This window comes from Oncorhynchus nerka, linkage group LG27 (assembly GCF_034236695.1).
Source record: "Oncorhynchus nerka isolate Pitt River linkage group LG27, Oner_Uvic_2.0, whole genome shotgun sequence".
Lineage (NCBI taxonomy): Eukaryota > Metazoa > Chordata > Actinopteri > Salmoniformes > Salmonidae > Oncorhynchus > Oncorhynchus nerka.
The window spans coordinates 105,884,906-105,956,994 of NC_088422.1; the positions used below are offsets into that span (position 1 = coordinate 105,884,906).

At 43.8% G+C, this 72,089-nt stretch overlaps 1 protein-coding gene across 1 annotated transcript; it reads right to left on the reverse strand.

Moving 5' to 3' along the window:
* Positions 1 to 18,394: 18,394 nt before the first annotated feature.
* LOC115115067 (chymotrypsin A-like) lies at positions 18,395 to 21,914 on the reverse strand. Its single transcript, XM_065012505.1, has 6 exons — positions 21,808 to 21,914; positions 21,147 to 21,330; positions 20,818 to 20,896; positions 19,489 to 19,669; positions 19,045 to 19,178; positions 18,395 to 18,606 (listed from the first exon to the last, which is right to left on the reverse strand). The coding sequence occupies exons 1-6, from the start codon at positions 21,857 to 21,859 to the stop codon at positions 18,445 to 18,447; spliced, it is 792 nt and encodes a 263-aa protein (XP_064868577.1). The 5' UTR covers positions 21,860 to 21,914; the 3' UTR covers positions 18,395 to 18,444.
* Positions 21,915 to 72,089: the final 50,175 nt, after the last annotated feature.

Below are 72,089 nucleotides of genomic sequence, written 5' to 3' on the forward strand. Positions count from 1 at the left end.
ATGGCAGCCTCTAGGTGATATCACCACTAAATGGCAGCCTCTAGGTGATATCACCACTAAATGGCAGCCTCTAGGTGATATCACCACTAAATGGCAGCCTCTAGGTGATATCACCACTAAATGGCAGCCTCTAGGTGATATCACCACTAAATGGCAGCCTCTAGGTGATATCACCACTAAATGGCAGCCTCTAGGTGATATCACCACTAAATGGCAGCCTCTAGGTGATATCACCACTAAATGGCAGCCTCTAGGTGATATCTCCACTAAATGGCAGCCTCTAGGTGATATCTCCACTAAATGGCAGCCTCTAGGTGATATATCCACTAAATGGCAGCCTCTAGGTGATATCTCCACTAAATGGCAGCCTCTAGGTGATATCTCCACTAAATGGCAGCCTCTAGGTGATATCTCCACTAAATGGCAGCCTCTAGGTGATATCTCCACTAAATGGCAGCCTCTAGGTGATATCTCCACTAAATGGCAGCCTCTAGGTGATATCTCCACTAAATGGCAGCCTCTAGGTAATATCTATTTTGGCATGCATAAACACACTCACCATTACTGCCCCTTAAAGGTCAACGCTACTGCCCCTTAAAGGTCAACGCTACTGCCCATTAAAGGTCAATGCTACTGCCCTTTAAAGGTCAAGACAACTGCCCTTAAAGGTATCACTACTGCAGCCTCTAGGTCAAAGCTCCCCTTAATATCAACCACTTAGCCTCTAGGTCAATGCTACTGCCCTTTAAAGGTCAAGACAACTGCCCCTTAAAGATCATCACTACTGCCCCTTAAAGGTCAACGCTACTGCCCCTTAAAGGTCAATGCTACTGCCCTTTAAAGGTCAAGTCAACTGCCCCTTAAAGGTCATCACTACTGCCCCTTAAAGGTCATCACTACTGCCCCTTAAAGGTCAACACTACTGCCCTTTAAAGGTCAACGCTACTGCCCCTTAAAGGTCAATGCTACTGCCCTTTAAAGGTCAAGACAACTGCCCCTTAAAGATCATCACTACTGCCCCTTAAAGGTCAATGCTACTGCCCCTTAAAGGTCAATGCTACTGCCCTTTAAAGGTCAATGCTACTGCCCTTTAAAGGTCAAGACAACTGCCCCTAAAAGGTCAACACTACTGCCCCTTAAAGGTCAACACTACTGCCCTTAAAGGTCAATGCTACTGCCCTTTAAAGGTCAAGACAACTGCCCCTTAAAGGTCAACACTACTGCCCTTTAAAGGTCAACGCTACTGCCCCTTAAAGGTCAATGCTACTGCCCCTTAAAGGTCAACGCTACTGCCCCTTAAAGGTCAACCCAACTGCCCTCTAAAGGTCAACACTACCACTCTGGGTATTCTCTACCTCCCTGAGACAACCACTTAAAGGTCAACACTCTCTAACACCTGAAAGGTCAAGCCACCTTAAAGGGTACTCTCTAACACCCTGAGACAACCCTCTGGGTATTCTCTAACACCCTGAGACAACCACTCTGGGTATTCTCTAACACCCTGATACAACCGCTCTGGGTATTCTCCAACACCCTGAGACTCTGGGTAACCTAACACCCTGATACTGGGTATTCTCTAACACCCTGATACAACCACTCTGGGTATTCTCTAACACCCTGATACAACCACTCTGGGTATTCTCTAACACCCTGAGACAACCCCTCTGGGTGTTCTCTAACACCCTGAGACAACCCCTCTGGGTATTCTCTAACACCCTGAGACAACCACTCTGGGTATTCTCTAACACCCTGAGACAGCCACTCTGGGTATTCTCTAACACCCTGAGACAACCACTCTGGGTGTTCTCTAACACCCTGAGACAACCCCTCTGGGTATTCTCTAACACCCTGAGACAACCACTCTGGGTATTCTCCAACACACTGAGACAACCACTCTGGGTATTCTCTAACACCCTGAGACAACCACTCTGGGTATTCTCTAACACCCTGAGACAACCACTCTGGGTATTCTCTAACACCCTGAGATAACCACTCTGGGTATTCTCTAACACCCTGAGACAACCACTCTGGGTATTCTCTAACACCCTGAGACAACCACTCTGGGTATTCTCTAACACCCTGAGACAACCACTCTTGGGTATCCTCTAACACCCTGAGACAATGACTCTGGGTATTCTCTAACACCCTGAGACAACCACTCTGGGTATTCTCTACCACCCTGAGACAACCACTCTGGGTATTCTCTAACACCCTGAGACAACCACTCTGGGTATTCTCTAACACCCTGAGACAACCACTCTGGGTATTCTCTAACACCCTGAGACAACCACTCTGGGTATTCTCTAACACCCTGAGATAACCACTCTGGGTATTCTCTAACACCCTGAGACAACCACTCTGGGTATTCTCTAACACCCTGAGACAACCACTCTGGGTATTCTCTAACACCCTGAGACAATGACTCTGGGTATTCTCCAACACCCTGAGACAACCACTCTGGGTATTCTCCAACACCCTGAGACAACCACTCTGGGTATTCTCTAACACCCTGAGACAACCACTCTGGGTATTCTCTAACCCCCTGAGACAACCACTCTGGGTATTCTCCAACACACTGAGACAACCACTCTGGGTATTCTCTAACACCCTGAGACAACCACTCTGGGTATTCTCTAACACCCTGAGACAATGACTCTGGGTATTCTCCAACACCCTGAGACAACCACTCTGGGTATTCTCCAACACCCTGAGACAACCTCTCTGGGTATTCTCTAACACCCTGAGACAACCACTCTGGGTATTCTCTAACACCCTGAGACAACCACTCTCGGTATTCTCTAACACCCTGAGACAACCACTCTGGGTATTCTCTAACACCCTGAGACAATGACTCTGGGTATTCTCTAACACCCTGAGACAACCACTCTGGGTATTCTCTACCACACTGAGACAACCACTCTGGGTATTCTCTAACACCCTGAGACAACCACTCTGGGTATTCTCTAACACCCTGAGACAACCACTCTGGGTATTCTCTAACACCCTGAAATAACCACTCTGGGTATTCTCTAACACCCTGAGACAACCACTCTGGGTATTCTCTAACACCCTGAGACAACCACTCTGGGTATTCTCTAACACCCTGAGACAACCACTCTGGGTATTCTCTAACACCCTGAGACAATGACTCTGGGTATTCTCCAACATCCTGAGACAACCACTCTGGGTATTCTCCAACACCCTGAGACAACCACTCTGGGTATTCTCTAACACCCTGAGACAACCGCTCTGGGTATTCTCTAACACCCTGAGACAACCACTCTGGGTATTCTCTAACACCCTGAGACAACCACTCTGGGTATTCTCTAACCCCCTGAGACAACCACTCTGGGTATTCTCCAACACACTGAGACAACCACTCTGGGTATTCTCTAACACCCTGAGACAACCACTCTGGGTATTCTCTAACACCCTGAGACAATGACTCTGGGTATTCTCCAACACCCTGAGACAACCACTCTGGGTATTCTCCAACACCCTGAGACAACCTCTCTGGGTATTCTCTAACACCCTGAGACAACCACTCTGGGTATTCTCTAACACCCTGAGACAGCCACTCTGGGTATTCTCTAACACCCTGAGACAACCACTCTGGGTGTTCTCTAACACCCTGAGACAACCCCTCTGGGTATTCTCTAACACCCTGAGACAACCACTCTGGGTATTCTCCAACACACTGAGACAACCACTCTGGGTATTCTCTAACACCCTGAGACAACCACTCTGGGTATTCTCTAACCCCCTGAGACAACCACTCTGGGTATTCTCCAACACACTGAGACAACCACTCTGGGTATTCTCTAACACCCTGAGACAACCACTCTGGGTATTCTCTAACACCCTGAGACAACCACTCTGGGTATTCTCTAACACCCTGAGACAACCACTCTGGGTATTCTCTAACACCCTGAGACAACCACTCTGGGTATTCTCTAACACCCTGAGACAACCACTCTGGGTATTCTCTAACACCCTGAGACAACCACTCTGGGTATTCTCTAACACCCTGAGACAACCACTCTGGGTATTCTCTAACACCCTGAGACAACCACTCTGGGTATTCTCCAACACCCTGAAACAACCACTCTGGGTATTCTCTAACACCCTGAGACAACCACTCTGGGTATTCTCTAACACCCTGAGACAACCACTCTGGGTATTCTCTAACACCCTGAGACAACCACTCTGGGTATTCTCTAACACCCTGAGACAACCACTCTGGGTATTCTCTAACACCCTGAGACAACCACTCTGGGTATTCTCTAACACCCTGAGACAACCACTCTGGGTATTCTCTAACACCCTGAGACAATGACTCTGGGTATTCTCCAACATCCTGAGACAACCACTCTGGGTATTCTCCAACACCCTGAGACAACCACTCTGGGTATTCTCTAACACCCTGAGACAACCACTCTGGGTATTCTCTAACACCCTGAGACAACCACTCTGGGTATTCTCTAACACCCTGAGACAACCACTCTGGGTATTCTCTAACCCCCTGAGACAACCACTCTGGGTATTCTCCAACACACTGAGACAACCACTCTGGGTATTCTCTAACACCCTGAGACAACCACTCTGGGTATTCTCTAACACCCTGAGACAATGACTCTGGGTATTCTCCAACACCCTGAGACAACCACTCTGGGTATTCTCCAACACCCTGAGACAACCTCTCTGGGTATTCTCTAACACCCTGAGACAACCACTCTGGGTATTCTCTAACACCCTGAGACAACCACTCTGGGTATTCTCTAACACCCTGAGACAACCATCTGGGTATTCTCTAACACCCTGATACAACCGCTCTGGGTATTCTCCAACACCCTGAGACAACCACTCTGGGTATTCTCTAACACCCTGATACAACCGCTCTGGGTATTCTCTAACACCCTGAGACAACCCCTCTGGGTGTTCTCTAACACCCTGAGACAACCCCTCTGGGTATTCTCTAACACCCTGAGACAACCACTCTGGGTATTCTCTAACACCCTGAGACAGCCACTCTGGGTATTCTCTAACACCCTGAGACAACCACTCTGGGTGTTCTCTATCACCCTGAGACAACCCCTCTGGGTATTCTCTAACACCCTGAGACAACCACTCTGGGTATTCTCCAACACACTGAGACAACCACTCTGGGTATTCTCTAACACCCTGAGACAACCACTCTGGGTATTCTCCAACACCCTGAAACAACCACTCTGGGTATTCTCTAACACCCTGAGACAACCACTCTGGGTATTCTCTAACACCCTGAGAAAACCACTCTGGGTATTCTCTAACACCCTGAGACAACCACTCTGGGTATTCTCTAACACCCTGAGACAACCACTCTGGGTAATTCTCTAACACCCTGAGACAACCACTCTGGGTAATTCTCTAACACCCTGAGACAACCACTCTGGGTAATTCTCTAACACCCTGAGACAACCACTCTGGGTAATTCTCTAACACCCTGAGACAATGACTCTGGGTATTTCCCTAGCGTGTCCCTACTGGATCTCTTCACATGACACCAAAGTCTGATGTGGTGAGTCAACAAGGCAGTCTTTATGCTTTGTGTCTCCCTGGGCTTTTGTAGGCCACCAGCTGACACCCTCACTACGTCACTAATAAACACACAAACCATCTTCTTCTCAATAAGAGCTGGGTTCAAACATGATTTCATATCTGTCAAATACCTTTGAGCGTTTAATCTAGCCTGCCTGGAGTTTTGTAACTATTCTGTTGTTCAGCTCAACTATTCAGCTCAATGATTTTAAATAGTATTTGAACCCAGGGGGTTTATGGGAAGACAGTGTTAGGCCCTCAGTTTTTTTTTTTAAACTAGGCAAGTCAGTTAAGAACAAATTCTTATTTTACAATGACGTCCTACCAAGGCCAGGCCTATGGGACTCCTGATCACAGCTGGTTGTGATACACCCTGGAATGGAACCGGGGTCTGTAGTGACTCCTCTAGCACTGAGATGCAGTACCTTAGACTACTGTGAGACAGCCTGGAATTTAACCAGGGTCTGTAGTGACGCCTCTAGCACTGAGAAGTAGTGACTTAGACCGCTGTGATACAGCCTGGAATTGAACCAGGGTCTGTAGTGACGCCTCTAGCACTGAGATCCAGTGACCCTTGATGCTCTGACTTAGGTAGCCTGGTTTCTCTTTTGAGTTGTGGGTGTTTGTTTTCCGTGTCAGCGCACACGCTACGGTTTCGGTTTAGTTCATTCACGTTGTCGTTTATTGTTTTGTTCAGTGTTCATGATTCTTATTAAATATTATGGACACTTACCACGCTGCGCATTGGTCCTCCTCCGATCCTTCCTACTACTACTCCTCGTCCTTTTGAATGACTTTGATAGTGACTATGAATATACTGCAGTTGAGTTATTTAGGGGTCTTTCAATAATCATTGTCATAATAGTTGTTTACTATTTGGTTATTAGGATCCCCATTAGCTTTGGCAGAAGCTGCTCTTCCTGGGGTCCACAAAAACAAGACAAGTTACATGACAAGTTGTTGAACCGATGGACAGTCAGAGGTCTTGTTTTGTTAAGTCTTCGTTGTTGTTGAACTCATGGACCGTCAGAGGTCTTGTTTTGTTAAGTCTTCGTTGTTGTTGAACTGATGGACCGTCAGCGGTCTTGTTTGGTTAAGTCTTCGTTGTTGTTGAACTCATGGACCGTCAGAGGTCTTGTTTGGTTAAGTCTTCGTTGCTGTTGAACTCATGGACCGTCAGAGGTCTTGTTTGGTTAAGTCTCCGTTGTTGTTGAACTCATGGACCGTCAGAGGTCTTGTTTTGTTAAGTCTTCATTGGTGAGGGAAATGACTGTACATTATCTGACTGTGAGCCAATTATACTTCAAACTGCTGCGAAACATTGTGCTTTGAATTAAGAGCACTCGTCTAACGACTGAGCTGTTACCAATGTGATGGACCGTGCTATCTCTTCATTCAAAGACTTATGGACACTCTTACTGACAGTTGTGGCTGCTTTGCGCGATGTATTGTTGTCTCTACCTTCTTGCCCTCTGTGCCCAATCATGTTTGTAACATGTTTTGTGCTACTACCATGTTGTATTGCTACCATGTTGTTGTCATGTTGTGCTGCTACCATGTTGTGATGCTACCATGTTGTTGTCATGTTGTATTGCTACCATGTTGTTGTCATATTGTGCTGCTACCATGTTGATGTCATGTTGTGATGCTACCATGTTGTGTTGCTGCCATGTTGTGTTTCTACCATGTTATCATGTTGTGTTGCTACCATGTTGTTGTCATGTTGTATTGCTACCATGTTGATGTCATGTTGTGTTGCTACCATGTTGATGTCATGTTGTGTTGCTACCATGTTGTGTTGCTGCCATGTTGTGTTGCTACCATGTTATCATGTTGTGTTGCTACCATGTTGTTGTCATGTTGTGTTGCTACCATGTTGTGTTGCTGCCATGTTGTTGTCATGTTGTGTTGCTACCATGTTATCATGTTGTGTTGCTACCATGCTGTGTTGTCATGTGTTGCTACCATGTTGTGTCATGTTGTGCTGCTACCATGTTGTGCACCTGCCATGTTGTGTTGCTACCATGCTGTGTTGTCATGTGTTGCAGCCAAGTTGTGTTGTCATGTGTTGCTGCATTGTTGTATCATGTTGTGTTGCTGCCATGTTGAGTTGCTACCATGTTGTTATCATGTTGTTCTGCTACCATGTTGTGTCATGTTGTGTTGCTACCATGTTGTGTTGCTACCATGTTGTGATCATGTGTTGCTACCATGCTGTGTTGTCATGTGTTGCTACCATGCTGTGTTGTCATGTGTTGCTGCCATGCTGTGTTGTCATGTGTTGCTGCCATGCTGTGTTGTCATGTGTTGCTGCCATGCTATGTTGTCATGTGTTGCTGCCATGCTGTGTTGTCATGTGTTGCTGCCATGCTGTGTTGTCATGTGTTGCTGCCATGTTGTGATCATGTTGTGTTGCTACCATGTTGTGTTGCTACCATGTTGTGATCATGTGTTGCTACCATGTTGTGATCATGTGTTGCTACCATGTTGTGATCATGTGTTGCTACCATGTTGTGATCATGTGTTGCTACCATGTTGTGATCATGTGTTGCTACATGTTGTGTTGCTGCCATGCTGTGTTGTCATGTGTTGCTGCCATGTTGTTGTCATGTGTTGCTACCATGTTGTGTTGCTGTGTTGTCATGTGTTGCTACCATGCTGTGTTGTCATGTGTTGCTGCCATGCTGTTTTTGTACCTGTTGTAAATCATGTGTTGCTGCCATGCTGTGTTGTCATGTGTTGCTGCCATGCTGTGTTGTCATGTGTTGCTGCCATGCTGTGTTGTCAGTCTTGCTCCCATGCTTGCTGTTATGTGTTTTGTCCATGTCTTGGGCTGATCTTAAAGGTTGTAAAATAAATAAATTTGTTCTTAACTGTGGGCTGCAGATCTTAAAGGTTGAATAAAAAATGTTCCATTGTGGGCTGCAGTCTTAAATTTGCTGAGAATCAGTGGTGGAACACTGATCCAACAGTCTTAGGAGGTTGAGTCTGTTCCTTCATCAGTCTGTGGGCTGCAGTCTTAGGAGGTTGAGTCTGTTCCTTCATCAGTCTGTGGGCTGCAGTCTTAGGAGGTTGAGTCTGTTCCTTTATCAGTCTGTGGGCTGCAGTCTTAGGAGGTTGAGTCTGTTCCTTCATCAGTCTGTGGGCTGCAGTCTTAGGAGGTTGAGTCTGTTCCTTTATCAGTCTGTGGGCTGCAGTCTTAGGAGGTTGAGTCTGTTCCTTCATCAGTCTGTGGGCTGCAGTCTTAGGAGGTTGAGTCTGTTCCTTCATCAGTCTGTGGGCTGCAGTCTTAGGAGGTTGAGTCTGTTCCTTCATCAGTCTGTGGGCTGCAGTCTTAGGAGGTTGAGTCTGTTCCTTCATCAGTCTGTGGGCTGCAGTCTTAGGAGGTTGAGTCTGTTCCTTTATGCTGTGGGCTGCAGTCTTAGGAGGTTGAGTCTGTTCCTTCATCAGTCTGTCTGTGGGCTGCAGTCTTAGGAGGTTGAGTCTGTTCCTTTATCAGTCTGTGGGCTGCAGTCTTAGGAGGTTGAGTCTGTTCCTTCATCAGTCTGTGGGCTGCAGTCTTAGGAGGTTGAGTCTGTTCCTTCATCAGTCTGTGGGCTGCAGTCTTAGGAGGTTGAGTCTGTTCCTTTATCAGTCTGTGGGCTGCAGTCTTAGGAGGTTGAGTCTGTTCCTTCATCAGTCTGTGGGCTGCAGTCTTAGGAGGTTGAGTCTGTTCCTTTATCAGTCTGTGGGCTGCAGTCTTAGGAGGTTGAGTCTGTTCCTTCATCAGTCTGTGGGCTGCAGTCTTAGGAGGTTGAGTCTGTTCCTTTATCAGTCTGTGGGCTGCAGTCTTAGGAGGTTGAGTCTGTTCCTTCATCAGTCTGTGGGCTGCAGTCTTAGGAGGTTGAGTCTGTTCCTTCATCAGTCTGTGGGCTGCAGTCTTAGGAGGTTGAGTCTGTTCCTTCATCAGTCTGTGGGCTGCAGTCTTAGGAGGTTGAGTCTGTTCCTTTATCGGTCTGTGGGCTGCAGTCTTAGGAGGTTGAGTCTGTTCCTTCATCAGTCTGTGGGCTGCAGTCTTAGGAGGTTGAGTCTGTTCCTTTATCAGTCTGTGGGCTGCAGTCTTAGGAGGTTGAGTCTGTTCCTTTATCAGCAGTGTTCTCTGTGGGCTGCAGTCTTAGGAGGTTGAGTCTGTTCCTTCATCAGTCTGTGGGCTGCAGTCTTAGGAGGTTGAGTCTGTTCCTTCATCAGTCTGTGGGCTGCAGTCTTAGGAGGTTGAGTCTGTTCCTTCATCAGTCTGTGGGCTGCAGTCTTAGGAGGTTGAGTCTGTTCCTTCATCAGTCTGTGGGCTGCAGTCTTAGGAGGTTGAGTCTGTTCCTTCATCAGTCTGTGGGCTGCAGTCTTAGGAGGTTGAGTCTGTTCCTTCATCAGTCTGTGGGCTGCAGTCTTAGGAGGTTGAGTCTGTTCCTTTATCAGTCTGTGGGCTGCAGTCTTAGGAGGTTGAGTCTGTTCCTTCATCAGTCTGTGGGCTGCAGTCTTAGGAGGTTGAGTCTGTTCCTTTATCAGTCTGTGGGCTGCAGTCTTAGGAGGTTGAGTCTGTTCCTTCATCAGTCTGTGGGCTGCAGTCTTAGGAGGTTGAGTCTGTTCCTTCATCAGTCTGTGGGCTGCAGTCTTAGGAGGTTGAGTCTGTTCCTTCATCAGTCTGTGGGCTGCAGTCTTAGGAGGTTGGTCTGTTCCTTTATCAGTCTGTGGGCTGCAGTCTTAGGAGGTTGAGTCTGTTCCTTCATCAGTCTGTGGGCTGCAGTCTTAGGAGGTTGAGTCTGTTCCTTCATCAGTCTGTGGGCTGCAGTCTTAGGAGGTTGAGTCTGTTCCTTCATCAGTCTGTGGGCTGCAGTCTTAGGAGGTTGAGTCTGTTCCTTCATCAGTCTGTGGGCTGCAGTCTTAGGAGGTTGAGTCTGTTCCTTCATCAGTCTGTGGGCTGCAGTCTTAGGAGGTTGAGTCTGTTCCTTCATCAGTCTGTGGGCTGCAGTCTTAGGAGGTTGAGTCTGTTCCTTCATCAGTCTGTGGGCTGCAGTCTTAGGAGGTTGAGTCTGTTCCTTCATCAGTCTGTGGGCTGCAGTCTTAGGAGGTTGAGTCTGTTCCTTTATCAGTCTGTGGGCTGCAGTCTTAGGAGGAGTCTGTTCCTTCATCAGTCTGTGGGGGAGGTTGATTTGTGTCTGTTCCTTTAGTCTGTGGGATCTGAGGCCGGATGAGGTCATTATTTCACCCTGAAGTGGTTTTGTGAAGAAAAGTAAGTCTAACTCTTAACTATAGGCGACATTTCACAGGCTTCAGAAAATAGTTAAAAGGCATAAAGGCCCAGAGGTTGAGTCAGTTCAGTCAACATTCTGTTATTCCTGTGTTTTATATCATACTGTACAACAGCTGATGAAACTAACACTGTACAAGTGTGACATTATTGTTTTAATCGATGTTATTTCCTGATAGTTGCTGGTTGAAAATACAATCTACACAGGACTCTCTAATCAGCGGGTTTGTATGGGCGGGAGTTTCGGGCTCTCCATGATGACATCACCTTGGGGTAATAGACCAATAATAAAGAGAGTTCCAAACCTCTCTGCCAATAACAGCTAGTTTACACTTTTCCTCCTCCCCACTCAGTTTACTCCAAGTCAGGCCTAGAAAAATTATTTCTTGAGAAATGTTTTTGTTTGTTTGTTGCTAATAAGCTAATTTTGCAAATTTCTTTTCATCGAAATCTATTACACTAAGTTACTTAAATGTTACCTAGACATGATTTTATAAGTTACTTAAATGTTACGTAGAAATTATTTGATAAGTTACTTAAATGTTACCTAGACATGATTTAATAAGTTACTTAAATGTTACCTAGACATGATTTCTAGTGGTTTCAACTAATGCTGCTAGTCAAGAAAAGGTTTGTCTGAGTTTACAATGATACCTCTGGTGATTGGAAGACCTTGATAGAAAGCTGTAGTGATTATTGGTTACCGTTGTAGCGAATCAGACCCCCAGCCAGAGGTCATACACATCATGCCACCGGGGAAGTCATTGTTGGACTCAGCTAGTGATTGGTTACCGTTGTAGCGGATCAGACCCCAGCCAGAGGTCATACACATCATGCCACCGGGGAAGTCATTGTTGGACTCAGCTAGTGATTGGTTACCGTTGTAGCGGATCAGACCCCAGCCAGAGGTCATACACATCATGCCACCGGGGAAGTCATTGTTGGACTCAGCTAGTGATTGGTTACCGTTGTAGCTGGTCAGACCCCAGCCAGAGGTCACACACTTCATGCCACCGGGGAAGTCATCGTTGGACTCAGCGACACATGGACACATGGGTCCCCCATGCTCACAGAACGGGACGGCCGAGTGTTGAAGAGCGTAGCGTGTAAAAATCACAACATCAGCACACTGACTGTTGGTCAGGAGCTTAATGAAATGGGTTTCCGTGGCCGAGCAGCCGCACACAAGCCTAAGATCACCATACGTAATGCCAAGAGTCGGCTGGAGGGGTTGCAAAACTCCGACGCCATTGGACTGTGGAGCAGTGGAAACACTGGGTTTGGCAAATCTGTGTTTGGCGGAAGGCAGGAGAACGCTACCTGCCCCAATGCATAGTACTAACTCCACGTTGTTTTGGTGGAGGAGGAATACTGGTCTGGGGCTGTTTTTCATAATTCACGCTCCTTAGTTCCAAGTGAAGGGGAAATGTTAACGCTACAGCATAGAATGACATTCTAGAATATTCTGTGCTTCCAACTTTGCGGCCACAGTTTGGTGAAGGCCCTTTCACGTGACAATGCCCCCGTGCACAAAATGGTTTGTCGAGAACGGTGTGGAAGAACTTGACCGGCCTGCACAGAGCCCTGACTTCAACCCCATCAAACACATTCGGGATGATTTGGAAAGCCGACTGCAAGCCAGGCCGAATCGGCCGACATCAGTGCCCGACCTCCCTAATGCTCTTGTGGCTGAATGGAAGCAAGTCCGCCTGCAGCAATGTTCCAACATCTAGTGGAAAGCCTTCCCAGAAGAGTGGAGGCTGTTATAGCAGCAATGTTCCAACATCTAGTGGAGAGCCTTCCCAGAAGAGTGGAGGCTGTTATAGCAGCAATGTTCCAACATCTAGTGGAGAGCCTTCCCAGAAGAGTGGAGGCTGTTATAGCAGCAATGTTCCTACATCTAGTGGAAAGCCTTCCCAGAAGAGTGGAGGCTGTTATAGCAGCAATGTTCCAACATCTAGTGGAAAGCCTTCCCAGAAGAGTGGAGGCTGTTATAGCAGCAATGTTCCCATCTAGTGGAAGCCTTCCCAGAAGAGTGGAGGCTGTTATAGCAGCAATGTTCCAACATCTAGTGGAAAGCCTTCCCAGAAGAGTGGAGGCTGTTATAGCAGCAATGTTCCAACATCTAGTGGAAAGCCTTCCCAGAAGAGTGGAGGCTGTTATAGCAGCAATGTTCCAACATCTAGTGGAAAGCCTTCCCAGAAGAGTGGAGGCTGTTATAGCAGCAATGTTCCAACATCTAGTGGAAAGCCTTCCCAGAAGAGTGGAGGCTCTAGTTTCCCATGTTATAACAGCAATGTTCCTACATCTAGTGGAAAGCCTTCCCAGAAGAGTGGATGCTGTTATAGCAGCAAAGGGGGGGGACAAACTCCCTATTAATGCCCATGTTCGATGAGCAGGTGTCCACATACATTTGGTCATGTCGTATATTGTTGCTATCTCGTCACCGAGCGTGTTTGACATGACGATAAGTGATGACGAGTTGGTAAGAGAACAGGAACATTACTGGCACCCAGGATACTAACTTCACTTCAAAATGTTGTGTTTTTGTATTTAATACATTTAGTAGCCTGTCCCCACCTTGTCCACACAATGGTCTGGATGTCTCAGGGTCGGAGCCAACGGATCTCCCAGGAGCACACGGTGAGAAGTTCTGCAACAAACACTTATAGTCACTACAAAAAAAACACCAAAAAAAGGGGCTGGGATGAGACTCCAATTTCATGCTTTCAACCCAGCAGGCAAAAACCACTTCAATTGACGTCATTACAACATCAATATCTTATTGTAAACTTGTTGTAATGATGTCATTTCAAACCGCTTTGCCCACGGGGGGATAGAGAGTGTAAAATAGGTGTTGGCATTGAGAGTGTTGCCATTGCTGTGTTCAATACCAGGCTGACTTCATGCTGCAGTGGGCAGCAGTGGGCGTAACCAGACACCACAGGCTCCTCCCCGTTGACGATGTGGGCGTAACCAGACACCACAGGCTCCTCCCCGTTGACGATGTGGGCGTAACCAGACACCACAGGCTCCTCCCCGTTGACGATGTGGGCGTAACCAGACACCACTGGATCCTCCCCGTTGACGATGTGGGCGTAACCAGACACCACAGGCTCCTCATCGTTGACGATGTGGGCGTAACCAGACACCACAGGCTCCTCCCCGTTGACAATGTGGGCGTAACCAGACACCACAGGCTCCTCATCGTTGACGATGTGGGCGTAACCAGACACCACAGGCTCCTCCCCGTTGACGATGTGGGCGTAACCAGACACCACTGGATCCTCCCCGTTGACGATGTGGGCGTAACCAGACACCACAGGCTCCTCATCGTTGACGATGTGGGCGTAACCAGACACCACAGGCTCCTCCCCGTTGACGATGTGGGCGTAACCAGACACCACAGGCTCCTCCCCGTTGACGATGTGGGCGTAACCAGACACCACAGGCTCCTCCCAGTTGACGATGTGGGCGTAACCAGACACCACAGGCTCCTCCCCGTTGACGATGCGGGCGTAACCAGACACCACCGGCTCCTCCTCGTTGACGATGTGGGCGTAACCAGACACCACAGGCTCCTCCCCGTTGACGATGCGGGCGTAACCAGACACCACAGGCTCCTCACCGTTGACGATGTGGGTGTAACCAGACACCACAGGCTCCTCCCCGTTGACAATGCGGGCGTAACCAGACACCACAGGCTCCTCCCCGTTGACGATGTGGGCGTAACCAGACACCACAGGCTCCTCCCCGTTGACGATGTGGGCATAACCAGACACCACAGGCTCCTCCCTGTTGAGGATGTGGGCGGAACCAGACACCACAGGCTCCTCCCCGTTGACGATGTGGGCGTAACCAGACACCACAGGCTCCTCATCGTTGACGATGTGGGCGTAACCAGACACCACAGGCTCCTCCCGATGTGACAATCCTCCCCGCGGGCGTAACCAGACACCACAGGCTCCTCCCCGTTGACAATGCGGGCGTAACCAGACAGAGCGGTATGTCTTAAGTCCTTCGTTAGTTGTCTGACAACACTTGGGTACTTGACTATCCTGGTTTAAATATATACAATGACAATCCCCTTCAAAAAAAAGTCTACTGATATAAAAATAATACTTATTGTTTACATTACGTGACTATTTCAATACAGAGGCGTCATACAGTGATGTCATACAGTGATGTCATACAGAGGCGTCATACAGTGATGTCATACAGTGATGTCATACAGAGGCGTCATACAGTGATGTCATACAATGATGTCATACAGAGGCGTCATACAGTGGCGTCATACAGTGATGTCATACAGTGATGTCATACAGTGATGTCATACAGAGGCGTCATACAGTGATGTCATACAGTGATGTATGCCTACATATGGAAAGTTTAAGACTAAAAAATAACTCGAGCTTAAATGTCGGCCGCACCAACGAAGGCCAGGGAGAGGATCCACAGGGCGATAGATGTTTTCAGCTTGATGGAGACAGACTCACTGAGGGGCTTTTATACAGGAAGCACAGACTTGCGGTCAGGATGTCTTATCTGGGCTCTGTGGGATCATGTACACGTTGCAGAGGGAGGCTGGCGTGAACTTTCCAATAGAATCGAGACACCCTTTTCCCAGACCTTGAAATGGACAAGCTCTCTGACATACAGTATATGTCAACTTATGGAAAAACTGTTGAGACATATCACTGGAATTATTACTGTCGAGACATATCACTGGAGTTATTACTGTCGAGACATATTACTGGAGTTATTACTGTTGAAACATATCACTGGAGTTATTAATGTTGAGACATATCTGACTGCTGAGACATTATTATTAATGTTGAGACATATCACTGGAGTTATTAATGTTGAGACATATCACTGGAGTTATTACTGCTGAGACATATCACTGGAGTTACACTGTTGAGACATATCACTGGAGTTACACTGTTGAGACATATCACTGGAGTTATTACTGCTGAGACATATCACTGGAGTTATTACTGTTGAGACATATCACTGGAGTTATTACTGTTGAGACATATCACTGGAGTTATTACTGTTGAGACATATCACTGGAGTTATTACTGTTGAGACATATCACTGGAGTTATTACTGTTGAGACATATCACTGGAGTTATTACTGTTGAGACATATCACTGGAGTTATTACTGTTGAGACATATCACTGGAGTTATTACTGTTGAGACATATCACTGGAGTTTTTACTGTTGAGACATATCACTGGAGTTTTTACTGTTGAGACATATCACTGGAGTTATTAATGTTGAGACATATCACTGGAGTTATTACTGTTGAGACATATCACTGGAGTTATTAATGTTGAGACATATCACTGGAGTTATTACTGTTGAGACATATCACTGGAGTTATTACTGTTGAGACATATCACTGGAGTTATTACTGTTGAGACATATCACTGGAGTTATTACTGTTGAGACATATCACTGGAGTTATTACTGTTGAGACATATCACTGGAGTTATTAATGTTGAGACATATCACTGGAGTTATTACTGTTGAGACATATCACTGGAGTTATTACTGTTGAGACATATCACTGGAGTTATTAATGTTGAGACATATCACTGGAGTTATTACTGTTGAGACATATCACTGGAGTTATTATTACTGTTGAGACATATCACTGGAGTTATTAATGTTGAGACATATCACTGGAGATATTACTGTTGAGACATATCACTGGTTATTACTGTTGAGACATATCACTGGAGTTATTACTGTTGAGACATATCACTGGAGTTATTACTGTTGAGACATATCACTGGAGTTATTAATGTTGAGACATATCTCTGGAGTTATTAATGTTGAGACATATCACTGGACTTATTACTGTTGAGACATATCACTGGAGTTATTACTGTTGAGACATATCTCTGGAGTTATTAATGTTGAGACATATCACTGGAGTTATTACTGTTGAGACATATCACTGGACTTATTACTGTTGAGACATATCACTGGAGTTATTACTGTTGAGACATATCACTGGAGTTATTAATGTTGAGACATATCACTGGACTTATTACTGTCGAGACATATCACTGGAGTTATTACTGTTGAGACATATCACTGGAGTTATTACTGTTGAGACATATCACTGGAGTTATTAATGTTGAGACATATCACTGGAGTTATTAAAGTTGAGACATATCACTGCACTTATTACTGTTGAGACATATCACTGGTTATTACTGTTGAGACATATCACTGGATGTTACTGTTGAGACATATCACTGGAGTTATTACTGTCGAGACATATCACTGGAGTTATTAATGTTGAGACATATCACTGGAGTTATTAATGTTGAGACATATCACTACAGTTATTAAAACAGTATTGAGTAGCTTGGATGAATAAGTTGCCCAAAGTAAACGTCCTGCTCCTCAGTCTCAGTTGCTAATATATGTATTATTAGTATTGGATAGAAAACACTCTAAAGTTTCTAAAACTGTTTGAATGTTGTCTGTGAGTATAAAGGAAACTCATATGGGACTATGGGGAACTCATATGGCAGGCAAAATCCTGAGGAGAAATCAAAACAGGAAGTGAGAAATCTGAGCTTTGTATGTATTCACCAGAGTCCCAATGAAATCCCCTTGAGATATTAATGATGTTGCACTGCCTAGGGGTTCCACTAGATGTCAACCATCTATAGAAATTTGAATGAGACATCTACGTTGTTGTGGGAGTGAATGAGAGCAGAATCTATCAGGTGTCTGGCAGTCAGCCATTTTCTGATCACGTTTATTCCTCATGGTATCCACTTGTGTTCCATGGCTCATGAAGACACAAAGGAATACCCCGGTTGGAACTTTATTGAAGCTATACGTTAAAAACATCCTAATGATTGATTCTGTACTTAGTTTGAAATGTTTCTTCGACTTGTAATATTATTTTTGAAGTTTTTGTCCGATGTAACGCTGACCAGAATGAGCGTTTGGATATGTATACCAAAAGCGCTAACAAAAGAAGGTATTTGGACATAAATAACGGACATCATCGAACAAAACAAACATTTATTGTGGACCTGGGATTCCTGGAGTGCTTTCTGATGAAGATCATCAAAGGTAAGGGAATATTTATAATGTAATTTCTTGTTTATGTTGACGTCATCATTGCGGCTACTGTGACTTTTACTTCTGAGCGCCGTCTCAGATTATTGCATGCGTTTCTTTTTCCGTATTTAAAAAAAAAAAACTGACACAGAGGTTGCATTAAGGAGAGGTATATCTATAATGTGTATATCTTGTATTATCATCTACATTTATAATGAGTATTTCTGTTGAATGATGTGGCTATGCAAAATCACTGGATGTTTTTGGAACTAGTTGATATCATGGATGGTCAGTCCTTGCATCCGGAGATGTATCTTTGTATTTGAGAGTGGTTACATTTCTCAAGCAGTAGCGGAGAGAACGCTTTGTTATTCTGTTAACTGCTGATCGCTGCATTAACTATCAAAACCCACGTTTCAAGAAACACCAAGGAACAAATATGTTACTAGAAACTACTTTAATTTTTTTTAATGGAGATGAAGTTGAAAACTTAGTTGGAGGCGATGGTCTGGTCGATGTAGGAGCGGAGCTCGGTGACGCGGGCGTACACTCCGGGCATAGTGGTGGTGCAGGTTCCACTGCCCCAGGACACAATACCAACCAGGGTCCAGGCACCAGCCTTCTCACAGACCAGGGGGCCACCAGAGTCACCCTGGAGGAACACAAAAAGGAGCACAGAAAGAGTTTAGAGGCTCTCTCTAGGGATTTATTTTTTATGTTCAGAGTTTGTGCTCGGCTGTTTCCAAAAAGTTAAGAACTAAGGAAACACCAAGATTTTGTTTCAGCCAGTGTAAATACTGTGAAAGTTCATATTGAACTCTGCCATTAGTCAGATGGTGGTAGGTTCAGTGTCATGTTCAGATTGAACTCTGCCATTAGTCAGATGGTGGTAGGTTCAGTGTCATGTTCAGATTGAACTCTGCCTTTAGTCAGATGGTGGTAGGTTCAGTGTCATGGCCTGTAAGTGCGTCAGGGAGGGTTTGTGTAGGCTTGCAAAAATATGGGATTCTTCCAACTAGGAAGTTTGAAAACCCTGGCAATGTTTTGAAAGTTTACCGAATGTTCCAACCCTATGGTTTGTGTTACTCACCATGCAGGAAGAGGCACCATCGGCTCCAGCGCAGATCATGAGGTCGGTGATCTTGGAGCCCCAGAACTTCTGGCACTGAGCCTTGGTCAGCAGGGGAAGAGCGGCCTGCTGCAGCAGGGCAGGGGTGTCAGCAGCTGGAACCAGAGGACACCAAGGGTCAGGTAACTCTTAGAAACCGGTCAGCCAATCACCATCTTTCTCACATTAGCAACTCAAGACTACACTGAAACCCAACTGAAAAGTAAAAACAGATTATTTTTTTCAAATAGATTGAACAGATTTTGAAACAGATTGAGCCAACCGAAACCTCATTTTTCAAATACATTGAGCCAACTGAAATGGAAACTTTCAACTATACCAAACATACCGCTAGTCACAAAAACTAACCAAGGTTTGTCTAACTTTACAATGAGACCTAGAAAAGCTGCAGTGATTATTGATTACCGTTGTAGCGGGTCAGACCCCAGCCGGAGGTCACACACGTCATGCCACCGGGGAAGTCATCGTTGGTCTCAGCAACGCACACGGGGGACACACGGGTTCCCAAGAGGGCGGGCGTGGCCAGCTTGATCAGGGTGATGTCGTTGTTGATGGTGAAGCCGTTGTAATTGGGGTGCTTGAAGACCTAGTCAGGACACGAGGCCACAACGTTTCAGATTTAGATTGAATGTTAATCCTGCTGAGCAGATCATTATCGTTTGAGTTGATGTGTGACTTCAAAAGGTGGAACTTTTACTGATCTTTATCTTTACTTCAAAATAAAAGTCTAGATGTCCAAATTGTAGTAATATAGGAGACAGTGGGGATATATAGGGGACAGTGGAGATATATAGGGGACAGTGGGGATATATAGGGGACAGTAGGGATATATAGGGGACAGTGGGGATATATAGGGGACAATGGGGATATATAGGAGACAGTAGGGATATATAGGGGACTATGGGGATATATAGGGACAGTGGGGATATATAGGGGACAGTAGGGATATATAGGGGACTATGGGATATATAGGGGACTATGGGGATATATAGGGACTGTGGGGATATATAGGGGACTGTGGGGATATATAGGGGACAGTGGGGATATATAGGGGACAGTGGGGATATATAGGGGACAGTAGGGATATATAGGGGACAGTAGGGATATATAGGGGACAGTGGGGATATATAGGGGACAGTGGGGATTTATAGGAGACAGTAGGGATATATAGGAGACAGTAGGGATTTATAGTAGACAGTGGGGATATATAGGGGACTATGGGGAGGGAATGGGATATATAGGGGACTATGGGGATATATAGGGGACAGTGGGGATATATAGGGGACAGTGGGGATATATAGGGGACAGTGGGGATATATAGGGGACAGTAGGGATATATAGGGGACAGTGGGGATATAAATGGGACAGTGGGGATATATAGGGGACAGTGGGGATATATAGGGGACAGTGGGGATATATAGGGGACTGTAGAGATATATAGGGGACAGTGGGGATATATAGGGGACAGTGGGGATATATAGGGGACAGTAGGGATATATAGGGGACAGTGGGGATATATAGGGGACAGTAGGGATATATAGGGGACAGTGGGGATATAAATGGGACAGTGGGGATATATAGGGGACAGTGGGGATATATAGGGGACAGTAGGGATATATAGGGGACAGTGGGGATGGAAAGATGCAACTTTTACTGATCTTTATCTTTACTTCAAAATAAAAGTATTAGATGTTCAAATTGTAGTAATAGTTGTGTGTGTGTGTGGTTGTTTACCTGGCCAACCTTGATGGTCTGGATGTTCTCAGCATTGGATGAGCGATCGTGCTCTCCCAGGATCACACGGTGAGAGGTCCTGAAATAGTTTCACAAAATAAACATCATTTAGCTACTTTAGCAATATGCTAGCCCGGCTTTGAGCTAATTAGCATTAGCATTATCCAGTTTATAACTAGTTTTTAGTTAGTTAGCATTAGCCAGCTTTTAGCAAGTTAGCAATAGCTTTTAGCTAGTTAGTATGAGCAATAGCTAGATTTTAGCTAGTTTTTAGCTAGTTAGCATGTTGCTACACTTATGAAGGTTATGGCTCAGCAGCCAGCACTCACTTCACGCTGCAGTGAGCAGCAGTCACAACCCAGTTCTCGTTGATCAGAGAGCCGCCGCAGAAGTGGAATCCAGTGTAATCCTGGAGGGAAACCTGCCAGGGCCAGGAGCCGGGCACAGCCTCCTCACCGTTGACGATGCGGGCGTAACCAGACACCACAGGCTGGATGGCGGGTTTACCACAGCCTAAAGACAGAGATTATGGGTCAAGGGGTCAAGTTTGGCTGCTCTAACAGAGATTCTAACAGTGAACGTTTCTGAATTACATCTATACAGAATATAAATACATTGCTGCCTATTGTAGTACAACTTGAAATGTTATTGACCAGAGCAGTCAACTACTATCAAATACTTATTCTACCCGATAAATAAATCAAATGAAGTTTTATTTCTACAGCACATTTCAGACATGGGAATGCAACACAATGTGCTTCACAGGATGAAACAAATAAAAACAATTAAAATGAAAACTTAAATATTTACTACACAACAAACATATGAGAATTAAAAAAACTAAAATAATAAAAATAAAAACCCGAACGACTAAAAAGCCAACCTAAGGTATCCTACAAGATATCCTACAAGGAACCCTACAAGGAACCCTACAAGGTATCCTACAAGGTATCCTACAAGGCAGACACATAAACATGGACATTTTCTCACCGTAGGCTGCGCCGGCAAAGGCAAGGCAGGAGAGGATCAGCAGACAGTTCATGTTTTCAGCGTGATGGAGTGAGGCACACAGCAGGGGTCTTTTATACAGGAACCACGGCTCTGACTCTGCATTCCCCTCCACCCCCTGTGTGTGTGTGTGTGTGTGTGTGTGTGTGTGTGTACCTCACCTGTCCCTCTGCAGATAACAGGGGACATTTTCTCACACCGTTACAGAACATTACGGGGTTACGAAAAGGTTGTTTGTTGGAATATTTACCCATCTGACAACATGACTGTCAGATGGGTAAATAACACAACATGACTGCCAGATGGGTAAATAACACAACGTGACTGTCAGATGGGTAAATAACACAACATGACTGTCAGATGGGTAAATAACTAACACAACATGACTGTCAGATGGGTAAATAACACAACATGACTGTCAGATGGGTAAATAACACAACATGACTGTCAGATGGGTAACTAACACAACATGACTGTCAGATGGGTAAATAACTAACACAACATGACTGTCAGATGGGTAAATAACACAACATGACTGTCAGATGGGTAAATAACACAACATGACTGTCAGATGGGTAAATAACACAACATGACTGTCAGATGGGTAAATAACTAACACAACATGACTGTCAGATGGGTAAATAACACAACATGACTGTCAGATGGGTAAATAACACAACATGACTGTCAGATGGGTAAATAACTAACACAACATGACTGTCAGATGGGTAAATAACACAACATGACTGTCAGATGGGTAAATAACACAACATGACTGTCAGATGGGTAAATAACACAACATGACTGTCAGATGGGTAAATAACTAACACAACATGACTGTCAGATGGGTAAATAACTAACACAACATGACTGTCAGATGGGTAAATAACTAACACAACATGACTGTCAGATGGGTAACTAACACAACATGACTGTCAGATGGGTAACTAACAACATGACTGTCAGATGGGTAACTAACAACATGACTGTCAGATGGGTAACTAACACAACATGACTGTCAGATGGGTAACTAACACAACATGACTGTCAGATGGGTAACTAACAACATGACTGTCAGATGGGTAACTAACAACATGACTGTCAGATGGGTAACTAACACAACATGACTGTCAGATGGGTAAATAACACAACATGACTGTCAGATGGGTAAATAACACAACATGACTGTCAGATGGGTAACTAACACAACATGACTGTCAGATGGGTAACTAACACAACATGACTGTCAGATGGGTAACTAACAACATGACTGTCAGATGGGTAAATAACACAACATGACTGTCAGATGGGTAACTAACACAACATGACTGTCAAATGGGTAACTAACACAACATGACTGTCAGATGGGTAACTAACACAACATGACTGTCAGATGGGTCAATAACACAACATGACTGTCAGATGGGTAAATAACACAACATGACTGTCAGATGGGTAAATAACACAACATGACTGTCAGATGGGTAAATAACTAACAACATGACTGTCAGATGGGTAAATAACTAACACAACATGACTGTCAGATGGGTAACTAACACAACATGACTGTCAGATGGGTAACTAACAACATGACTGTCAGATGGGTAACTAACACAACATGACTGTTAGATGGGTAACTAACACAACATGACTCAGATGGGTAACTAACAACATGACTGGATGTAACTAACAACATGACTGTCAGATGGGTAACTAACACAACATGACTGTCAGATGGGTAACTAACACAACATGACTGTCAGATGGGTAACTAACACAACATGACTGTCAGATGGGTAACTGACTGTCAGATGGGTAACAACATGACTGTCAGATGGGTAACTAACAACATGACTGTCAGATGGGTAACTAACACAACATGACTGTCAGATGGGTAACTAACACAACATGACTGTCAGATGGGTAACTAACACAACATGACTGTCAGATGGGTAACTAACACAACATGACTGTCAGATGGGTAACTAACACAACATGACTGTCAGATGGGTAACTAACACAACATGACTGTCAGATGGGTAAATAACACAACATGACTGTCAGATGGGTAACTAACAAACATGACTGTCAGATGGGTAACTAACAAACATGACTGTCAGATGGGTAACTAACAACATGACTGTCAAACTAACAACATGACTGTCAGATGGGTAACTAACACAACATGACTGTCAGATGGGTAACTAACACAACATGACTGTCAGATGGGTAACTAACACAACATGACTGTCAGATGGGTAACTAACACAACATGACTGTCAGATGGGTAACTAACACAACATGACTGTCAGATGGGTAACTAACACAACATGACTGTCAGATGGGTAACTAACAAACATGACTGTCAGATGGGTGACTGTCAGATGGGTAACTAACACAACATGACATGACTGTCAGATGGGTAACTAACAAACATGACTGTCAGATGGGTAACTAACACAACATGACTGTCAGATGGGTAACTAACACAACATGACTGTCAGATGGGTAACTAACAACAACATGACTGTCAGATGGGTAACTAACACAACATGACTGTCAGATGGGTAACTAACAAACATGACTGTCAGATGGGTAACTAACACAACATGACTGTCAGATGGGTAACTAACACAACATGACTGTCAGATGGGTAACTAACAAACATGACTGTCAGATGGGTAACTAACAACATGACTGTCAGATGGGTAACTAACATGACTGTCAGATGGGTAACTAACACAACATGACTGTCAGATGGGTAACTAACACAACATGACTGTCAGATGGGTAACTAACACAACATGACTGTCAGATGGGTAACTAACACAACATGACTGTCAGATGGGTAACTAACACAACATGACTGTCAGATGGGTAACTAACACAACATGACTGTCAGATGGGTAACTAACACAACATGACTGTCAGATGGGTAACTAACACAACATGACTGTCAGATGGGTAACTAACAACATGACTGTCAGATGGGTAACTAACAACATGACTGTCAGATGGGTAACTAACAACATGACTGTCAGATGGGTAACTAACACAACATGACTGTCAGATGGGTAACTAACACAACATGACTGTCAGATGGGTAACTAACACAACATGACTGTCAGATGGGTAACTAACAAACATGACTGTCAGATGGGTAACTAACAACATGACTGTCAGATGGGTAACTAACACAACATGACTGTCAGATGGGTAACTAACACAACATGACTGTCAGATGGGTAACTAACACAACATGACTGTCAGATGGGTAACTAACACAACATGACTGTCAGATGGGTAACTAACACAACATGACTGTCAGATGGGTAACTAACACAACATGACTGTCAGATGGGTAACTAACAACATGACTGTCAGATGGGTAACTAACACAACATGACTGTCAGATGGGTAACTAACACAACATGACTGTCAGATGGGTAACTAACACAACATGACTGTCAGATGGGTAACTAACACAACATGACTGTCAGACTGTCAGATGGGTAACTAACACAACATGACTGTCAGATGGGTAACTAACAACATGACTGTCAGATGGGTAACTAACACAACATGACTGTCAGATGGGTAACTAACACAACATGACTGTCAGATGGGTAAATAACACAACATGACTGTCAGATGGGTAAATAACACAACATGACTGTCAGATGGGTAAATAACACAACATGACTGTCAGATGGGTAAATAACACAACATGACTGTCAGATGGGTAACTAACAACATGACTGTCAGATGGGTAACTAACACAACATGACTGTCAGATGGGTAACTAACACAACATGACTGTCAGATGGGTAACTAACACAACATGACTGTCAGATGGGTAACTAACAACATGACTGTCAGATGGGTAACTAACAACATGACTGTCAGATGGGTAACTAACACAACATGACTGTCAGATGGGTAACTAACAACATGACTGTCAGATGGGTAACTAACAACATGACTGTCAGATGGGTAACTAACAGATGGGTAACATGACTGTCAGATGGGTAACTAACAACATGACTGTCAGATGGGTAACTAACAACATGACTGACTGTCAGATGGGTAACTAACACAACATGACTGTCAGATGGGTAACTAACAACATGACTGTCAGATGGGTAACTAACACAGATGGGTAACTAACATGACTGTCAGATGGGTAACTAACAACATGACTGTCAGATGGGTAACTAACAACAGATGAACTAACACAACATGACTCAGATGGGTAACTAACACAACATGACTGTCAGATGGGTAACTAACAACATGACTGTCAGATGGGTAACTAACAACATGACTGTCAGATGGGTAACTAACACAACATGACTGTCAGATGGGTAACTAACAACATGACTGTCAGATGGGTAACTAACACAACATGACTGTCAGATGGGTAACTAACACAACATGACTGTCAGATGGGTAAATAACTAACAACATGACTGTCAGATGGGTAACTAACACAACATGACTGTCAGATGGGTAAATAACACAACATGACTGTCAGATGGGTAACTAACAACATGACTGTCAGATGGGTAACTAACACAACATGACTGTCAGATGGGTAACTAACAACATGACTGTCAGATGGGTAACTAACACACATGACTGTCAGATGGGTAACTAACAAATGACATGACTGTCAGATGGGTAACTAACACAACATGACTGTCAGATGGGTAACTAACACAACATGACTGTCAGATGGGTAACTAACACAACATGACTGTCAGATGGGTAACTAACAACATGACTGTCAGATGGGTAACTAACACAACATGACTAACACAACATGTCAGATGGGTAACTAACAACATGACTGTCAGATGGGTAACTAACAACATGACTGTCAGATGGGTAACTAACACAACATGACTGTCAGATGGGTAACTAACAAACATGACTGTCAGATGGGTAACTAACACAACATGACTGTCAGATGGGTAAATAACTAACACAACATGACTGTCAGATGGGTAACTAACACAACATGACTGTCAGATGGGTAACTAACACAACATGACTGTCAGATGGGTAACTAACACAACATGACTGTCAGATGGGTAACTAACAACATGACTGTCAGATGGGTAACTAACAACATGACTGTCAGATGGGTAACTAACACAACATGACTGTCAGATGGGTAACTAACAAACATGACTGTCAGATGGGTAACTAACACAACATGACTGTCAGATGGGTAACTAACAAACATGACTGTCAGATGGGTAACTAACACAACATGACTGTCAGATGGGTAACTAACACAACATGACTGTCAGATGGGTAACTAACACAACATGACTGTCAGATGGGTAACTAACAACATGACTGTCAGATGGGTAACTAACACAACATGACTGTCAGATGGGTAACTAACACAACATGACTGTCAGATGGGTAACTAACACAACATGACTGTCAGATGGGTAACTAACACAACATGACTGTCAGATGGGTAACTAACAACATGACTGTCAGATGGGTAACTAACACAACATGACTGTCAGATGGGTAACTAACACAACATGACTGTCAGATGGGTAACTAACACAACATGACTGTCAGATGGGTAACACAACATGACTGTCAGATGGGTAACTAACACAACATGACTGTCAGATGGGTAACTAACACAACATGACTGTCAGATGGGTAACTAACACAACATGACTGTCAGATGGGTAACTAACAAACATGACTGTCAGATGGGTAACTAACACAACATGACTGTCAGATGGGTAACTAACACAACATGACTGTCAGATGGGTAACTAACACAACATGACTGTCAGATGGGTAACTAACACAACATGACTGTCAGATGGGTAACTAACACAACATGACTGTCAGATGGGTAACTAACACAACATGACTGTCAGATGGGTAACTAACACAACATGACTGTCAGATGGGTAACTAACACAACATGACTAACACAACATGACTCAGATGGGTAACTAACACAACATGACTGTCAGATGGGTAACTAACACAACATGACTGTCAGATGGGTAACTAACAAACATGACTGTCAGATGGGTAACTAACACAACATGACTGTCAGATGGGTAACTAACACAACATGACTGTCAGATGGGTAACTAACAACATGACTGTCAGATGGGTAAACACAACATGAACACAACATGACTGTCAGATGGGTAACTAACACAACATGACTGTCAGATGGGTAACTAACACAACATGACTGTCAGATGGGTAACTAACAACATGACTGTCAGATGGGTAACTAACAACATGACTGTCAGATGGGTAACTAACACAACATGACTGTCAGATGGGTAACTAACACAACATGACTGTCAGATGGGTAAATAACACAACATGACTGTCAGATGGGTAACTAACACAACATGACTGTCAGATGGGTAACTAACACAACATGACTGTCAGATGGGTAACTAACAACATGACTGTCAGATGGGTAACTAACAACATGACTGTCAGATGGGTAACTAACAACATGTGGGTAACTAACACAACATGACTGTCAGATGGGTAACTAACACAACATGACTGTCAGATGGGTAACTAACACAACATGACTGTCAGATGGGTAACTAACACAACATGACTGTCAGATGGGTAACTAACACAACATGACTGTCAGATGGGTAACTAACACAACATGACTGTCAGATGGGTAACTAACAACATGACTGTCAGATGGGTAACTAACACAACATGACTGTCAGATGGGTAACTAACAACATGACTGTCAGATGGGTAACTAACACAACATGACTGTCAGATGGGTAACTAACACAACATGACTGTCAGATGGGTAACTAACACAACATGACTGTCAGATGGGTAACTAACACAACATGACTGTCAGATGGGTAACTAACACAACATGACTGTCAGATGGGTAACTAACACAACATGACTGTCAGATGGGTAAATAACACAACATGACTGTCAGATGGGTAACTAACAACATGACTGTCAGATGGGTAACTAACAACATGACTGTCAGATGGGTAACTAACACAACATGACTGTCAGATGGGTAACTAACACAACATGACTGTCAGATGGGTAACTAACACAACATGACTGTCAGATGGGTAACTAACAAACATGACTAACACAACATCAGATGGGTAACTAACACAACATGACTGTCAGATGGGTAACTAACAACATGACTGTCAGATGGGTAACTAACACAACATGACTGTCAGATGGGTAACTAACAACATGACTGTCAGATGGGTAACTAACACAACATGACTGTCAGATGGGGTAACTAACAACATGACTGTCAGATGGGTAACTAACACAACATGACTGTCAGATGGGTAACTAACACAACATGACTGTCAGATGGGTAACTAACAACATGACTGTCAGATGGGTAACTAACACAACATGACTGTCAGATGGGTAACTAACACAACATGACTGTCAGATGGGTAACTAACAACAACTGTCCATGACTGTCAGATGGGTAACTAACACAACATGACTGTCAGATGGGTAACTAACAACATGACTGTCAGATGGGTAACTAACACAACATGACTGTCAGATGGGTAACTAACAACATGACTGTCAGATGGGTAACTAACACAACATGACTGTCAGATGGGTAACTAACACAACATAACAACATGACTGTCAGATGGGTAACTAACACAACATGACTGTCAGATGGGTAACTAACAACATGACTGTCAGATGGGTAACTAACACAACATGACTGTCAGATGGGTAACTAACACAACATGACTGTCAGATGGGTAACTAACAACATGACTGTCAGATGGGTAACTAACACAACATGACTGTCAGATGGGTAACTAACAAACATGACTGTCAGATGGGTAACTAACAAACATGACTGTCAGATGGGTAACTAACACAACTGTCAGATGACTGTCAGATGGGTAACTAACACAACATGACTGTCAGATGGGTAACTAACACAACATGACTGTCAGATGGGTAACTAACAACATGACTGTCAGATGGGTAACTAACAACACAACTGTGTCAGATGACTAACACAACATGACTCAGATGGGTAACTAACACAACATGACTGTCAGATGGGTAACTGTCAGATGGGTAACAACAACATGACTGTCAGATGGGTAACTAACACAACATGACTGTCAGATGGGTAACTAACACAACATGACTGTCAGATGGGTAACTAACAAACATGACTGTCAGATGGGTAACTAACAACATGACTGTCAGATGGGTAACTAACACAACATGACTGTCAGATGGGTAACTAACACAACATGACTGTCAGATGGGTAACTAACACAACATGACTGTCAGATGGGTAACTAACAACATGACTGTCAGATGGGTAACTAACACAACATGACTGACAGAACTAACAAACATGACTGGATGGGTAACTAACAACATGACTGTCAGATGGGTAACTAACACAACATGACTGTCAGATGGGTAACTAACACAACATGACTGTCAGATGGGTAACTAACACAACATGACTGTCAGATGGGTAACTAACACAACATGACTGTCAGATGGGTAACTAACACAACATGACTGTCAGATGGGTAAATAACAAACATGACTGTCAGATGGGTAACTAACACAACATGACTGTCAGATGGGTAACTAACACAACATGACTGTCAGATGGGTAACTAACACAACATGACTCAGATCAGATGGATGGGTAACTAACACAACATGACTGACTCAGATGGGTAAATAACTAACACAACATGACTGTCAGATGGGTAACTAACACAACATGACTGTCAGATGGGTAACTAACACAACATGACTGTCAGATGGGTAACTAACAACATGACTGTCAGATGGGTAACTAACACAACATGACTGTCAGATGGGTAACTAACACAACATGACTGTCAGATGGGTAACTAACAACATGACTGTCAGATGGGTAACTAACACAACATGACTGTCAGATGGGTAACTAACACAACATGACTGTCAGATGGGTAACTAACACAACATGACTGTCAGATGGGTAACTAACAACATGACTGTCAGATGGGTAACTAACAACATGACTGTCAGATGGGTAACTAACACAACATGACTGTCAGATGGGTAACTAACAAACATGACTGTCAGATGGGTAACTAACACAACATGACTGTCAGATGGGTAACTAACACAACATGACTGTCAGATGGGTAACTAACAACATGACTGTCAGATGGGTAACTAAGATGGGTAACTACAACATGACTGTCAGATGGGTAACTAACAACATGACTGTCAGATGGGTAACTAACACAACATGACTGTCAGATGGGTAACTAACAACATGACTGTCAGATGGGTAACTAACACAACATGACTGTCAGATGGGTAACTAACACAACATGACTGTCAGATGGGTAACTAACACAACATGACTGTCAGATGGGTAACTAACACAACATGACTGTCAGATGGGTAACTAACAACATGACTGTCAGATGGGTAACTAACAACATGACTGTCAGATGGGTAACTAACAACATGACTGTCAGATGGGTAACTAACAACATGACTGTCAGATGGGTAACTAACACAACATGACTGTCAGATGGGTAACTAACACAACATGACTGTCAGATGGGTAACTAACACAACATGACTGTCAGATGGGTAACTAACAACATGACTGTCAGATGGGTAACTAACACAACATGACTGTCAGATGGGTAACTAACAACATGACTGTCAGATGGGTAACTAACAACATGACTGTCAGATGGGTAACTAACACAACATGACTGTCAGATGGGTAACTAACACAACATGACTGTCAGATGGGTAACTAACACAACATGACTGTCAGATGGGTAACTAACACAACATGACTGTCAGATGGGTAACTAACACAACATGACTGTCAGATGGGTAACTAACACAACATGACTGTCAGATGGGTAACTAACACAACATGACTGTCAGATGGGTAACTAACAACATGACTGTCAGATGGGTAACTAACACAACATGACTGTCAGATGGGTAACTAACAACATGACTGTCAGATGGGTAACTAACACAACATGACTGTCAGATGGGTAACTAACAACATGACTGTCAGATGGGTAACTAACACAACATGACTGTCAGATGGGTAACTAACACAACATGACTGTCAGATGGGTAACTAACACAACATGACTGTCAGATGGGTAACTAACACAACATGACTGTCAGATGGGTAACTAACACAACATGACTGTCAGATGGGTAAATAACTAACACAACATGACTGTCAGATGGGTAAATAACTAACACAACATGACTGTCAGATGGGTAACTAACACAACATGACTGTCAGATGGGTAACTAACAACATGACTGTCAGATGGGTAACTAACACAACATGACTGTCAGATGGGTAACTAACACAACATGACTGTCAGATGGGTAACTAACAACATGACTGTCAGATGGGTAACTAACACAACATGACTGTCAGATGGGTAACTAACACAACATGACTGTCAGATGGGTAACTAACACAACATGACTGTCAGATGGGTAACTAACAACATGACTGTCAGATGGGTAACTAACAACATGACTGTCAGATGGGTAACTAACACAACATGACTGTCAGATGGGTAACTAACAACATGACTGTCAGATGGGTAACTAACACAACATGACTGTCAGATGGGTAACTAACACAACATGACTGTCAGATGGGTAACTAACAACATGACTGTCAGATGGGTAACTAACACAACATGACTGTCAGATGGGTAACTAACAACATGACTGTCAGATGGGTAACTAACACAACATGACTGTCAGATGGGTAACTAACAACATGACTGTCAGATGGGTAACTAACACAACATGACTGTCAGATGGGTAACTAACACAACATGACTGTCAGATGGGTAACTAACACAACATGACTGTCAGATGGGTAACTAACACAACATGACTGTCAGATGGGTAACTAACAACATGACTGTCAGATGGGTAACTAACAACATGACTGTCAGATGGGTAACTAACAACATGACTGTCAGATGGGTAACTAACAACATGACTGTCAGATGGGTAACTAACACAACATGACTGTCAGATGGGTAACTAACACAACATGACTGTCAGATGGGTAACTAACACAACATGACTGTCAGATGGGTAACTAACAAACATGACTGTCAGATGGGTAACTAACACAACATGACTGTCAGATGGGTAACTAACAAACATGACTGTCAGATGGGACTAGATGGGTAACTAACAACATGACTGTCAGATGGGTAACTAACACAACATGACTGTCAGATGGGTAACTAACACAACATGACTGTCAGATGGGTAACTAACACAACATGACTGTCAGATGGGTAACTAACACAACATGACTGTCAGATGGGTAACTAACACAACATGACTGTCAGATGGGTAACTAACACAACATGACTGTCAGATGGGTAACTAACACAACATGACTGTCAGATGGGTAACTAACACAACATGACTGTCAGATGGGTAACTAACACAACATGACTGTCAGATGGGTAACTAACACAACATGACTGTCAGATGGGTAACTAACACAACATGACTGTCAGATGGGTAACTAACACAACATGACTGTCAGATGGGTAACTAACACAACATGACTGTCAGATGGGTAACTAACACAACATGACTGTCAGATGGGTAACTAACAACATGACTGTCAGATGGGTAACTAACAACATGACTGTCAGATGGGTAACTAACACAACATGACTGTCAGATGGGTAACTAACAACATGACTGTCAGATGGGTAACTAACACAACATGACTGTCAGATGGGTAACTAACACAACATGACTGTCAGATGGGTAACTAACAACATGACTGTCAGATGGGTAACTAACACAACATGACTGTCAGATGGGTAACTAACAACATGACTGTCAGATGGGTAACTAACACAACATGACTGTCAGATGGGTAACTGAACAACATGACTGTCAGATGGGTAACTAACACAACATGACTGTCAGATGGGTAACTAACACAACATGACTGTCAGATGGGTAACTAACACAACATGACTGTCAGATGGGTAACTAACACAACATGACTGTCAGATGGGTAACTAACAACATGACTGTCAGATGGGTAACTAACAACATGACTGTCAGATGGGTAACTAACACAACATGACTGTCAGATGGGTAACTAACACAACATGACTGTCAGATGGGTAACTAACACAACATGACTGTCAGATGGGTAACTAACACAACATGACTGTCAGATGGGTAACTAACAAACATGACTGTCAGATGGGTAACTAACACAACATGACTGTCAGATGGGTAACTAACACAACATGACTGTCAGATGGGTAACTAACACAACATGACTGTCAGATGGGTAACTAACACAACATGACTGTCAGATGGGTAACTAACACAACATGACTGTCAGATGGGTAACTAACACAACATGACTGTCAGATGGGTAACTAACACAACATGACTGTCAGATGGGTAACTAACACAACATGACTGTCAGATGGGTAACTAACACAACATGACTGTCAGATGGGTAACTAACACAACATGACTGTCAGATGGGTAACTAACACAACATGACTGTCAGACTGTCATGGATGGTACAGTATTTTTGAAAAGTGTTATTGCTGTAAGAAATGCTTTTTTCATGTCGCAATGAATCCTGGGAGTTGTAGGAAAAGATGGCAGAGGTCTAGGGCAGGTTTCGGGTTGAGTCTGCGAGGCCAGTGACCTCTGACACAGTTAGAGGAACGGGTTGCTCTTCTGAACACTTCAGGACACTAAAGGGCCCACATCTACAAAGTGTCTCAGAGCAAGGAAGGGCTAATCTAGGATCTGTCCGTATGGTCTGATTCATTATGATCTAAAAGGGCTAAACTGATCCGAGATCAGCACTATTTACCCTGATGAATATGTGACCCTGAGCACAGCAGTACAACCAGACCTGTCTACATCAATCTGGTCTGGTTGTCTTGCTATGCAGTACAGTTCTGGGCTGAGAACTTTCCATTCCCCTAGTAGTGATAAGCAGCTGGATATATTAACCCCCCACATCCCACCCCACCCCCAAGATAAGTAATCTTTTTGGAGTGAATATTCTACCGGGGCTTGCCCTCTGTTCTGGGCTGAGGTGGACACTATCCTGGGCTCCTTCTGGTTGGACTCTGATGGGGTTTGGGGATAAGTAAGGTCCAGTGTCCTTTAGAATGGTGACAGTGGCGTTCCTCTGGATGGTCTCCTGTCTGGGTTTCGTCAGCGCCTCCCTATGGTGGGTCCACCTGCAGTCTGCTCTCCTTTCCTCAAGGGGGTTTTAACTCTTGGTTACAGTAATTAACCTTCATCTACAGCAGGGTTCCCCAAAAGGAAGCCCAGAGATTTTGTTTGCCCCCCCCCCAAGCTTTCTGAACAGAGTTATATTTTATTTTTTATTATTATTATATATTTTTTAACCTTTATTTAACTAGGCAAGTCAGTTAAGAACAAATTCTTATTGTCAATGACGGCCTACCGGGGAACAGTTAGTTATCTGCCTGTTCAGGGGGCAGAACGACAGATTTGTACCTTGTCAGCTCGGGGATTCGAACTTGCAACCTTTAGGTTACTAGTCCAACGCTAGACTACCTGCTGGTTACTAGTCCTACGCTCTAACCACTATTCTACCTGCTGGTTACTAGTCCAACACTCTAACCACTAGGCTCCCTGCTGGTTACTAGTCCAATGCTCTAACCACTAGACTACCTGCTGGTTACTAGTCCAACACTCTAACCACTAGGCTACCTGCTGGTTACTAGTCCAACGCTCTAACCACTATTCTACCTGCTGGTTACTAGTCCAACACTCTAACCACTAGGCTCCCTGCTGGTTACTAGTCCAATGCTCTAACCACTAGGCTACCTGCTGGTCACTAGTCCAATGCTCTAACCACTAGTCTACCTGCTGGTTACTAGTCTACCTGCTGGTTACCAGTCCAACACTCTAACCACTAGGATACCTGCTGGTTACTAGTCCAACACTCTAACCACTAGACTACCTGCTGGTTACTTGTCCAACGCTCTAACCACTAGACTACCTGCTGGTTACTAGTCCAACACTCTAACCACTAGGCCACCTGCTGGTTACTAGTCCAACGCTCTAACCACTAGACTACCTGCTGGTTACTAGTCCAACACTCTAACCACTAGACTACCTGCTGGTTACTAGTCCAACACTCTAACCACTAGGCTACCTGCTGGTTACTAGTCCCCAACACTCTAACCACTAGGCTACCTGCTGGTTACTGGTCCAACACTCTAACCAGTAGGCTACCCTGCTGGTTACTGGTCCAACACTCTAACCACTAGTCTACCTGCTGGTTACTAGTCCAAAACTCTAAGCAGTAGGCTCCCCTGCTGCCCCTATTGATGCAAGGACTGACCATCCATGATATCAAAATTATAGGAAATTTGTGATTTTAATTTTGGAAATCTGTTCCTAAGTATTCCCACGCATAAATAGAAAGATATGCGATCGTATCCCAACGTAACCAAGGTTTGAAATCATTATGTTTATGTCATACTGTATCTGTTTAGGATTCTTGCAGTCAATTTGCAGTCTACAAATGATTGATAACTATGTTTCCGGCCCACGGCTGAAAGTGATTGGGGACTCCTGAGCTACAATCTTCTCCCCCTAACCCTTAAAATGAAGTTTGGTATTCCTCAAGGCTCTGTTCTTGGACCACTAATGTTCTTATTATACATTGTGTGTTACTGCCCCTCGTGATGTTAGACACCCATGGTTGAGGATGTTTCATTAAAGCTCCAATCGGTAATAACCAAGCGTTCACCACACCCCTGTTGCCGGGCAAAATAAAATCTGAGGGATGGAGGGCCCGGTGAAATGTTGAAATTCATAGACAGAGCTATTGATGCAAGGACTGACCAGCCATGATATCAACATTGTAGTTTAACCATGTTTTAAGGCTATACAGTTCAAATTCATAGACAGAGCTATTGATACAAGGACTGACCAGCCATGATATCAACATTGTAGTTTAACCATGTTTTTAAGGCTATACAGTGTTTGTTTACATGTACTTTATATAGAATATATGTGTTGGGTTATGATGGGGTATAACAGTTGAACTAAGCTCATTTATTTTTCAAGAATCGATGGGTCCATATTATTAAATATATTAAGTCCAAAAATATAAACATTCCCTGTTATATTACATGATGCTGATTGGCCCTTTATACAGAGCTGACTGTAGAAACATTTCCTGTGATATTACATGATGCTGATTGGTGCCTTTATACAGAGCTGACTGTAGAAACATTCCCTGTGATATTACATGATGCTGATTGGCCCTTTAAACAGAGCTGACTGTAGAAACATTCCCTGTGATATTACATGATGCTGATTGGTGCCTTTATACAGAGCTGACTGTAGAAACATTCCCTGTGATATTACATGATGCTGATTGGTGCCTTTACACAGAGCTGACTGTAGAAACATTCCCTGTGATATTACATGATGCTGATTGGCCCTTTATACAGAGCTGACTGTAGAAACATTACATGATGCTGATTGGTGCCTTTACACAGAGCTGACTGTAGAAACATTCCCTGTGATATTACATGATGCTGATTGGCCCTTTATACAGAGCTGACTGTAGAAACATTACATGATGCTGATTGGCCCTTTAAACAGAGCTGACTGTAGAAACATTCCCTGTGATATTACATGATGCTGATTGGCCCTTTATACAGAGCTGACTGTAGAAACATTACATGATGCTGATTGGTGCCTTTATACAGAGCTGACTGTAGAAACATTCCCTGTGATATTACATGATGCTGATTGGTGCCTTTATACAGAGCTGACTGTAGAAACATTCTGTGTGATATTACATGATGCTGATTGGCCCTTTAAACAGAGCTGACTGTAGAAACATTACATGATGCTGATTGGCCCTTTATACAGAGCTGACTGTAGAAACATTCCCTGTTATATTACATGATGCTGATTGGCCCTTTCAACAGAGCTGACTGTAGAAACATTCCCTGTGATATTACATGATGCTGATTGGCCCTTTACACAGAGCTGACTGTAGAAACATTCCCTGTGATATTCCATGATGCTGATTGGCCCTTTATACAGAGCTGACTGTAGAAACATTCCCTGTGATATTACATGATGCTGATTGGTGCCTTTATACAGAGCTGACTGTAGAAACATTACATGATGCTGATTGGCCCTTTATACAGAGTTGACTGTAGAAACATTCCCTGTGATATTACATGATGCTGATTGGTGCCTTTATAAAGAGCTGACTGTAGAAACATTACATGATGCTGATTGGCCCTTTAAACAGAGCTGACTGTAGAAACATTCTGTGTGATATTACATGATGCTGATTGGCCCTTTAAACAGAGCTGACTGTAGAAACATTACATGATGCTGATTGGCCCTTTATACAGAGCTGACTGTAGAAACATTCCCTGTGATATTACATGATGCTGATTGGCCCTTTATACAGAGCTGACTGTAGAAACATTCCCTGTGATATTACATGATGCTGATTGGCCCTTTACACAGAGCTGACTGTAGAAACATTCCCTGTGATATTACATGATGCTGATTGGCCCTTTATACAGAGCTGACTGTAGAAACATTCCCTGTGATATTACATGATGCTGATTGGCCCTTTATACAGAGCTGACTGTAGAAACATTCCCTGTGATATTCCATGATGCTGATTGGCCCTTTATACAGAGCTGACTGTAGAAACATTCCCTGTGATATTACATGATGCTGATTGGTGCCTTTATACAGAGCTGACTGTAGAAACATTCCCTGTGATATTACATGATGCTGATTGGCCCTTTATACAGAGCTGACTGTAGAAACATTACATGATGCTGATTGGCCCTTTAAACAGAGCTGACTGTAGAAACATTCCCTGTTATATTACATGATGCTGATTGGCCCTTTACACAGAGCTGACTGTAGAAACATTACATGATGCTGATTGGCCCTTTATACAGAGCTGACTGTAGAAACATTCCCTGTGATATTACATGATGCTGATTGGCCCTTTAAACAGAGCTGACTGTAGAAACATTCCCTGTGATATTACATGATGCTGATTGGTGCCTTTATACAGAGCTGACTGTAGAAACATTCCCTGTGATATTACATGATGCTGATTGGCCCTTTACACAGAGCTGACTGTAGAAACATTACATGATGCTGATTGGCCCTTTATACAGAGCTGACTGTAGAAACATTACATGTTGCTGATTGGCCCTTTATACAGAGCTGACTGTAGAAACATTCCCTGTGATATTACATGATGCTGATTGGCCCTTTATACAGAGCTGACTGTAGAAACATTCCCTGTGATATTACATGATGCTGATTGGTCCTTTATACAGAGCTGACTGTAGAAACATTCCCTGTGATATTACATGATGCTGATTGGTGCCTTTATACAGAGCTGACTGTAGAAACATTCCCTGTGATATTACATGATGCTGATTGGCCCTTTATACAGAGCTGACTGTAGAAACATTCCCTGTGATATTACATGATGCTGATTGGTGCCTTTATACAGAGCTGACTGTAGAAACATTCCCTGTGATATTACATGATGCTGATTGGTGCCTTTATACAGAGCTGACTGTAGAAACATTACATGATGCTGATTGGCCCTTTACACAGAGCTGACTGTAGAAACATTCCCTGTGATATTACATGATGCTGATTGGCCCTTTACACAGAGCTGACTGTAGAAACATTCCCTGTGATATTACATGATGCTGATTGGTGCCTTTATACAGAGCTGACTGTAGAAACATTACATGATGCTGATTGGCCCTTTACACAGAGCTGACTGTAGAAACATTCCCTGTGATATTACATGATGCTGATTGGCCCTTTATACAGAGCTGACTGTAGAAACATTACATGATGCTGATTGGCCCTTTACACAGAGCTGACTGTAGAAACATTCCCTGTTATATTACATGATGCTGATTGGCCCTTTATACAGAGCTGACTGTAGAAACATTCCCTGTTATATTACATGATGCTGATTGGTCCTTTATACAGAGCTGACTGTAGAAACATTCCCTGTTATATTACATGATGCTGATTGGCCCTTTACACAGAGCTGACTGTAGAAACATTCCCTGTGATATTACATGATGCTGATTGGCCCTTTACACAGAGCTGACTGTAGAAACATTCCCTGTTATATTACATGATGCTGATTGGTGCCTTTATACAGAGCTGACTGTAGAAACATTACATGATGCTGATTGGCCCTTTATACAGAGCTGACTGTAGAAACATTCTGTGTGATATTACATGATGCTGATTGGCCCTTTATACAGAGCTGACTATAGAAACATTCCCTGTGATATTACATGATGCTGATTGGCCCTTTATACAGAGCTGACTGTAGAAACATTACATGATGCTGATTGGCCCTTTATACAGAGCTAACTGTAGAAACATTACATGATGCTGATTGGCCCTTTATACAGAGCTGATTGGCCTGAACATCAACGTCCCCCCCCCCCCTCCCCGTCTGCCTGGCTGAGTCAGCTGATGTCTTCACCTCAGCCATGAAGGGTTTGCAGCACTACAACACTGAGCCAGTACTCTAGAAAATACAATAGTACTGATAATAATACACATTAGTATCTAGTATTCTTGTTTTAATTCCATGTGTTTGTCCCTGCTCGTATCACGTTATCAACATGGAGGTTAGGTGTTTACAAGCTGGGTTCTCTCTCAAGTGGATGTTTGGAAAAGTTGGACTCTAACGTGCCATTGTTCTGATCATAGTTATAATGACTCATTGTTCTGATCTTAGTTATAATGACTCATTGTTCTGATCTTAGTTATAATGACTCATTGTTCTGATCATAGTTATAATGACTCATTGTTCTGATCATAGTTATAATGACTCATTGTTCTGATCATAGTTATAATGTCTCATTGTTCTGATCATAGTTATAATGTCTCATTGTTCTGAGTTCTGATCTTAGTTATAATGTCTCATTGTTCTGAGTTCTGATCTTAGTTATAATGTCTCATTGTTCTGATCATAGTTATAATGACTCATTGTTCTGATCTTAGTTATAATGTCTCATTGTTCTGATCATAGTTATAATGTCTCATTGTTCTGATCATAGTTATAATGACTCATTGTTCTGAGTTCTGATCATAGTTATAATGACTCATTGTTCTGAGTTCTGATCATAGTTATAATGACTCATTGTTCTGAGTTCTGATCATAGTTATAATGACTCATTGTTCTGATCATAGTTATAATGTCTCATTGTTCTGATAATAGTTATAATGTCTCATTGTTCTGATAATAGTTATAATGTCTCATTGTTCTGATCATAGTTAAGTCTCATAGTTATGTCTCATTGTTCTGATCATAGTTATAATGTCTCATTGTTCTGATCATAGTTATAATGACTCATTGTTCTGAGTTCTGATCATAGTTATAATGTCTCATTGTTCTGAGTTCTGATCATAGTTATAATGACTCATTGTTCTGATCATAGTTATAATGACTCATTGTTCTGATCATAGTTATAATGACTCATTGTTCTGATCATAGTTATAATGACTCATTGTTCTGAGTTCTGATCATAGTTATAATGTCTCATTGTTCTGATCATAGTTATAATGTCTCATTGTTCTGATCATAGTTATAATGACTCATTGTTCTGATCATAGTTATAATGACTCATTGTTCTGATCATAGTTATAATGACTCATTGTTCTGATCATAGTTATAATGTCTCATTGTTCTGATCATAGTTATAATGTCTCATTGTTCTGATCATAGTTATAATGTCTCATTGTTCTGATCATAGTTATAATGACTCATTGTTCTGAGTTCTGATCATAGTTATAATGTCTCATTGTTCTGAGTTCTGATCATAGTTATAATGTCTCATTGTTATGAGTTCTGATCATAGTTATAATGACTCATTGTTCTGATCATAGTTATAATGACTCATTGTTCTGATCATAGTTATAATGACTCATTGTTCTGATCATAGTTATAATGACTCATTGTTCTGATCATAGTTATAATGTCTCATTGTTCTGATCATAGTTATAATGACTCATTGTTCTGAGTTCTGATCATAGTTATAATGTCTCATTGTTCTGATCATAGTTATAATGTCTCATTGTTCTGATCATAGTTATAATGTCTCATTGTTCTGATCATAGTTATAATGACTCATTGTTCTGAGTTCTAATCATAGTTATAATGTCTCATTGTTCTGAGTTCTGATCATAGTTATAATGTCTCATTGTTATGAGTTCTGATCATAGTTATAATGACTCATTGTTCTGATCATAGTTATAATGACTCATTGTTCTGATCATAGTTATAATGACTCATTGTTCTGATCATAGTTATAATGACTCATTGTTCTGATCATAGTTATAATGACTCATTGTTCTGATCATATTTATAATGTCTCATTGTTCTGATCATAGTTATAATGTCTCATTGTTCTGATCATAGTTATAATGTCTCATTGTTCTGATCATAGTTATAATGTCTCATTGTTCTGATCATAGTTATAATGACTCATTGTTCTGAGTTCTGATCATAGTTATAATGACTCATTGTTCTGATCTTAGTTATAATGTCTCATTGTTCTGATAATAGTTATAATGTCTCATTGTTCTGATCATAGTTAAGTCTCATAGTTATGTCTCATTGTTCTGATCATAGTTATAATGTCTCATTGTTCTGATCATAGTTATGACTCATTGTTCTGATCATAGTTATAATGACTCATTGTTCTGATCATAGTTATAATGACTCATTGTTCTGATCATAGTTATGACTCATTGTTCTGATCATAGTTATAATGACTCATTGTTCTGAGTTCTGATCATAGTTATGTCTCATTGTTCTGATCATAGTTATAATGACTCATTGTTCTGAGTTCTGATCATAGTTATAATGTCTCATTGTTCTGATCATAGTTATAATGTCTCATTGTTCTGAGTTCTGATCATAGTTATGTCTCATTGTTCTGATCATAGTTATAATGTCTCATTGTTCTAGGTTCTGATCATAGTTATAATGTCTCATTGTTCTGATCATAGTTATGTCTCATTGTTCTGATCATAGTTATAATGACTCATTGTTCTGATCATAGTTATGTCTCATTGTTCTGATCATAGTTATAATGACTCATTGTTCTGAGTTCTGATCATAGTTATAATGTCTCATTGTTCTGATCATAGTTATAATGTCTCATTGTTCTGAGTTCTGATCATAGTTATGTCTCATTGTTCTGATCATAGTTATAATGACTCATTGTTCTGATCATAGTTATAATGACTCATTGTTCTGATCATAGTTATAATGTCTCATTGTTCTGAGTTCTGATCATAGTTATAATCTCTCATTGTTCTGATCATAGTTATAATGACTCATTGTTCTGATCTTAGTTATAATGTCTCATTGTTCTGATCATAGTTATAATGTCTCATTGTTCTGAGTTCTGATCATAGTTATAATGTCTCATTGTTCTGATCATAGTTATAATGTCTCATTGTTCTGATCATAGTTATAATGACTCATTGTTCTGAGTTCTGATCATAGTTATAATGACTCATTGTTCTGAGTTCTGATCATAGTTATAATGACTCATTGTTCTGAGTTCTGATCATAGTTATAATGACTCATTGTTCTGATCATAGTTATAATGTCTCATTGTTCTGAGTTCTGATCATAGTTATAATGACTCATTGTTCTGATCATAGTTATAATGTCTCATTGTTCTGATAATAGTTAAGTCTCATTGTTCTGATCATAGTTATAATGTCTCATTGTTCTGATAATAGTTATGTCTCATTGTTCTGATCATAGTTAAGTCTCATAGTTATGTCTCATTGTTCTGATCATAGTTATAATGTCTCATTGTTCTGATCATAGTTATAATGACTCATTGTTCTGAGTTCTGATCATAGTTATAATGTCTCATTGTTCTGAGTTCTGATCATAGTTATAATGACTCATTGTTCTGATCATAGTTATAATGACTCATTGTTCTGAGTTCTGATCATAGTTATAATGTCTCATTGTTCTGATCATAGTTATAATGTCTCATTGTTCTGATCATAGTTATAATGACTCATTGTTCTGAGTTCTGATCATAGTTATGTCTCATTGTTCTGATCATAGTTATAATGACTCATTGTTCTGATCATAGTTATAATGACTCATTGTTCTGATCATAGTTATAATGACTCATTGTTCTGATCATAGTTATAATGTCTCATTGTTCTGATCATAGTTATAATGTCTCATTGTTCTGATCATAGTTATAATGTCTCATTGTTCTGATCATAGTTATAATGACTCATTGTTCTGAGTTCTGATCATAGTTATAATGTCTCATTGTTCTGAGTTCTGATCATAGTTATAATGTCTCATTGTTATGAGTTCTGATCATAGTTATAATGACTCATTGTTCTGATCATAGTTATAATGACTCATTGTTCTGATCATAGTTATAATGACTCATTGTTCTGATCATAGTTATAATGACTCATTGTTCTGATCATAGGTATAATGACTCATTGTTCTGATCATATTTATAATGTCTCATTGTTCTGATCATAGTTATAATGTCTCATTGTTCTGATCATAGTTATAATGTCTCATTGTTCTGATCATAGTTATAATGTCTCATTGTTCTGATCATAGTTATAATGACTCATTGTTCTGAGTTCTGATCATAGTTATAATGACTCATTGTTCTGATCTTAGTTATAATGACTCATTGTTCTGATCTTAGTTATAATGTCTCATTGTTCTGATAATAGTTATAACGTCTCATTGTTCTGATCATAGTTATAATGACTCATTGTTCTGAGTTCTGATCATAGTTATGTCTCATTGTTCTGATCATAGTTATAATGACTCATTGTTCTGAGTTCTGATCATAGTTATAATGTCTCATTGTTCTGATCATAGTTATGTCTCATTGTTCTGATCATAGTTATAATGACTCATTGTTCTGATCATAGTTATAATGACTCATTGTTCTGATCATAGTTATAATGACTCATTGTTCTGATCATAGTTATGACTCATTGTTCTGATCATAGTTATAATGACTCATTGTTCTGAGTTCTGATCATAGTTATGTCTCATTGTTCTGATCATAGTTATAATGACTCATTGTTCTGAGTTCTGATCATAGTTATAATGTCTCATTGTTCTGATCATAGTTATAATGTCTCATTGTTCTGAGTTCTGATCATAGTTATGTCTCATTGTTCTGATCATAGTTATAATGTCTCATTGTTCTAGGTTCTGATCATAGTTATAATGTCTCATTGTTCTGATCATAGTTATGTCTCATTGTTCTGATCATAGTTATAATGACTCATTGTTCTGATCATAGTTATGTCTCATTGTTCTGATCATAGTTATAATGACTCATTGTTCTGAGTTCTGATCATAGTTATAATGTCTCATTGTTCTGATCATAGTTATAATGTCTCATTGTTCTGAGTTCTGATCATAGTTATGTCTCATTGTTCTGATCATAGTTATAATGACTCATTGTTCTGATCATAGTTATAATGACTCATTGTTCTGATCATAGTTATAATGACTCATTGTTCTGATCATAGTTATGACTCATTGTTCTGATCATAGTTATAATGACTCATTGTTCTGAGTTCTGATCATAGTTATGTCTCATTGTTCTGATCATAGTTATAATGACTCATTGTTCTGAGTTCTGATCATAGTTATAATGTCTCATTGTTCTGAGTTCTGATCATAGTTATGTCTCATTGTTCTGATCATAGTTATAATGACTCATTGTTCTGATCATAGTTATAATGACTCATTGTTCTGATCATAGTTATAATGTCTCATTGTTCTGAGTTCTGATCATAGTTATAATGTCTCATTGTTCTGATCATAGTTATGTCTCATTGTTCTGAGTTCTGATCATAGTTATAATGTCTCATTGTTCTGATCATAGTTATAATGTCTCATTGTTCTGATCATAGTTATACTGTCTCATTGTTCTGATCATAGTTAGTTATGTCTCATTGTTCTGATCATAGTTATAATGACTCATTGTTCTGATCATAGTTATGACTCATTGTTCTGATCATAGTTATAATGACTCATTGTTCTGATCATAGTTATGACTCATTGTTCTGATCATAGTTATGTCTCATTGTTCTGAGTTCTGATCATAGTTATAATGTCTCATTGTTCTGATCATAGTTATAATGTCTCATTGTTCTGATCATAGTTATAATGTCTCATTGTTCTGATCATAGTTAGTTATGTCTCATTGTTCTGATCATAGTTATAATGACTCATTGTTCTGATCATAGTTATGACTCATTGTTCTGATCATAGTTATAATGACTCATTGTTCTGATCATAGTTATGACTCATTGTTCTGATCTTAGTTATAATGACTCATTGTTCTGATCATAGTTATAATGTCTCATTGTTCTGATCATAGTTATAATGACTCATTGTTCTGATCTTAGTTATAATGACTCATTCTTCCGATCATAGTTATAATGTCTCATTGTTCTGATCATAGTTATAATGTCTCATTGTTCTGATCATAGCTATAATGACTCATTGTTCTGATCATAGTTATAATGACTCATTGTTCTGATCATAGTTATAATGTCTCATTGTTCTGATCATAGTTATGACTCATTGTTCTGATCATAGTTATAATGACTCATTGTTCTGATCATAGTTATGACTCATTGTTCTGATCATAGTTGTCTCATTGTTCTGATCATAGTTATGACTCTTTGTTCTGATCTTAGTTATAATGACTCATTGTTCTGATCATAGTTATAATGACTCATTGTTCTGATCTTAGTTATAATGACTCATTGTTCTGATCATAGTTATAATGACTCATTGTTCTGATCATAGTTATGTCTCATTGTTCTGATCATAGTTATAATGTCTCATTGTTCTGATCATAGTTATAATGTCTCATTGTTCTGATCATAGTTATAATGACTCATTGTTCTGATCATAGTTATAATGTCTCATTGTTCTGATCATAGTTATAATGTCTCATTGTTCTGATCATAGTTATAATGTCTCATTGTTCTGATCTTAGTTATGACTCATTGTTCTGATCTTAGTTATAATGACTCATTGTTCTGATCATAGTTATAATGTCTCATTGTTCTGATCATAGTTATAATGACTCATTGTTCTGATCATAGTTATAATGACTCATTGTTCTGATCATAGTTATAATGTCTCATTGTTCTGATCATAGTTAGTTATGTCTCATTGTTCTGATCATAGTTATAATGACTCATTGTTCTGATCATAGTTATGACTCATTGTTCTGATCATAGTTATAATGACTCATTGTTCTGATCATAGTTATGACTCATTGTTCTGATCATAGTTATGTCTCATTGTTCTGAGTTCTGATCATAGTTATAATGTCTCATTGTTCTGATCATAGTTATAATGTCTCATTGTTCTGATCATAGTTATAATGTCTCATTGTTCTGATCATAGTTAGTTATGTCTCATTGTTCTGATCATAGTTATAATGACTCATTGTTCTGATCATAGTTATGACTCATTGTTCTGATCATAGTTATAATGACTCATTGTTCTGATCATAGTTATGACTCATTGTTCTGATCTTAGTTATAATGACTCATTGTTCTGATCATAGTTATAATGTCTCATTGTTCTGATCATAGTTATAATGACTCATTGTTCTGATCTTAGTTATAATGACTCATTCTTCCGATCATAGTTATAATGTCTCATTGTTCTGATCATAGTTATAATGTCTCATTGTTCTGATCATAGCTATAATGACTCATTGTTCTGATCATAGTTATAATGACTCATTGTTCTGATCATAGTTATAATGTCTCATTGTTCTGATCATAGTTATGACTCATTGTTCTGATCATAGTTATAATGACTCATTGTTCTGATCATAGTTATGACTCATTGTTCTGATCATAGTTGTCTCATTGTTCTGATCATAGTTATGACTCTTTGTTCTGATCTTAGTTATAATGACTCATTGTTCTGATCATAGTTATAATGACTCATTGTTCTGATCTTAGTTATAATGACTCATTGTTCTGATCATAGTTATAATGTCTCATTGTTCTGATCATAGTTATAATGACTCATTGTTCTGATCATAGTTATGTCTCATTGTTCTGATCATAGTTATAATGTCTCATTGTTCTGATCATAGTTATAATGTCTCATTGTTCTGATCATAGTTATAATGACTCATTGTTCTGATCATAGTTATAATGTCTCATTGTTCTGATCATAGTTATAATGTCTCATTGTTCTGATCATAGTTATAATGTCTCATTGTTCTGATCTTAGTTATGACTCATTGTTCTGATCTTAGTTATAATGACTCATTGTTCTGATCATAGTTATAATGTCTCATTGTTCTGATCATAGTTATAATGACTCATTGTTCTGATCATAGTTATAATGACTCATTGTTCTGATCATAGTTATAATGTCTCATTGTTCTGATCATAGTTATAATGTCTCATTGTTCTGATCATAGTTATAATGACTCATTGTTCTGATCATAGTTATAATGTCTCATTGTTCTGATCATAGTTATAATGTCTCATTGTTCTGATCATAGTTATAATGTCTCATTGTTCTGATCTTAGTTATATTGTCTCATTGTTCTGATCTTAGTTATAATGTCTCATTGTTCTGAGTTCTGATCTTAGTTATAATGACTCATTGTTCTGATCATAGTTATAATGTCTCATTGTTCTGAGTTCTGATCTTAGTTATAATGACTCATTGTTCTGATCATAGTTATAATGTCTCATTGTTCTGAGTTCTGATCTTAGTTATAATGACTCATTGTTCTGATCATAGTTATAATGTCTCATTGTTCTGAGTTCTGATCATAGTTATAATGACTCATTGTTCTGATCTTAGTTATAATGACTCATTGTTCTGATCTTAGTTATGTCTCATTGTTCTGATCATAGTTATAATGTCTCATTGTTCTGATCTTAGTTATAATGTCTCATTGTTCTGATCTTAGTTATAATGACTCATTGTTCTGATCTTAGTTATAATGTCTCATTGTTCTGATCATAGTTATAATGTCTCATCGCCTAGTGATACCCCAGGTGGCAGACCAGGGGGTTTGGTCCTAGTGATACCCCAGGTGGCAGACCAGGGGGTTTGGTCCTAGTGATACCCCAGGTGGCAGACCAGGGGGTTTGGTCCTAGTGATACCCCAGGTGGCAGACCAGGGGGTTTGGTCCTAGTGATACCCCAGGTGGCAGACCAGGGGGTTTGGTCCTAGTGATACCCCAGGTGGCAGACCAGGGGGTTTGGTCCTAGTGATACCCCAGGTGGCAGACCAGGGGGTTTGGTCAAGACGTTTTCAACAGATCAGACAACGACAGGTTTGGATTAGCTCGGTTTCAAGTACGTTTTATTTAAATTATCAACAAAAACAACAGAATATCTCTCTTTGATACCGTCTTCTGGGCTCCGGGGTCTTCTGAGCTCCCTCCGTTATCCCTGGGACTGAGCACAACTATACAAGAGTAACCTCTCTTCCCCTAGTTCTCTCTCTTTATGGGACTCGTCCAGATGGTGAGCAATCATCCCCTTGATTACTCACCTACACAATCAGCCCCTTGATTACTCACAAACCACAATCAGCCCCTTGATTACTCACCAACCACAATCATCCCCTTGATTACTCACGTACACAATCAGCCCCTTGATTACTCACCTCCCACAATCATCCCCTTGATTACTCACCATCCACAATCATCCCCTTGATTACTCACCAACCACAATCATCCCCTTGATTACTCACCAACCACAATCATCCCCTTGATTACTCACCAACCACAATCATCCCCTTGATTACTCACCTCCCACAATCATCCCCTTGATTACTCACCATCCACAATCATCCCCTTGATTACTCACCATCCACAATCAGCCCCTTGATTACTCACCTCCCACAATCAGCCCCTTGATTACTCACCTCCCACAATCAGCCCCTTGATTACTCACCTCCCACAATCAGCCCCTTGATTACTCACCTCCCACAATCATCCCCTTGATTACTCACCAATCACAATCAGCCCCTTGATTACTCACCAACCACAATCATCCCCTTGATTACTCACCTCCCACAATCATCCCCTTGATTACTCACCATCCACAATCATCCCCTTGATTACTCACCTCCCACAATCAGCCCCTTGATTACTCACCTCCCACAATCAGCCCCTTGATTACTCACCTCCCACAATCAGCCCCTTGATTACTCACCTCCCACAATCAGCCCCTTGATTACTCACCTCCCACAATCATCCCCTTGATTACTCACCAATCACAATCATCCCCTTGATTACTCACCTCCCACAATCATCCCCTTGATTACTCACCAACCACAATCAGCCCCTTGATTACTCACCTCCCACAATCAGCCCCTTGATTACTCACAAACCACAATCAGCCCCTTGATTACTAACCTCCCACAATCAGCCCCTTGATTACTCACCTCCTACAAACAGCCCCTTGATTACTCACCTCCCACAATCAGACCCTTGATTACTCACCAATCACAATCAGCCCCTTGATTACTCACCAATCACAATCATCCCCTTGATTACTCACCTCCCACAATCATCCCCTTGATTACTCACCAACCACAATCAGCCCCTTGATTACTCACCAACCACAATCAGCCCCTTGATTACTCACCAACCACAATCATCCCCTTGATTACTCACCAACCACAATCAGCCCCTTGATTACTCACCAACCACAATCATCCCCTTGATTACTCACCAACCACAATCATCCCCTTGATTACTCACCAACCACAATCAGCCCCTTGATTACTCACCAACCACAATCAGCCCCTTGATTACTCACCAACCACAATCATCCCCTTGATTACTCACCAACCACAATCAGCCCCTTGATTACTCACCAACCACAATCATCCCCTTGATTACTCACCAACCACAATCAGCCCCTTGATTACTCACCAACCACAATCAGCCCCTTGATTACTCACCAACCACAATCATCCCCTTGATTACTCACCAACCACAATCAGCCCCTTGATTACTCACCAACCACAATCAGCCCCTTGATTACTCACCTCCCACAATCAGCCCCTTGATTACTCACCTCCCACAATCAGCCCCTTGATTACTCACCAACCACAATCAGCCCCTTGATTACTAACCTCCCACAATCAGCCCCTTGATTACTCACCTCCCACAATCAGCCCCTTGATTACTCACCTCCCACAATCAGCCCCTTGATTACTCACCAATCACAATCATCCCCTTGATTACTCACCTCCCACAATCATCCCCTTGATTACTCACCAACCACAATCAGCCCCTTGATTACTCACCAACCACAATCAGGCCCTTGATTACTCACCAACCACAATCATCCCCTTGATTACTCACCAACCACAATCAGCCCCTTGATTACTCACCAACCACAATCATCCCCTTGATTACTCACCAACCACAATCAGCCCCTTGATTACTCACCAACCACAATCAGCCCCTTGATTACTCACCAACCACAATCATCCCCTTGATTACTCACCAACCACAATCAGCCCCTTGATTACTCACCAACCACAATCATCCCTTGATTACTCACCAACCACAATCAGCCCCTTGATTACTCACCAACCACAATCAGCCCCTTGATTACTCACCAACCACAATCAGCCCCTTGATTACTCACCAACCACAATCAGCCCCAGTTCATCCTGTCCGGAGAGCCCGTCGAGACCTGGCACGTCCAGCAGAGGGAGCCATCGCGTCGTGATGAAGACTCCGTCTGTCACCAGGCCTCGACGAGTCTCCCCCTGGTGGCCGACCAGCTGTACTCCACGGCCACGGCCATGATACATGAAACATCACCTAGTGATACGTCATGACCCGTAAATGACGATGTGTGAAACATCACCTAGTGATACGTCATGACCCGTAAATGACGATGTGTGAAACATCACCTAGTGATACGTCATGACCCGTAAATGACGATGTGTGAAACATCACTTGGTTTGCCGGCTTGGTTTGTTTCTGTGTTAAGAAACAGCATGAATGAAGGAAATGCACATCATCCCTTTTTACTGATATAATCAGATCAATAAGGTGACGTGAGGTGGTTTTTCACAACGCAACCCTCCTCCGTCTCGAAGTGAACCCATTTCCTCTACAACGCGCGTTGCCATGGTAACATCTCTATTGTCTTTGAAGTGAATATGGAACTGAGGGGCAACTTGTAGCAAATTTAAAGAGGAGGGAGGGAGGGAGGGAGGGAGGTGGGAGGGAAGGAATGAGACAGGAGGGAGGGAGGGAGGTGGGAGGGAGGGAGACAGAGGAGGGAGGGAGGTGGGAGGGAAGGAAGGAGGGAGGGAGGGAGGGAGGTGAGAGGGAAGGAAGGAAGGAGACAGAGGAGGAGGGCAGGAAGGAGACAGGAGGAGGGACGGAAGGAGACAGGAGCAGGTAAGGAAGGAGACAGAGGAGGAGGGAAGGAAGGAGACAGAGGAAGGAGGGAGGGAGACAGTAGGAGGGAAGGAGTGAGGGAGGAAGACAGAGGAGGGAGGGAGACAGAGGAGGGAGGGAGGCAGAGGAGGGAGGGAGGGAGACAGGAGGTAGGGAGAGAAGGAGGGAAGGGTTGAGGGAGGGAGACAGAGGAGGGAGGGAGGGAGACAAAGGAGGGAGGGAGGGAGACAGGGAGACAGGGAGGGAGAGGAGGAGGGAAGGGTTGAGGGAGGGAGACAGAAAGCAGACATGACTCATTGTAAAGACTAGATGGTTTCTGGGTTTTCACCCATAACAGTCTAAGCCCTGTCTAAGCCAGGGGGGGCACCACTAAGCCATATTAAATTGTTTTAAAAAGGTCAAACTATTAGGAATGTGTTCTTAATGTTTTCTACAATCAATATCTATTTCCACACTATGAGGTTGGAATAATACTGTGGAATTATGAAAATTATGACCTTTTAGTGTAAAAGTTTTTTGAAAAGACAGACTGAAATTTAAGCCTGTTTTCCATGTGCGGAGTCTTGGCCTGCCGGGCGACATCACCAGGTGGTATAAGTTTAATATACATCCATTTTTTTAATACATTTTTTATTTATTTAACCTTTATTTAAGTCAGTTAAGATTAAGAACAAATTCATATTTACAATGACGGCCTACCGGGGAACAGTGGGTTAACTGCCTTGTTCAGGGGGCAGAACGACAGATTTATACTTTGTCAGCTACAGGGATTCGATCTAAACTCAGCAACAAAAAAGAAACGTCCCTTTTTCAGGACCCTGTCTTTCAAAGATAATTTACGAATAATACAAATAACTTCACAGATCTTCAAGGTAAAGTGTTTAAACACTGTTTCCCATGCTTGTTCAATGAACCATAAACAATGAATGAACATGCACCTGTGGAACGGTCATTAAGACACTAACAGCTTACAGATGGTAGGCAATTAAGGTCACAGTTGTGAAAACTTAGGACACTAAAGAGGCCTTTCTACTGACTCTGAAAAACACCAATAGAAAGATGCCCAGGGTCCCTGCTCATTTGTGTGAATGTGCTTTAGGCATGCTGCAATGAGACATGAGGACTGCAGATGTGGCCAGGGAAATACATTTAAATGTCCGTACTGTGAGACGCCTAAGACAGCGCTACAGGGAGACAGGACGGACAGCTTATCGTTCTCACAGTGGCACACCTGCACAGGATCGGTACATCCAAACATCACACCTGTGGGACAGGTACGTGATGGCAACAACAACTGCCCGAGTTACACCAGGAACGCACAATCCCTCCATCAGTGCTCAGGCTGTCCACAATAGGCTGAGAGAGGTTGGACTGAGGGCTTGTAGGCCTGTTGTCCTCACCAGACATCACCGGTAACAACGTCACCTATGGGCACAAACCCACCATTGCTGGACCAGACTGGACTGGCAAAAAGTGCTCTTCACTGACGAGTCACGGTTTTGTCTCACCAGCAGTGATGGTCGGATTCGCGTTTATCATCGAAGGAATGAGCGTTACACCGAGGCCTGTACTCAGGAGCGGGATCGATTTTTGAGGGTGGAAGGTCCGTCATGGTCTGGGGCCGGTGTGTCACAGCATCATCGGACTGAGCTTGTTGCCATTGCAGTCAATCTCTGTGCTGTGCGTAACAGGGAAGACATCCTCCTCCCTCATGTGGTACCCATCCTGCAGGCTCATCCTGACATGACCCTCCAGCATGACAATGACACCAGCCATACGGCTCGTTCTGTGCGTGATTTCATGCAAGACAGGAATGTCAGTGTTCTGCCGTGGCCAGCGAAGAGCCCGGATCTCAATCCCATTGACCTGTTGGATCGGAGGGTGAGGGCTAGGGCCATTTCCACCAGAAATGTCCGGGAATTTGCAGGTGCCTTGGTGGAAGAGTTGGGTAACATCTCACAGCAAGAACTGGCAAATCTGGTGCAGTCCATGAGGAGATGCACTGCAGTACTTAATGCAGCTGGTGGCCACATCAGATACTGACTGTTACTTTAGATTTTTTTTACCCCCTCTTTGTTCAGGGACACATTATTCCATTTCTGTTAGTCACATGTCTGTGAAACTTGTTCAGTTTATGTCTCAGTTGTTGAATCTTGTTATGTTCATACAAATATTTACACATGTTAAAGTTTGATGAAAAATAAACGCAGTAGACAATAAGAGGATGTTTCTTTTTTTTTGCTGAGTTTAGCAACCTTTCAGCTCCTGGCCCAATGCTCTAACCACTAGGCTACCTGCCAACCAATAGCAACGAGTTTCAAACCTCTCTGCCAATAACAGATCGTTTTAATTCAGGTTACATATCCCTCCCATTAGGCTCCTCCAATTACAGTAGGTCCCACACTCAGACTCCTCCCAGACAATCTTGGCAAAATTCTTGCTTGAGAAAAAGCATATTGCTATTTATTTTTTCCCCCGTTTTTAATTGAAAAAATAATTACAGTAAGGTTAATTAATTAATTAAACTTCATTGTTACCCAAAACATTATTTGATATTGAGATTTTAAAAAAAATGTCTGCATTGGACCTTTAATAGTTTCCCTGTGGCTGAACAGGATCCTTTCCAGCAGAGGTATAATTGAAAGCCAGAGGGGGAGCAGGGTTAGCCGGGCAGCAGGGGGAGGACTAGGGTAGAGGTGGCGGAAGGCAATTATTTATTTCTCTCTCTCTCTCCATCCCTCCATCCCTCCCTCTTCCTCCTCCCTTCCCTTTATCCCTCCATCCCTCCCTCTCCCTCCATCCCTCTCTCTCCCTCCATCCCTCTCTCTCCCTCCATCCCTCTCTCCCTCCATCCCTCTCTCTCCCTCCATCCCTCTCTCTCCCTCCATCCCTCTCTCTCCCTCCATCCGTCTCTCCCTCCCTCCATGCCTCTCTCTCCCTCCATCCGTCTCTCCATCCCTCTCTCTCCCTCCATCCCTCTCTCTCCCCCTCCATCCCTCTCTCTCCCTCCATCCCTCTCTCTCCCTCCATCGGTCTCTCCTCCATCCATCCCTCTCTCCATCCCTCCCTCTTCCTCCATCCCTTTCTCTATCCCTCCCTCTTCCTCCATCCCTCTCTCCATCCCTCCCTCTCCCTCCATCCCTCTCTCTCCCTCCATCCCTCTCTCTCCCTCCATCCGTCTCTCCCTCCATCCCTCTCTCTCCCTCCATCCGTCTCTCCCTCCATCCATCCCTCTCTCCATCCCTCCCTCTTCCTCCATCCCTTTCTCCATCCCTCCCTCTTCCTCCATCCCTCTCTCCATCCCTCCCTCTTCCTCCATCCCTCCCTCTTCCTCCTCCCTTTATCCCTCCTTCCCATGACTTTGGATCCAAAAGTGTTCAATCCCAGTGCTAGATACTTATTATTTTGTTTTAACTCTAACGCCAAAACCTTAACCCTTGAGTTGGAAATTTGACGTTTGGAGAAACGGAACGATACTGAACAGGAGTAGCAACCCAGTGTGTAAAAAAAAAACTAATTTTAACGTTTGGAGAAACGTGGATAAATGTCAGAATCTGAAGTCATATTGGTAGAACCGTGACATGGAGAACTCAGTGACTAACCACTCTGCCCTTCACTGTAGAATACTTGTATTTGAGGTACAGTACATCCAAGCATTAACAGAGGACAGTGAGAGAGCAGCTTGGTGAGGGCTGGGGTCACGGTTGGAGATATTACCAATGAGAGTGCTGCTTGGTGAGGGCTGGGGTCACGGTTGGAGAAGTTACCAGGGGACAGTGAGAGAGCAGCTTGGTGAGGGCTGGGGTCACGGTTGGAGATATTACCAATGAGAGTGCTGCTTGGTGAGGGCTGGGGTCACGGTTGGAGAAGTTACCAGAGGACAGTGAGAGAGCAGCTTGGTGAGGGCTGGGGTCATGGTTGGAGATATTACCAATGATAGTGCTGATTGGTGAGGCCTGGGGTCACGGTTAGAGAAGTTACCAGAGGACAGTGAGAGAGCAGCTTGGTGAGGCCTGCGGTCACGGATGGAGATATTACCACTGAGAGAGCAGCTTGGTGAGGCCTGGGGTCACGGTTGGAGAAGTTACCAGAGGACAGTTAGAGAGCAGCTTGGGGAGGCCTGGGGTCACGGTTGGAGAAGTTACCAGAGGACACTGAGAGAGCAGCTTGGTGAGGCCTGGGGTCACGGTTGGAGAAGTTACAAGAGGACAGTTAGAGAGCAGCTTGGGGAGGCCTGGGGTCACGGTTGGAGAAGTTACAAGAGGACAGTTAGAGAGCAGCTTGGGGAGGCCTGGGGTCACGGTTGGAGAAGTTACCAGAGGACACTGAGAGAGCAGCTTGGTGAGGCCTGGGGTCCTGGTTGGAGAAGTTACCAGAGGACACTGAGAGAGCAGCTTGGTGAGGCCTGGGGTCACGGTTGGAGAAGTTACCAGAGGACAGTTAGAGAGCAGCTTGGTGAGGCCTGGGGTCCTGGTTGGAGAAGTCACCAGAGGACAGTTAGAGAGCAGCTTGGTGTGGCCTGGGGTCCTGGTTGGAGAAGTTACCAGAGGACACTGAGAGAGCAGCTTGGTGAGGCCTGGGGTCGTGGTTGGAGAAGTTACCAGAGGACAGTGATAGAGAAGCTTGGTGAGGCCTGGGGTCCTGGTTGGAGAAGTTACCAGAGGACACTGAGAGAGCAGCTTGGTGAGGCCTGGGGTCCTGGTTGGAGGTTGTTGTTGTAACTGTTATATCAGAGGTCTGTGTTCACGCACTGTTTCTGTTCTATCTTGTATTCACCCTCCATATATAATGTCAATCTAAAGTAACAATATAGAATGTAACTTTTGCATTAATTTCCCATAACCATCATGGACTAACGGTATTAGTCAGTTTGAAGCAGAGCTTTATTCACTGCAATATACATATTGGATTTTCTGGAAAGCTGTTAACCCTGTAGTCGTATTGTCTGCTTCAGTGCCTTCAATGTGAGATGAACATAATTGCATATTGGCTGTTGCCATTGAGGCCATGCATTCAGAACCAGTTCACGTCTTGTTGATACGAAGACCATGCATTCGGAACTAGTGCACGTCTTGTTGCTACGGAGACCTTGCATTCGGAACTAGTGCACGTCTTGTTGCTACGAAGACCATGCATTCGGAACTAGTGCACGTCTTGTTGCTACGGAGACCATGCATTCAGAACCAGTTCACGTCTTGTTGCTACTGTGGCCATACATTCAGAACCAGTTCACTTCTTGTTGCTACTGTGGCCATACGTTCAGAACCAGTTCACTTCTTGTTGCTACTGTGGCCATACGTTCAGAACCAGTTCACTTCTTGTTGCTACTGTGGCCATACGTTCAGAACCAGTTCACTTCTTGTTGCTACTGTGGCCATACATTCGGAACCAGTTCACTTCTTGTTGCTACTGTGGCCATACATTCAGAACCAGTTCACTTCTTGCTCTGTCTTCATCAGGACCTGACTTCATCACTTATCTGTAGAGGATTCATCCCAAATCATTTCTGACATGGATCAGTTGTCCCTTTCAAAATGTTAATTAAACTTTTTTTTGTCATTAGCTATTGTGTGTTGTCTTTCTCGTGGAGGCAGGGCGAGGATTGACTGCAAATTCAAAACTTATTGACTCCTCACGCATTCCTCATTTCTTGTTTCCAACCAAGCTCAGCGTTCAACACACATAGTGCCCTCAAAGTTCATCACTAAGCTAAGGACCCTGGGACTAAACACCTCCCTCTGCAACTGGATTCTGGACTTCCTGACGGGCCGCCCCGAGGTGGTAAGCATAGGCAAAACATGTCTGCCATGCTGATCCTCAACACTGGGACCCCTCAGGGTGCGTGCTTAGTCCCCTCCTGTACTCCCTTTTCACCCACGACTGCATGGCCAAACACGACTCCAACACCATCATTAAGTTTGCCGACGACACAACAGCCTGATTACCGATAACGATGAGACAGTGGTGCCAGGACAACAACCTCTGTCACGAATCCCGCCGAAGGTGGTTCCTCTTCCTGTTCGGACTGCGCTCGGCGGTCGTCGTCGCCGGCCTACTTGCTGCCACCGATCCCCTTTTTCTGTTTCAGTTTGTTTTGTCTGATTAGTCTCACCTGTTTCTTGTTTGGGTTTTGATTTGGGCTATTTAAACCAGGTATGCCCGCCTGCTTTTGTGCGGGCTTGTTTTTCTGTTCATGTGTGTGTGTGGATTCTCGTGGACTCTTTTTAAGTGATGCGCCTTAGTGTTTGGCATCACCGTTACTTGTTGTTCTGGAATAAACGACCACGATTGAACTACCCCTGCTCTCTGCGCCTGACTCCTCCACCCACTACTCCTAGAAGCCGTGACAACCTCTCCCTCAATGTGAGCAAGACAAAGGAGCTGACCGTGGACTACAGCATGCCGAACAGGCCCCCATTAACATCGACGGGGCTGTAGTGGAGCGGGTCAAGAGTTTCAAGTTCCTTGCTGTCCACATCACCAACAAACTATCATGGTCCAAACACACCAATACAGTCGTGAAGAGGGCAGGACAACACGTTTTCCTTCTCAGGAGACTGAAAAGATTTGGCATGGGTCCTCAGGTCCTCAAAAAGTTCTACAGCTGCCCCATCGAGGGCATCCTGACCGGTTGCAAGCCATAAGAGCTGAACTGTTAATCATATGGCAACCTGGACTATTTACACTAACATCCCCCACCATTTGTTTTTACACTGCTGCTACTCACTGTTTGTTATCTATGCATAGTCACACCTACCTACATGTACAAATTAATTCAACTAACTTGTACCCCCGACATTGACTCGGTACCGTACCTCCTGTATATAGCTTCGTTATTGTTATTTAATAGTTTTACTTTTTATATTTATCTTTTTGGTTTATTTGTTAAATATTATCTTAACTCTTTCTTGAACGGCATTGTTGTTTAAGGCCTTGTAAGTCAGCATCGGTGGCAACTAGTAGACCGGTGACGACGACCGCCGAGCGCCACCCGAACAGGAAGAGGAGCCACCTTCAGTGGCAGCTAGTAAACCGGTGACGACGACCGCAGAGCGCCCCCCGAACAGGAAGAGGAGCCACCTTCAGTGGCAGATAGTAGACCGGGGACGACGACCGCCGAGCGCCACCCGAACAGGAAGAGGAGCCACCTTCGGTGGCAGCTAGTAGACCGGGGACGACGACCGCCGAGCGCCACCCGAACAGGAAGAGGAGCCACCTTCGCTGGCAGCTAGTAGGCCGGGGACGACGACCGCCGAACGCCACCCGAAAAGGAAGAGGAGCCACCTTCGGTGGCAGATAGTAGACCGGGGACGACGACCGCCGAGTGCCACCCGAACAGGAAGAGGAGCCACCTTCAGTGGCAGCTAGTAGACCGGGGACGACGACCGCCGAGCGCCACCCGAACAGGAAGAGGAGCCACCTTCGCTGGCAGCTAGTAGGCCGGGGACGACGACCGCCGAGCGCCACCCGAACAGGAAGAGGAGCCACCTTCAGTGGCAGCTAGTAGGCCGGGGACGACGACCGCCGAGCGCCACCCGAACAGGAAGAGGAGCCACCTTCAGTGGCAGCTAGTAGACCGGGGACGACGACCGCCGAGCGCCACCCGAACAGGAAGAGGAGCCACCTTCAGTGGCAGCTAGTAGACCGGGGACGACGACCGCCGAGCGCCACCCGAACAGGTGGCAGCTAGTAGACCGGGGACGACGACCGCCGAGCGCCACCCGAACAGGAAGAGGAGCCACCTTCGGTGGCAGATAGTAGACCGGGGACGACGACCACCGAGCGCCACCCGAACAGGAAGAGGAGCCACCTTCGGTGGCAGCTAGTAGACCGGTGATGACGACCGCCGAGCGCCACCCAAACAGGAAGAGGAGCCACCTTCAGTGGCAGCTAGTAGACCGGTGACGACGACCGCCGAGCACCACCCGAACAGGAAGAGGAGCCACCTTCAGTGGCAGCTAGTAGACCGGGGACGACGACCGCCGAGCGCCACCCGAACAGGAAGAGGAGCCACCTTCAGTGGCAGATAGTAGACCGGGGACGACGACCACCGAGCGCCACCCGAACAGGAAGAGGAGCCACCTTCGGTGGCAGCTAGTAGACCGGGGACGACGACCGCCGAACGCCACCCGAAAAGGAAGAGGAGCCACCTTCGGTGGCAGATAGTAGACCGGGGACGACGACCGCCGAGTGCCACCCGAACAGGAAGAGGAGCCACCTTCAGTGGCAGCTAGTAGACCGGGGACGACGACCGCCGAGCGCCACCCGAACAGGAAGAGGAGCCACCTTCGCTGGCAGCTAGTAGGCCGGGGACGACGACCGCCGAGCGCCACCCGAACAGGAAGAGGAGCCACCTTCAGTGGCAGCTAGTAGGCCGGGGACGACGACCGCCGAGCGCCACCCGAACAGGAAGAGGAGCCACCTTCAGTGGCAGCTAGTAGACCGGGGACGACGACCGCCGAGCGCCACCCGAACAGGAAGAGGAGCCACCTTCAGTGGCAGATAGTAGACCGGGGACGACGACCACCGAGCGCCACCCGAACAGGAAGAGGAGCCACCTTCGGTGGCAGCTAGTAGACCGGGGACGACGACCGCCGAGCGCCACCCGAACAGGAAGAGGAGCCACCTTCGCTGGCAGCTAGTAGGCCGGGGACGACGACCGCCGAACGCCACCCGAAAAGGAAGAGGAGCCACCTTCGGTGGCAGATAGTAGACCGGGGACGACGACCGCCGAGTGCCACCCGAACAGGAAGAGGAGCCACCTTCAGTGGCAGCTAGTAGACCGGGACGACGACCGCCGAGCGCCACCCGAACAGGAAGAGGAGCCACCTTCGCTGGCAGCTAGTAGGCCGGGACGACGACCGCCGAGCGCCACCCGAACAGGAAGAGGAGCCACCTTCAGTGGCAGCTAGTAGGCCGGGGACGACGACCGCCGTGCGCCACCCGAACAGGAAGAGGAGCCACCTTCAGTGGCAGCTAGTAGACCGGGGACGACGACCGCCGAGCGCCACCCGAACAGGAAGAGGAGCCACCTTCAGTGGCAGATAGTAGACCGGGGACGACGACCGCCGAGTGCCACCCGAACAGGAAGAGGAGCCACCTTCAGTGGCAGCTAGTAGACCGGGACGACGACCGCCGAGCGCCACCCGAACAGGAAGAGGAGCCACCTTCGCTGGCAGCTAGTAGGCCGGGGACGACGACCGGAAGAGGAGCCACCTTCAGTGGCAGCTAGAGCGCCACCCGAACAGGAAGAGGAGCCACCTTCAGTGGCAGCTAGTAGGCCGGGACGACGACCGCCGAGCGCCACCCGAACAGGAAGAGGAGCCACCTTCAGTGGCAGCTAGTAGACCGGGACGACGACCGCCGAGCGCCACCCGAACAGGAAGAGGAGCCACCTTCGGTGGCAGCTAGTAGACCGGGACGACGACCGCCGAGCGCCACCCGAACAGGAAGAGGAGCCACCTTCGGTGGCAGATAGTAGACCGGGGACGACGACCACCGAGCCACCCGAACAGGAAGAGCCACCTTCAGTGGCAGCTAGTAGACCGGGACGACGACCGCCGAGCGCCACCCGAACAGGAAGAGGAGCCACCTTCAGTGGCAGCTAGTAGACCGGGGACGACGACCGCCGAGCGCCACCCGAACAGGAAGAGGAGCCACCTTCAGTGGCAGATAGTAGACCGGGGACGACGACCACCGAGCGCCACCCGAACAGGAAGAGGAGCCACCTTCGGTGGCAGATAGTAGACCGGGGACGACGACCACCGAGCGCCACCCGAACAGGAAGAGGAGCCACCTTCAGTGGCAGATAGTAGACCGGGGACGACGACCACCGAGCGCCACCCGAACAGGAAGAGGAGCCACCTTCAGTAGGAGTCGTGACAGTTATTCGACGCATGTGACTAACTAAAGTTTGATTTGATTTGATCATCCCAAATGAACGAACCATTCAGGGAGGCTATTAACCAGTTGAACTGAGGTCTAAGCATGTCCTTCATGACAATAACTTTTCGTTACACTAGCAAGCTCATGGGCATTGGACATATACGTAATTATAACCATGGCAACCAATACTTACACTAGCAAGCTCATGGGCATTGGACATATGATTATAACCATGGCAACCAAGACTTACACTAGCGAGCTCATGGGCATTGGACATATGATTATAACCATGGCAACCAAGACTTACACTAGCGAGCTCATGGGCATTGGACATATGATTATAACCATGGCAACCAAGACTTACACTAGCGAGCTCATGGGCATTGGACATATGATTATAACCATGGCAACCAAGACTTACACTAGCGAGCTCATGGGCATTGGACATATGATTATAACCATGGCAACCAAGACTTACACTAGCGAGCTCATGGGCATTGGACATATGATTATAACCATGGCAACCAAGACTTACACTAGCGAGCTCATGGGCATTGGACATATGATTATAACCATGGCAACCAAGACTTACACTAGCAAGCTCATGGGCATTGGACATATAATTATAACCATGGCAACCAAGACTTACACTAGCAAGCTCATGGGCATTGGACATATGATTATAACCATGGCAACCAAGACGTACACTAGCAAGCTCATGCTCATGGGACGTACACTAGCAAGCTTGGACATGTAATTATAACCATGGCCACCATGACGTACACTAGCAAGCTCATGGGCATTGGGCATATAATTATAACCATGGCAACCAAGACGTACACTAGCAAGCTCATGGGCATTGGACATATGATTATAACCATGGCAACCAAGTCTACAGGATAACATTGATATTTCACTCTGACCTACAGTATGTCTGATTCCCAAATGGCACCCTATAACCCTATATAGTGCACAGCTTTTGGGCCTCTGGTTATACATTGTGCCCTTTGGGAGGTAGTCTATGAGTGGTTCGTTTAGCCTATTAAATGAGTGTTCGATAATGACCGTACCGAGCTACAATATGTCAAGCACTTTTCTGTTTATGATGGGAAACGGTGAAATGTAGGAAATCAATGAAGTCCCAAAGGCTGCGCTGTAACAAGGTATCGGGAGACTGACTAAACAGAAGGCTGGTTCTCGTATGGGTAATTCAGACTTTCCCTGTAAACGATGCATTTTGACAAATGGAAATAAAGGCAGGGTCCAGCCTCAAATAAATGTCTCTCTTGTTTCTCTCGTGGCGCGTTGACGACAGGGTCAGTGATGAGGTGGGCTACCTCTCGTCTCCTGTCTTGCTATGATATAATACGTTGGACAAAGGGAGGGAGACGGGTGTTATGAAAGGCTTGGGAAGGATTGCCGAGTCACGCAAACAAAATGGTTCTTGGCTCGGCCCGTTAGGTAGCAAATGACAGTCCTCGTGCTCATAACAGGGAGTGTATTCGGTCTGACCTCTGTGTCCCTACAGACACTTTGGTGTTTGAATAAGAGTTAGAACTTTTTTTTAATGTCACCCCAAAAAGCACATTGACAGGACGGCAGACTGTGTCCCAAATGGGACCCCATTCCCTTTTATAGTGTACTACTATTGACCAGGGCGGATAAGGCTCTGTTTAAAAGTAGTGCACTACATAGTGAATAGGGTGCCATAGGGCTCTGTTTAAAAGTAGTGCACTACATAGTGAATAGGGTGCAATAGGGCTCTGTTTAAAAGTAGTGCACTACATAGTTTATAGGGTGCCGTAGGTACAGTACATCATTATATTGTAGACCTAACCAGTCAGTCTGATCTGCCAGTACATTATATTGTAGACCTAACCAGTCTGTCTGATCTGCCAGTACATCATTATATTGTAGACCTAACCAGTCTGTCTGATCTGCCAGTACATCATTATATTGTAGACCTAACCAGTCAGTCTGTCTGATCTGCCAGTACATCATTATATTGTAGACCTAACCAGTCAGTCTGTCTGACCTGCCAGTACATCATTATATTGTAGACCTAACCAGTCAGTCTGATCTGCCAGTACATCATTATATTGTAGACCTAACCAGTCTGTCTGATCTGCCAGTACATCATTATATTGTAGACCTAACCAGTCAGTCTGTCTGACCTGCCAGTACATCATTATATTGTAGACCTAACCAGTCAGTCTGTCTGACCTGCCAGTACATCATTATATTGTAGACCTAACCAGTCAGTCTGTCTGACCTGCCAGTAAGTACATCATTATATTGTAGACCTAACCAGTCTGTCTGACCTGCCAGTACATCATTATATTGTAGACCTAACCAGTCAGTCTGACCTGCCAGTACATCATTATATTGTAGACCTAACCAGTCAGTCTGATCTGCCAGTACATCATTATATTGTAGACCTAACCAGTCTGTCTGATCTGCCAGTACATCATTATATTGTAGACCTAACCAGTCAGTCTGTCTGACCTGCCAGTACATCATTATATTGTAGACCTAACCAGTCAGTCTGTCTGACCTGCCAGTACATCATTATATTGTAGACCTAACCAGTCTGTCTGACCTGCCAGTACATCATTATATTGTAGACCTAACCAGTCAGTCTGATCTGCCAGTACATTATATTGTAGACCTAACCAGTCAGTCTGATCTGCCAGTACATCATTATATTGTAGACCTAACCAGTCAGTCTGATCTGCCAGTACATCATTATATTGTAGACCTAACCAGTCAGTCTGTCTGACCTGCCAGTACATCATTATATTGTAGACCTAACCAGTCAGTCTGTCTGACCTGCCAGTAAGTACATCATTATATTGTAGACCTAACCAGTCTGTCTGACCTGCCAGTACATCATTATATTGTAGACCTAACCAGTCAGTCTGACCTGCCAGTACATCATTATATTGTAGACCTAACCAGTCAGTCTGATCTGCCAGTACATCATTATATTGTAGACCTAACCAGTCTGTCTGATCTGCCAGTACATCATTATATTGTAGACCTAACCAGTCAGTCTGTCTGACCTGCCAGTACATCATTATATTGTAGACCTAACCAGTCTGTCTGATCTGCCAGTACATCATTATATTGTAGACCTAACCAGTCAGTCTGATCTGCCAGTACATTATATTGTAGACCTAACCAGTCAGTCTGATCTGCCAGTACATCATTATATTGTAGACCTAACCAGTCAGTCTGATCTGCCAGTACATCATTATATTGTAGACCTAACCAGTCAGTCTGTCTGACCTGCCAGTACATCATTATATTGTAGACCTAACCAGTCAGTCTGTCTGACCTGCCAGTAAGTACATCATTATATTGTAGACCTAACCAGTCTGTCTGACCTGCCAGTACATCATTATATTGTAGACCTAACCAGTCAGTCTGACCTGCCAGTACATCATTATATTGTAGACCTAACCAGTCAGTCTGATCTGCCAGTACATTATATTGTAGTCCTAACCAGAGTTGTGGGAGGAACATGGTACTGGTGATATTACATTCTCAGTTCAACTCCTCTGTTAGCCTAGAAGGTCATAAAAAAATATGCTAGATTAATATTACAAATTAGATTTGAATTTAGAGATGCATTTATCGGGTGACAGAGCATATTTTTAGTTTCCTAATGTCGTTGTGGCAATAACTCTAGTTCCAACTTTCAGGGACTATTTTAAAACCAATATTTAGACTTTATCTGTGTAGACACGATGCTGACGGAAGAGAGTGTGAAGTTAGAACAGGTGATTAAACTAAAGGAAATGGCTCCAGGTCGACTACATTCAAACCCCTTTAGGAAGTTAGAACAGGTGATTAACCTGAAGGAAATGGCTCCAGGTCGACTACATTCAAACCCCTTTAGGAAGTTAGAACAGGTGATTAAACTAAAGGAAATGGCTCCAGGTCGACTACATTCAAACCCCTTTAGGAAGTTAGAACAGGTGATTAACCTGAAGGAATTGGCTCCAGGTCGACTACATTCAAACCCCAGGTGATTCACCTGAAGGAAATGGCTCCAGGTCGACTACATTCAAACCCTTTTGGGAAGTTAGAACAGGTGATTAACCTGAAGGAAATGGCTCCAGGTCAACTACATTCAAACCCCTTTGGGAAGTTAGAACAGGTGATTAACCTGAAGGAAATGGCTCCAGGTCGACTACATTCAAACCCCTTTGGGAAGTTAGAACAGGTGATTCACCTGAAGGAAATGGCTCCAGGTCGACTACATTCAAACCCCTTTGGGAAGTTAGAACAGGTGATTCACCTGAAGGAAATGGCTCCAGGTCGACTACCTTCACACCCCTTTGGGAAGTTAGAACAGGTGATTCACCTGAAGGAAATGGCTCCAGGTCGACTACATTCAAACCCCTTTGGGAAGTTAGAACAGGTGATTCACCTGAAGGAAATGGCTCCAGGTCGACTACATTCAAACCCCTTTAGGAAGTTAGAACAGGTGATTAACCTGAAGGAAATGGCTCCAGGTCGACTACATTCAAACCCCTTTAGGAATTTAGAACAGGTGATTAACCTGAAGGAAATGGCTCCAGGTCGACTACATTCAAACCACTTTGGGAAGTTAGAACAGGTGATTTCAAACCTGAAGGAAATGGCTCCAGGTCGACTACATTCAAACCCATTTAGGAAGTTAGAACAGGTGATTCATCTGAAGGAAATGGCTCCAGGTTTTCAAACCCCTTTGGGAAGTTAGAACAGGTGATTCACCTGAAGGAAATGGCTCCAGGTCGACTACATTCAAACCCATTTAGGGAAGTTAGAACAGGTGATTCACCTGAAGGAAATGGCTCCAGGTCGACTACATTCAAACCCCTTTGGGAAGTTAGAACAGGTGATTAACCTGAAGGAAATGGCCCAGGTGACTAGGGAAGTTAGAACAGGTGATTCACCTGAAGGAAATGGCTCCAGGTCGACTACCTTCACACCCCTTTGGGAAGTTAGAACAAACCTGAAGGAAATGGCTCCATTTTCAGACCCTTTAGGAAGTTAGAACAGGTGATTCACCTGAAGGAAATGGCTCCAGGTCGACTACATTCAAAACCCCTTCAGGTGATTAACCTGAAGGAAATGGCTCCAGGTCGACTTCCAAACCCCTTTGGGAAGTTAGAACAGGTGATTAACCTGAAGGAAATGGCTCCAGGTCGACTACATTCAAACCCCTTTGGGAAATGTTAGAACAGGTGATTCACCTGAAGGAAATGGGTCTACATTCAGGTCAGACTACATCCAAAACCCCCTTTGGGAAGTTAGAACAGGTGATTCACCTGAAGGAAATGGCTCCAGGTCGACTCCAAACCCCTTTGGGAAGTTAGAACAAACCCCTTTGGGAAGTAGGGGAGGTGTTTCTAACAGCCATCTGGACCCAGACTGGGATCAGATCACCTATGATCTGTGACCAGTTATCACTGTCTGTGCTGAGGCCAGCTGCCACAGGTCTGACTGCTCTTTGAGGCTGAACCCCCCCGAAACAGAAATGTGCTGCTTCACTGAACTGTTTACCACCCAGAACCAAATGAACTATTGGGCTGTGACGTGAGATCACTGAACTATGGGGAAAGGTTTATTAAACAATAGTAGAGCCAGATCATAATGGCAAAGTGCCTAATCTCTCTCGGCAACCTGTTTCTCCAGCATGCAAGACTGAACATGGTGCACACTGCTATGCATGCCTGCTGGCACCCTATTCCAAATGGCACCCTATTCCATAGGGCTCTGGGCAAAAGTAGTGCACTATATAGGGAATAGGGTGCACTGTTAAAATGAAGTGAGCTGCCACCACCTTAAAGGAGATACCTTAACTTTGCTGGTCTATTGAAACATATGGTTGTGAGGGTGTTGGGACAGATTGAAACTGTTGGTATTGGGACAGATCGAAACATATGGTTGTGAGGGTATTGGGACAGATTGAAACTGTTGGTATTGGGACAGATTGAAACAGATGGTTGTGAGGGTATTGGGACAGATCGAAACATATGGTTATGAGGGTATTGGGACAGATTAAAACATATGGTTATGAGGGTATTGGGACAGATTAAAACATATGGTTGTGAGGGTATTGTGGACAGATTGAAACATATGGTTGTGAGGGTATTGGGACAGATCAAAACATACGGTTGTGAGGGTATTGGGACAGATCGAAACATACGGTTGTGAGGGTATTGGGACAGATTGAAACATATGGTTGTGAGGGTATTGGGACAGATCGAAACATACGGTTGTGAGGGTATTGGGACAGATTGAAACATATGGTTGTGAGGGTATTGGGACAGATTGAAACATATGGTTGTGATGGTATTGGGACAGATTGAAACATATGGTTGTGAGGGTATTGGGACAGATTGAAACATATGGTTGTGATGGTATTGGGACAGATTGAAACAGATGGTTGTGAGGGTATTGGGACAGATCGAAACATATGGTTGTGAGGGTATTGGGACAGATCGAAACATATGGTTGTGAGGGTATTGGGACAGATTGAAACATATGGTTGTGAGGGTATTGGTACCGATTGAAACATATGGTTGTGATGGTATTGGGACAGATTGAAACATATGGTTGTGAGGGTATTGGGACAGATTGAAACATATGGTTGTGAAGGTATTGGGACAGATTGAAACATATGGTTGTGATGGTATTGGGACAGATTGAAACATATGGCTGTGAGGGTATTGGGACAGATTGAAACATATGGTTGTGAGGGTATTGGGACAGATTGAAACATATGGTTGTGAGGGTATTGGGACAGATTGAAACATATGATTGTGATGGTATTGGGACAGATTGAAACATATGGTTGTGAGGGTATTGGGACAGATTGAAACATATGGCTGTGAGGGTATTGGGACAGATTGAAACATATGGTTGTGAGGGTATTGGGACAGATTGAAACTGTTGGTATTGGGACAGATTGAAACAGATGGTTGTGAGGGTATTGGGACAGATTTAAACATATGGTTGTGAGGGTATTGGGACAGATTGAAACATATGAAGTTGTGAGGGTATTGGGACAGATTGAAACATATGGTTGTGATGGTATTGGGACAGATTGGTTAACATCATCAGCTGTGAGGGTATTGGGACAGATTTAAACATATGGTTGTGAGGGTATTGAAGGTCAGATTGTAACATATCTGCTCCTATACAGGTGAAACTATGGTTGTGAAACTGGGACATCAGGACCTCCAGAAAGTCAGATGGAAACAGTGGTTAACTCCTCATCAGTACCTCCTGAAGGTCAGATGGACAGTGGTTAACTCCTCATCAGTACCTCCTGAAGGTCAGATGGACAGTGGTTAACTCTCATCAGTACCTCCTGAAGGTCAGATGGACAGTGGTTAACTCCTCATCAGGACCTCCAGAAGGTCAGATGGACAGTGGTTAACTCCTCATCAGGACCTCCTGAAGGTCAGATGGACAGTAGTTAACTCCTCATCAGTACCTCCTGAAGGTCAGATGGACAGTGGTTAACTCCTCATCAGGACCTCCTGAAGGTCAGATGGACAGTAGTTAACTCCTCATCAGGACCTCCTGAAGGTCAGATGGACAGTGGTTAACTCCTCATCAGGTTCTCCAGAAGGTCAGATGGACAGTGGTTAACTCCTCATCAGGACCTCCTGAAGGTCAGATGTGTGTCTGGTTAACTCCTCATCAGTACCTCCTGAAGGTCAGATGGACAGTGGTTAACTCCTCATCAGGACCTCCTGAAGGTCAGATGGAAAGTGCTTAACTCCTCATCAGGACCTCCTGAAGGTCAGATGGACAGTGGTTAACTCCTCATCAGGACCTCCTGAAGGTCAGATGGACAGTAGTTAACTCCTCATCAGGACCTCCTGAAGGTCAGATGGACAGTCTGGTTAACTCCTCATCAGGTTCTCCAGAAGGTCAGATGGACAGTGGTTAACTCCTCATCAGGACCTCCTGAAGGTCAGATGGACAGTGGTTAACTCCTCATCAGTACCTCCTGAAGGTCAGATGGACAGTGTCTTCGTAACTCCTCATCAGTACCTCCTGAAGGTCAGATGGATCTCTGCTGGTTAACTCCTCATCAGTACCTCCAGAAGGTCAGATGGACAGTGGTTAACTCCTCATCAGTACCTCCTGAAGGTCAGATGGACAGTCTGGTTAACTCCTCATCAGTACCTCCTGAAGGTCAGATGTGTGTCTGGTTAACTCCTCATCAGTACCTCCTGAAGGTCAGATGGACAGTGGTTAACTCCTCATCAGGACCTCCAGAAGGTCAGATGGACAGTCTGGTTAACTCCTCATCAGTACCTCCTGAAGGTCAGATGGACAGTGGTTAACTCCTCATCAGGACCTCCTGAAGGTCAGATGGACAGTGGTAAACTCCTCATCAGGACCTCCTGAAGGTCAGATGGACAGTGGTTAACTCCTCATCAGGTTCTCCTGAAGGTCAGATGGACAGTGGTTAACTCCTCATCAGTACCTCCTGAAGGTCAGATGGACAGTCTGGTTAACTCCTCATCAGGACCTCCTGAAGGTCAGATGGACAGTGGTTAACTCCTCATCAGGACCTCCTGAAGGTCAGATGGACAGTGGTTAACTCCTCATCAGTACCTCCTGAAGGTCAGATGGACAGTGGTTAACTCCTCATCAGTACCTCCTGAAGGTCAGATGGACAGTGGTTAACTCCTCATCAGGACCTCCTGAAAGTCAGATGGACAGTGGTTAACTCCTCATCAGGACCTCCTGAAGGTCAGATGGACAGTGGTTAACTCCTCATCAGTACCTCCTGAAGGTCAGATGGACAGTGGTTAACTCCTCATCAGGACCTCCTGAAGGTCAGATGGAAAGTGGTTAACTCCTCATCAGTACCTCCTGAAGGTCAGATGGACAGTGGTTAACTCCTCATCAGTACCTCCTGAAGGTCAGATGGAGTCTGGTTAACTCCTCATCAGTACCTCCTGAAGGTCAGATGGACAGTGGTTAACTCCTCATCAGTACCTCCTGAAGGTCAGATGGACAGTGGTTAACTCCTCATCAGTACCTCCTGAAGGTCAGATGGACAGTGGTTAACTCTCATCAGGACCTCCTGAAGGTCAGATGGACAGTGGTTAACTCCTCATCAGTACCTCCTGAAGGTCAGATGGACAGTGGTTAACTCCTCATCAGTACCTCCTGAAGGTCAGATGGACAGTAGTTAACTCCTCATCAGGACCTCCTGAAGGTCAGATGGACAGTGGTTAACTCCTCATCAGGACCTCCTGAAGGTCAGATGGACAGTGGTTAACTCCTCATCAGTACCTCCTGAAGGTCAGATGGACAGTGGTTAACTCCTCATCAGATGGAGAGTGGTTACCTCCTGAAGGTCAGATGGACAGTAGTTAACTCCTCATCAGGACCTCCTGAAGGTCAGATGGACAGTGGTTAACTCCTCCTCAGGATCAGGTCAGATGGACCTCCTGAAGGTCAGATGGACAGTGGTTAACTCCTCATCAGTACCTCCTGAAGGTCAGATGGACAGTGGTTAACTCCTCATCAGTACCTCCTGAAGGTCAGATGGACAGTGGTTAACTCCTCATCAGGACCTCCTGAAGGTCAGATGGACAGTGGTTAACTCCTCATCAGGACCTCCTGAAGGTCAGATGGACAGTGGTTAACTCCTCATCAGTACCTCCAGAAGGTCAGATGGACAGTAGTTAACTCCTCATCAG

Excerpts from the sequence above, each read along its gene's own strand:
- LOC115115067 (XM_065012505.1), bottom strand. The coding sequence starts at position 21,859 with ATGAACTGTCTGCTGATCCTCTCCTGCCTTGCCTTTGCCGGCGCAGCC. Across the intron at positions 21,331-21,807 it reads CTTTGCCGGCGCAGCCTACG|GCTGTGGTAAACCCGCCATC; the intron begins GTGAGAAAATGT and ends CTCTGTCTTTAG. Across the intron at positions 19,179-19,488 it reads GGGTCTGACCCGCTACAACG|CTGCTGACACCCCTGCCCTG; the intron begins GTAATCAATAAT and ends CTCTGGTTCCAG.